Here is a 68915-nt window from a genome sequence, read left to right as displayed (position 1 = left end):
GCAGAGGAATCTTTCCGTAAACAGATGTGTGTGTGAGAGAGAGAGAAAGAGAGAGAGAGAGAGAGAGAGAGAGAGAGAGAAAGAGTTTGTCTACTGTTGGATTGAAGGGAGGGAATCTACACACTTCATAAATATTTATCTCACACATCAGTCTCTCATTTATTGGCAATAAACATCTCCTGCCTCTGACGTCTGCAGCTCATACAGGCTACGGAGGGCAGGAAGGAACATCCAGTGATAGGAGTAACTGTAGATGTATTCTAACCATGTCTGTGACATTGGTTTGGAAGAGCGAATATAACAATGACAATATAGTACTTCATGTAATTGGATGGCGCCAACTTTTTGAATTTGTAATTTTCAGTCCATTGTAGTTGTCAGTTTTCCGTCATGGTCTACGTGCCCCTGTGTTGCTAGTTGCTGCAGCTAAAGAGGAGAGGTGATGTCCTCAGGACCTTGCATAGCGAACGGACACACTCCTCTCTGCCTTTTTCTGTCTGGAGCATTGGCTCATTAGGGAAGCTGATTAAATCGATGGGACGAGGGTCGGGACGAGGGTCAGGGCAACCACTGGAGGGAGAAATGCTGTGCTGTGATGAACACGGAGAGAGGGAGGAGGAGATGAAGGAAGACAAAGACAGAAAGAGGTAGCGGGACGGACGGGGAAGTATAGGGTTGTTTGCAGAAGTGAACGGGAAAGAGGCAGGGACAGAAAGAGTGGGGGGAGTTGAGGGAAAGTGGGATAGGCAGAGCGAGAGAGAAAGATAGGAATGTAGTGTTAGTGATTGTAGTTGACGGCTCTGAGGGCTCTTCGCCACATGTTTTGGCTGTGCAGGGAGACTAGACGTTCCTTTCTAATGGAACCCTACAGAGCACAGGCGGAAAGCCACTCAAATCCTCTATCTAATGAAATAACATAACGTGTCTGTGTGTGTCTGAAAAAGAGGGGATGTCAAGAGAAGTTAGGAGGGATGTTACTTTTTCTCTTCTAAATTTCAACCAGATTTTTAATTGAGGACTAATTAGATTCCAGGAAACCGGCCCTCAAGATTAAAGGAGAAAGTTGAAGTTTCAGAGAGACAATAATGAGGGTATGCAGTACTTTCTCTGTGTTCTGTCTGCCCAACAGCCCAAGGCATTTCATTATCACCCTCATTCATCTAATCGTCTGATTTTCTGAACCACTTTAAATGGGGCTATGATTGTGATTGGTTTGGGGAGCACACACTGTCCTGGTTCTTCTCACTTTAGCCCAGTTTGTGCTCCACTTCTGTCTGATGCTGCAGTAAAATGGATTTATTACATTCTTTCTTTCTTTTTTTGAAACAGAGTTCCAAGTTCTAGAAAGTTTTGGGTCCCACTTCTTATCTCCTACTCTTATTATGACAGTGGTAACACAGTGCCCTCTTGTCTATTACAGTGACCACCTGTTAATGAATGTCTATCATGTCTAATTCCTGCTGACCATGATAATAAGAATAGTGTTTTTCACAAACAAGTCTAAACTTCAAAGCTCACCTCAAGTCTTGGAGGAATACAACAAGCACATACGAAATCTTTTTTAATCAAGCTTGTAACATAGTCCCACTCTCATTTAAATGTTACCTGGCCCATTTTCCCTCAGATATTTCCCTTATAAATAACAAACTCTTCTCTACCAGAAACGGTCTGCAGTAGGACCCAGGGGCCACCGAGGCGCCGACTCCATAGGGCTCACGAGCTCGTGTGTAAAGAATGTGCACAGCCAATTTGTTTCAGTGTGTGGAGAGCCTGAGTGAGGTGCGTGCATACTGGACCTATAACTTGTGAAGGTGTGCATGACTTAGACAGTTCGTTTTCAACACCAGACAACTGAACTCTCATTTTCAACAACGACGGGCATAATACCGTATACAGATCCTGTGCGTACTTTATACGACTTTGGTTGGACTGCAAGGTGTCGACAGGAGAATATACCCTTCTTTCGCACATGCACAGCGACGCATGGGTGGAATGCTTCTAACGAATAAGGACTTTTATGGAGTTTCTTTCTTTACGTCGTCTTTGGATAGCTTTGGGACAGTAGAGCGCGGTTGCAGCTCCCCTTTTCCCGCGGAACTCTACCTGGATGGAAACCATGTCACCACAGCAACAGAACGAGCTGAGCCGCAGGACGTCACTCACCGGCGAGTCCAAGACCAGCACGCAACATGAACACAAGAGGGTAAATTAACGTCATAGGCCAAATGATGTGTTTTTACGCACTCGTAGCGCACGGGCTCACACGGGGATTGCCGGTGTTATGTTCGGACTCACGGTGTTCGCAGGAGGAGGGAGTAAATCGCCGTTAAACCGACTCCTCCGGTTGTAGATACTAATCAGAATATCCATAGACAGATCCAGGAATTGGGCATATGCAACTGTTATTTGCTGAAAACAGCACAATTTGTTGCATATCCATGCGTATATGAGAATTGGTTACATTTCGAAAGCGTTTCAATGCTCTGAAACCATAGATCTTATGCAGTATATATCAAATATGACACCTTCCTTTGAAACTTTAGGCCTTTGTCATATAACCAACTGTAGGTTATTATAGGCCAATGATCAATAGTTGGAATGTATAGATTCCCCCTCCGCAGTCTTCTGAATCAGTAGTTGTGTTGTTTGTGTGTTTCTCTCTCTCAGCTATGGTGTTCTGTAGCCGGGTATTTCAGTCTCTGGCACCACTATAGTGTCTGGCTGCGTGGGGACTGGCAGCCTTTTGCAATAGGCTTTACCCACTGCTCTGCTTTGTGTGGAAATAGCAGCTATAAGTAAGCCTGCCGTTAATACCCTGACTGCTTCAGTAATGGATAGTTTTAATAACTATTTCATTTATCTGTCCAGTCACAAGACCTGCAGTGCATTCCGAAAGTATTCAGACCCCTTGACTTTTTCCACATTTTGTTACATTACAGCCTTATTCTAAAAGGTATTCAAATGTTTTTTCCCCTCATCAATCTACACACAATACCCCATAATGACAAAGCAAAAAAAGGTTTATATAAATGTTTGCAAATGTATAAAAAATATAAACCGGAGATATGACATTTACATAAGTATTCAGACCCTTGACTCAGTATTTTGTTGAAGCACCTTTGGCAGTGATTACAGCCTCAAGTCTTCTTGGGTATGACTCTGCAAGCTTGACACACCTGTATTTGGGGAGTTTCTCCCATTCGTCTCTGGAGATCCTCATAAGCTCTGTCAGGTTGGACGGGGAGCGTCGCTGCACAGATATTTTCAGGTCTCTCCAGAGATGTTAAATTGGGTTCAAGTCCGGACTCTGGCTGGGCCACTCAAGGACATTCAGAGACTTGTCCCGAAGCCACTCCTGCGTTGTCTTGGCTGTGTGCTTAGGGTCGTTGTCCTGTTGGAAGGTGAACCTTTGCCCCAGTCTGAGGTCCTGAGCGCTCTGGAGCAGGTTTTCATCAAAGATCTCTCTGTACATTGCTCTGTTCATCTTTCCCTCAGTCCTAACTAGTCTCCCAGTCCCTGCCGCTGAAAAACATCCCCACAGCATGATGCTACCACCCTCATGGTAGGGATGGTGCCAGGTTTCCTCCAGACGTGACACTTGGCATTCAGGCCAAAGAGTTCAATATTGGTTTCATCAGTCCAAAGAATCTTGTTTCTCATGGTCTGAGAGTCTTTAGGTGCCTTTTGGCAAACTCCAAGCGGGCTGTCATGTGCCTTTTACTGAGCAGTGGCATTCGTCTGGCCACTCTACCATAAAGGCCTGATTGGCGGAGTGCTGCAGAGGTAGTTGTCCTTCTGGAAGGTTCTCCCATCTTCACAGAGGAGCTCTGGAGCTCTGTCAGAGTGACCATCAAGTTTTTGGTCACCTCCCTGACCAAGGCCCTTCTCCCCCGATTGCTTAGTTTGGCCGGCGGCCAGCTCTAGGAAGAGTCTTGGTGGTTCCAAACTTCTTCCATTTAAGAATGATGGAGGCCACTGTGTTCTTGGGGACCTTCAAAGCTGCAGAAATGTTTTGGTACCCTTCCCCAGATCTGAGCCTTGACACAATCCTGTCTCGGAGCTCTACGGACAATTCCTTCAACCCCATGGCTTGGTTTTTGCTCTGACATGCACTGTCAACTGTGGGACCTTATATAGACAGGTGTGTGCCTTTGCAAGTCATGTCCAATCAATTTAATTTACCACAGTTGGGCTCTATTCAAGTTGTAGAAACATCTCAAGGATGATCAATGGAAACAGGATGTACCTGAGATTAATTTAGTCTCATAGCAAAGGGTTTGAATACTTATGTAAATAAGGTATTTCTGTTTTTGCAAACATTTCTAAAACCTGTTTTCGCTTTGTCTTTATGGGGTATTGTGTGTAGATGAGGGGAAAAAAACAATTATCAATTTTAGAACAAGGCTGTAACGTACAATAATGTGGAGAAGGTCAAGGGTTCTGAATACTTTCCGAATGCACTGTATATTACTGTGTCATAATAACTGTCATTACTGATGTAGTATAGATGTCTTTCTTATAACCAGTAGTGACAGCTGATGTCATCACAGGATAGGTCCTAACTGTTTAGGTCAGCAGATGTGGCTGCTGACCAGCAGGCTAGATAACCCTGATAGGCTTAACATAAATAATTGGTCTGTTGAGGAAACATGACTATGCCTAAAGTCATGACACAAACCATTATCTGTACCGTTCAGAATAACATGTTATTTAGCTGTTTACTTTGAGATGGAACAGGCAATGCTTTACATTGTTGCCCATGTGCCATGTATTAACTTAATAACCAACTACTCTGGTAACCAGGGTTGGGGAATAACAGATTACATGTAAGGGATTACAAAAAACGGTAACTGTAATCCGGTAACAGCTAAAATATTGTAATCAGATTACAGATACTTTAAAAAAAAACTAGATTACTTTGAGGATTACTTTTAAATTCAGAAAGGATGTTTGCAAAACAAATCTTTGACTCTTCTCTGTTTTCTCAATGGCACTCAAATCGGCATTGAAAAAAGGTGCAAATTTAAGTTTGTTCCACCTGAGCGAGTGACCACAAGTCAGAGACCACTAGGATGACACCCCACATATGTTTGAATCACGGGAAAAGAGCAGGAATAGGCTTTTGTAGGCTACAGTCCAATCTATGTCTTCCAATGTTGCGACTTCGGGTCGGCATTCAAAGATTATCCAACTTGAATAAACGCTTGGAGGTAAGGATGACGGCAGTGGTATAGTCTACGGCAATACGGATATCACTTATTATTGATATCTAAAGAGCGCATTGATGTGAATCACACTGCTGCTCTCTCATTTAGCTATCTGCGCCTTACGTGTTGTGGATGGCTGTTCACAAATCTAAATGTGTATTTGAAACCAGTAATGGCTGAATTTAAGAAGTTTAAGCTGGTTATCAATCATTGTTTTTGAAACCAGTGGGACAGCCAGTGAGAAATGTGCTCTTGCAACAGCTGCATAGTGCAGATCCAAGCCTATGGAATAAAAGTGGGGCTTTTATTGCTCAGTCTAATTTATGCTGATCATTTTTTTTTTTTGAATCCTTAGGCCTACTGGACACATGCTCAAACTTGTACACTTTTGATAGATATAAAGGGGCAATCTGTAGTTGCTACATCCATTTTTGGACTTATTTTTACATGAATATATACAATTTATATAATTTAATCGTATTTATTATTATTTTTTATATGTAGTAGAAATCAATGGGTTAGAAGAAGCCTACATAACCAACCCATAAAGTAAAGTTTAACATCATATATGGCCAGCTATGTAAACTTTAACATTGATTTATCCTGCAATAGATGTCGTTCAATTGGTAACATACATTTTGGTCTTCTTCTAATGCCTCTTAAGGGGAAAGTAATCTAAAAGTAACTGAATGTAATCAGATTGCGTTACTGAGTTTGGGTAATCCAAAAGTTAGGTTACTGATTACAATTTTGGAAAGGTAACTAGTAACTAACAGATTACATTTAGAAAGTAACCTACTCAACCCTGCTGGTAACATGTTGTAATGTAATTAATCAGCTGTACACTGGTGACCTCAGATGAGGTATGACTGACCCCACAACATCTGATTTTCCTATTTACATATTCACTATATTTTTTACCTTAAAATTAGATCCACCCTCCAATCCAATTTGGACTCCCAATTAATGAATGACATTTATTGTCCCTCAAAAGGAAAGTCTCTCCAGAGCTCCCTACAGTCTACAGTACATTACAGGAGACATCCCTCACTGAGAAAGAACCCCAGTCCTCTCCTGTCAGAGGGGACACCTCTGCCCTGTTATATAATTGAAACCTCCATTGTTAATTTCACTTCCCTCAAACCGTCTGTTTGGAGGCCATGCTAGCGGTGACTGCTGACACCAAAGTCGATGGCGAGTTATCGCATACATCTAGTGTAAACGTTATCTCTTTACCTCAGACTTGTGTAATGTTTAGGCTGCACCACAGTGCGCTTTTTAACCGTTGTTTAATCAGGATATGCTGTATGTGTCTGTCCAGCCAGCCAGCTGCTGCTGTGTACTGTAAATAAGGTAAAACCCATTAGAGAACATTAGTCAGAGTTGAAGACATATTTGGGCTGTTGGATCAGTCTCTGGTGTCTCTACAGCTCTCTCTCTCTCTGATTCCCTCCATCTCCACCCTATCATACCCCTCTCTCTCTCTCTCTCTCTGATTCCCTCCATCTCCACCCTATCATCTCGCTCGCTCGCTCGCTCGCTCCCTCCATCTCCACCCCTATCATACCCCTCTCTCTCTCTCTGATTCCCTCCATCTCCACCCTATCATCTCTCTCTCGCTCTCTCGCTCTCTCCCTCCATCTCCACCCTATCATACCCCTCTCTATCTCCTCCACAGAGGATGAAGTCTCTGAGCCATCGTCGACAGTCCGCTCCCTCTCTGGTCATCAACAAAGCCCTGACCAGATCCAGAACTTTCTCCAGGTACGTTGGGGGACCAGGGACATTTCACATAAACTAGGCGTAAAGGTCAAATCCTAGCTCAACAAAAATTACACAACTCAACTTTTCCTGCAAATCTCCCATCAATATCACACTCGGAGCTTGAGTTAAGTGGGTTTTCTAGTTCGGATTCAGCTCTCAAGGTAGAGCTCTGAGTCAACAGTTTCCATTCTATTTCTATGGTTCTCTCTTGGCTAGGGAAGTGGCCATGGGTTGTGATGTTCAGAGAGGTCAAGGGTCGCACTGGCTGAACATGAAGAGACAGTTTGTGCAAGTGTGTGTGTGTGTGTATGTACATGCGTGCCCTGGTCAAACAGAAGGAGACAGCAGTGCACTCTTAGGGGAAAAAAATTGCTTGTTAGGCTCTCCCCATAGCAGAACCATTTTTGGTTCTACCTGGAACACAAAAGGGTCCTTCAAAGGGTTCTCCTATGGGGACAGCCGAAGAACCCTTTTAGGGTTTAGATAGCAGCCTTTTTTCTAAGAGTGTGTTATCAGTCTGAGTTAGCTGTCTGAAGGGACCGACCCAAACAGGGAGACAGACCAGACATCCCCCTCCCAGCCTGGACGGGTGTCAGGGTCATTACTGCTTAGACGACCCCTGGGACTCTGAGCTGTGATCGAGAGGAGTGGAAGGAGCTGAACCAAGTTTTTAATTGAGTGAGAGTTGCGCCTACGTCTTCCAAATACTCAGAGGGGTGATCTCATAATCTGCACCGTACTACAGACGCTTAACAGGAAGGAATGGAACGACTTCATTACTAAGAGAGGAACAGAGTTTTTCCATCTGTTTGTGTGTGTGTGTTCACATGCTATATGTCCAGGCAGTTGTGAATTGAATGGTTCACATTGATCTCCAGTTGTTGTTATTCACACACACACACACACACACACACACACACACACACCAAGCTCCTAGTCCTAGAGTGGTTCTCCTCTCAGGCATCGCTAATCCTCTCAGATAGCTAATCCATCCCAATCAGGATCTGGGATCTATTAATATCCCTGGCTTTGACCCTCTGTCCAGGGCAGTGAATAACCATATTAAAGAGATATTGGAGGTGTGTTCATCCGCCCTGGTGACTACTAGCCTAACTGACCCCTTTCACAGCAGGGTCACAATCCATTTAATTCAACACTTCAATCACAACCACATACCCCATAATGTTGATTCCCTGAACTGAAGTTCCTGCATACATTTTTTACCTTTTGTTAAGATTGTTTCGGTTGTATAATTTGGTTAGGAAAGAATATACAATGCTCAAAAAAATAAAGGGAACACTTAAACAACACAATGTAACTCCAAGTCAATCACACTTCTGTGAAATCAAACTGTCCACTTAGGAAGCAACACTGATTGACAATAAATTTCACATGCTGTTGTGCAAATGGAATAGACAACAGGTGTAAATTATAGGCAATTAGCAAGACACCCCCAATAAAGGAGTGGTTCTGCAGGTGGGGACCACAGACCACTTCTCAGTTCCTATGCTTCCTGGCTGAAGTTTTGGTCACTTTTGAATGCTGGCGGTGCTTTCACTCCAGTGGTAGCATGAGACGGAGTCTACAACCCACACAAGTAGCTCAGGTAGTGCAGCTCATCCAGGATGGCACATCAATGCGAGCTGTGGCAAGAAGGTTTGCTGTGTCTGTCAGCGTAGTGTCCAGAGCATGGAGGCGCTAGCAGGAGACAGGCCAGTACATCAGGAGACGTGGAGGAGGCCGTAGGAGGGCAACAACCCAGCAGCAGGACCGCTACCTCCGCCTTTGTGCAAGGAGGAGCAGGAGAAGCACTGCCAGAGCCCTGCAAAATGACCTCCAGCAGGCCACAAATGTGCATGTGTCTGCTGAAACGGTCAGAAACAGACTCCATGAGGGTGGTATGAGGGCCCGACGTCCACAGGTGGGGGTTGTGCTTACAGCCCAACACCGTGCAGGACGTTTGGCATTTGCCAGAGAACACCAAGATTGGCAAATTTGCCACTGGTGCCTTGTGCTCTTCACAGATGAAGCAGGTTCACACTGAGCACGTGACAGACGTGACAGAGTCTGGAGACGCCGTGGAGAACGTTCTGCTGCCTGCAACATCCTCCAGCATGACCGGTTTGGCGGTGGGTCAGTCATGGTGTGGGGTGGCATTTCTTTGGGGGGCCGCACAGCCCTCCATGTGCTCGCCAGAGGTAGCCTGACTGCCATTAGGTACCGAGATGAGATCCTCAGACCCCTTGTGAGACCATATGCTGGTGCGGTTGGCCCTGGGTTCCTCCTAATGCAAGACAATGCTAGACCTCATGTGGCTGGAGTGTGTCAGCAGTTCCTGCAAGAGGAAGGCATTGATGCTATGGACTGGCCCGCCCGTTCCCCAGACCTGAATCCAATTGAGCACATCTGGGACATCATGTCTCGCTCCATCCACCAACGCCACATTGCACCACAGACTGTCCAGGAGTTGGCGGATGCTTTAGTCCAGGTCTGGGAGGAGATCCCTCAGGAGACCATCCGCCACCTCATCAGGAGCATGCCCAGGTGTTGTAGGGAGGTCATACAGGCACGTGGAGGCCACACACACACTACTGAGCCTCATTTTGACTTGTTTTAAGGACATTACATCAAAGTTGGATCAGTCTGTAGTGTGGTTTTCCGCTTTAATTTTGAGTGTGACTCCAAATCCAGACCTCCATGGGTTGATAAATTGGATTTCCATTGATTATTTTTGTGTGATTTTGTTGTCAGCACATTCAACTATTTTAAAGAAAAAAGTATTTAATAAGATTATTTCTTTCATTCAGATCTAGGATGTGTTGTTTAAGTGTTCCCTTTATTTTTTTGAGCAGTATATTTATTTATTTATTCTGGAAAACTGTGTTTAGATTGGATGTATACCTGATATTTTCTCCCCAGAGAGAGCTTCCTGGTTCCTGTGTGTCCAGAGACGTGCCCATTGGTCCAGTCGTTCCTGTGTCCTGATAGGGCGTTCCTCCTGCACGGCTACGTCACGCTGAAGACGGGGCTGCAGACGCAGGACAGAGACTTCTTCCTCTTCACCGACGTCCTCATCATCGCCAAGTCCAAGTAAGAGCGAGAGAGGGAGGAGGAAGGTGGGAGATTGTGTGTGTGTCTCTGACATCTGTTGTTTGTCATCCTCAGGTCTCCCACACACTTCAAGATGAAGGCTCAGGTGTGTGTGGGTGAGATGTGGACAGCCCAGTGCATGGAGGACGTATGTGAGGGCAGCACCAACCCAGAGAGGAGCTTCGTCATAGGCTGGCCCACCTGCAACTGTGTGGTCACCTTCAGGTACACAACAGACATTCTGGGTCTGCACTGCACTGCATATTTCTGAGCAGTGAAGCACTGCTTATATATACACAGCAGAGGAGGCTGGTGGGAGGAGCTACAGGAGGACGGGCTGATTGTGATGGCTAGAATGGAATTAATGGAACTGAGTCAAGCCTGTGGTTTCCATGTGCTTGACGTGTTTGATATCGTTCTGTTTATTCCATTCCAGCCATCACAATCAGCCCGTCCTCCTGTAGCTCCTCCGATATAGACATTATGACCTTAATAGGTTGTATTTATTTCAACCTGGTACATTTTTACAGGTGGTTCTATAAGTTGCTGTAGAAAGTGTTGAGGTTCTTATTTGACATGTTTAGGTTGCTCGTGCTGTTGTTGTTCTGACGTTTATGGTTTGTCTTTACCAGCTCTGAGGTCCAGAAGGAGAGATGGCTCTCCATGCTCAAAAGGTGAGCAACAGATAAGCCATCACGGTTTCTTCTACTGTAAACGTATGTTGATGTGTGTCCAGTATGTGTTCTCCCTGTGGGCTGAATCCTAACTTTCCTGTTTTTCCAGTCGAATAAAAGAGGAGAAGGAAAAGGATGATCCTAAAACCATTCCACTGAAGGTGTTTGGGAAAGGCATCGGGAGTTGTGCTCAGGCCGTCTGTAAGACCTTGGGTGTCAGTAACTCTGATTCAACCAATGAGGTTGTCCGACTCGCTCTTCAACAGTTTGGTGTCACGGTGTGTATAGAATCGAGCAATACTGTTTTTTTGTGTCTTGTGTTGTTATCTTGACTAATGTAGTTTTTCAAGTGTTTTTGTTTATCTTGGTTCTTAGAATATCTTTGTCTGTGTTCCATAGAGCTGTGTGAAGGACTACCAGCTGTGGGTAAGCTCCAAGAGGGACAACGCCCCTTACCCTCTCATTGGTGAGATTCTAACTAAGGTCTTGTCTATTGGTTGATTCCCTGGTGTGTTAGTTGAATTAGGTGTTGAATCATGTGTGTTAGTGCTAGCCTGGAACTAAATCTCTGATCTCTGACCTTTACGCCCTAACCCTCTCCCAGGTCATGAGTTCCCTTTCAGTATCCAGATGAGTCATATGCGGGAGCCCCTGTCCCAGCCGGGCCGCAGGGACACAGTTCCACCTCCAGACAGACAGAGGGCGATGCACCGCGACCAGGTACAGGTGGACAAACAGTGCCAGTTCATCCTAAAGACCCGATGCAGCTCCACAACAACAACGCCTGTGATTGGTGAGGACTGAGGAGGCGCTTAATGTACTAATACTAGTCTATAAAAGGTTTATTACTGGTCTGTAACTGATGGTCCACGCTTTCTCTTGTTATTTTATTGCTTCTCTTTCTCTCCTCTCTCCTCTGTGTCGCACTGCAAATGATTTGATCTCTTTGTTGTGACCACGTCCTGTCTGACCTGACATCTCTCTCCAGTAGACCCAGCTCAGAAGCCCTTCAAGCGAAGGCGTTCTCTCATCAACTGGGCTTTCTGGAAAGGCTCCAATCCTAACCTCCACAGTTCCTCTACAAACCTCTCCTCTCCTGCCCCCGGCTACCTGTTCGGCCAATCGCTGAGCACCATCTGTTGGGACAACTCCCTGCCCAAGCCCGTCATGGTGAGTGAGGCGATGATGTCGCAGTGACGTCAGAATGACATCACAGTGATTTGAGGAAGTCGTTGAAAATGTATCAATCTCATCTGCAACCTGTCTCTCTCTCGCTCTCTGTCTCTCTCTCTCTGTCTCTCTCTCTCTGTCCCTCTCTCTGTCTCTGTCTCTCTGTCTCTCTCTCTAGGACATGCTGGTGTTCCTGTACAACGAGGGTCCGTTCACGCGGGGGATATTCCGACGGTCAGCGGGGGCGAGGGCGTGTCGTGAACTCAGGGACAGACTGGACTCTGGGGCTCAGGATGTCCCGCTGACACGGGAGCACGTCTTCATCATCGCTGCTGTGTTTAAGGTGCACTCTCTAAAACATGCTCGACAACTCTGAAGTCTGTGGCGGCAGAATTACATCAATTACAGCTGTAAAGAAACATGCGGCTGTCACGTTGATGCTTTAGTGTTGAGGTTGGGCAAAAAATGCTAAAATAACCGCCTTAAATCATATAACTGATCAATGCACCATCATACCAGGTCATTTAATGCTTTAAAATGGCTGCAGAAGTGCAATTTCTTACCGATCTCTCTCTCTCTAGAGCTTCCGTCCTGTGAAATGACATCAACACATACAGGGGGAGTTACTGGCTAGCTACAGCGGCTACATTTAGCTAACAAGCTAGCTACGTCAGTCGCGGCGAGCGTGACCAGAATGACACGTCGATGAACCACCAAAGGCACACTCCATTTTCTGTTTGAAAATTGAGAAAGGGGCGGAGTTGGACCGTTTTTCGTGCCCTTGTGGTGTGTTGTCGTCAATCCAATTATCGACTCGTATCTCTATGGGTGACACATACGAGCCCGTAGCAATGCAGCACAGGCTGTGCCAAAAACAATAGCTAAATAGAGATAAGGTTGTCAAATTTAATCTGTAGCTCATAATCTGGTAATCTGGTAGGGATCCACTGAATGAGTCTGAAGACATTAACAGTTACATCTAAAAGTCTATGACAACAAATGAAGGTGTCCACCTAAAACTTCACCTCAAAATGAACTTCAATGACATTTTACTGTTGTATATTTTTTCCACTATAAATTGTGTCAGTCTAGTGACTCTGGTCTCTGTCTCGACATTCAGGACTTCCTGCGGAACATTCCGGGCAGTCTGCTGTGTTCAGACCTCTATGAACAGTGGATGGATGTGATGGAGGAAGCAGAATCGGAGGAGGAGGAACAGGCACAGGATATAACGAGGTAGACGGACACTTTCCATCCTCGCCTATGTCAGCAGTAGCCTACTCGGATAAGTGGCGGAATTGCCCAGTAACAGGCTGAGCAATGAACCAGGTGACTTAGTTATGAAAGGGAAACTCCTCTATAGGGTTTTAAGAGTGCCAGGATCCACTGCTTCTGATGGAGGTAGAGGTAGCCCTTTAAGACAGATCTAGGATCAGATTACCACGTTACTTAAATCTTAATCAAACCATCAGGCTAATGACAAACATCTGACCACGTATCAGTCATTAGGGGCAGCTTGTACCTACACAAATCAAATCAGGTTGTATCATTTGTATTTTTGTTGTATTTTAAATGTGTGTGACTGTCCTTGTCTATCAGTGTTTTATTACTAGTCATGTTTTGTGTTTTTTGTAGTCCCAGGAAGAGTAGCTGCTGCTTCTACAAAAGCTAATAGGGATACAAATAAATAAACAAACCAGGGTCTGGAGTTTTTCCTGTCAGGGAAAACTGTAAATAATAGACATTTTGATAATCAATAATAACCTTTGACCCATCAGTGACCCTCCTTCTCTGCAGGCTGATTGGTCTACTGCCCAAAGAGAACGCCCTGTTGCTACGCCATGTGGTTGCCGTGCTGCACGGTATCCAGGAAAACGCCCATGACAACCAGATGAACGCCTTCAACCTGTCTGTGTGCATTGCTCCCAGCATGCTCTGGGCTCCGGGCCCCAGCAGCCCCGAGGTGGAGGGGGAGGGCGCCAAGAAGGTGAGGGGACGACTGGAGGGGTAATGCACATAAGCACTTTCCCTTGACCCCTAACCTTTATCTAGGCTAGGCTCCACTTAAGCCTTTATCCTGTAACCTAGTGAATGGTCACTCAAACACTGGAAAACCACAGTAGAGTAACAGTTAACATGTAGCTGGGAACTTAACAATAATGAGACGGTAGCTGGAAACACAACGGGCTCGCTAGGAGATATGGAACGCGTTTCCTTCAGCCTGCAGGGTCAGCACTGTTCTCACACTCATCTTGCGATGCACACACACACACACACACACACACACACACACACACACACACACACACACACACATTCTACCCCTTCCCTCACAATGGGTGTTGTTTTTTCTCTGAAAGTGTAGCAGTTAATTCTAATTCTATGGCTAACAGATTTGTCTGACGGCTCTGCTAACATTGCAAAAATGTATTATGCAACAAAGTCTTAGGTTACAAGTAAGTTCATGTGTTCCATAGCCAGTTCAATAGCCCTTAGAAGCTTATCTCGCATGCTGAGACTGAAAATACAGACAGAGCAACTTCAATGTAACCATCAGAGCCATTTTGGTGCTGTATTTGTGTCAGTTCATCACCATATCAACAGAATGTCCAACCTACTCGGAATAGATTGTTCTTTCTCTGAGTAGGTTATCTGGTAAATTCCCATCACTCACGTCACTCCTGCGTTCCTGTTTCATACAGTTAGAAAGCTGTGAAGCCCTTTGTCCTAAGAATAGACTCACTTCTCTATCTTGGAGACTGATTTCGCAACTTCTCAGGAGAAAAACGCGATGTCTTAAACGCTAGTTATTTGTTTAACTCAAGGCCTAATAAAAAGATACATAGAGCTCAGTGTCTGTAGGAGTCCCTCCAGGTTAAGACCTGTCCCCTGTCCTGTCCCTAGGTGTGTGACCTGGTCAGGTATATGATAGAACACTGCCAGGAGGTCCTGGGAGAGGATGTCACCTCTGTGTTTGGAGGTCTACCCCGGAAACGTGCCGAATCAGGTATCTCACACACACACACACACACACACACTAACATCTCTGTTGATGCAAATATTCCCCTGCTGAAAAACACACACCATCTAATTTTCTCCTCTTTCTCTCTGTCCACCTCCATCTCTCTCATTCTCTCCACAGACGTGTCTTCCTTCCACCTGACCGACTCGTCTTATGACAGCCTGGAGAACATGCTGAATGATGACAGCAGTGAGTCTCCATGCCTCCACACCTCACGGCGACGCTGGAGAGCCAAGCCCCTGCAGGGCAGCCTGGACTCGGTCCTCACCCTGAGTGACTGCGACCTGGAGCAGCCCGACCTGGACACAGACCCCGACACCACAGACCCCCAATCTGGCAACCACCACCACCGTGATACGATCACACAACCTGGATCTGGCAACCTCCTCCAGCCCTCAACCCCAGCCCGAGGCAGGACCAGGAAACTCAGCCCAGCTGCGCCCCGCTCCTCCTGTCCCAGCCCCCCAGCTCCTCGGAGGGGGGGGAGGAGGTGCTCAGAGCCGGCCATAGGGTACTCTGTGTCCAGCTTTGTGGCGCGACTGGCAGGGAACACAGACAGGCTGGGCAGCATCGATGACCTGGCTGGAGGTGGGGAGATGTTTCACAGCTTACGGAAGGATGGACAGACACACGGACCCACACACACTGGGGAGTGGAATGGCAGTAAGGGTGTGTGTGAGGGTTCGGGGTCACAAGGTGCACAGACGCGACGCCGGGACGCGAGCAACTCCAGTCTCTCTTCGCCGCCCACCTCCCCCATCCCCACACGCTCCTCAGTGGACTCCCTGGACAGCCTCCTCTCCCACTCCAGCATCCAGTCCGCTCCATTCTGGCAACCCAGGGCGGGACCCAACGCCGCAAGATTGACTCCCTCCCCTGCCCCTCCAGTCCCTCCTGCCCCTCCTGGCCCTCCTGTCCCTCTAACCCCCATATCTTCCCCTACTTCAACCCATAGTCTACCCATCCCCACCCCGGCTCCAGGCCAGGGGCTCAGTCCCAATATCTCCCCGCCGAAGGAGATCCCTTCCTGGGGTACTCTGAAGGGCTGCAGGGGGCTCCATTCCAACACCTGGTTGAAGAGAGGCCGCAGACTGTCGCTGTCGCAGCAGGAGGATGAGGGGGGTGTGGTGAGTTTCATTACATGTGGTTGTTTATTAATGCTGTTCATTCATGGAATGTCTCTCTCTCACACAGACTCATAATTTATCTTTCTCTCTCTGTAGGTGGGTTCCACTAATAACACTCTCCCCACTAGCAAGTCATATCAGGATAAAGGAGGGCTGAAACAGTCGTCTGAGGACCCCCCCAAGTCCAGCCTGGCCAGCTGCCCCCCAAAGGCAGGAGGGTTGCAGAATCGCGGCAGGGTGACCAAGTACCGAAGATCCAGTCAAGGCTCGGTGAGCCCACCATCGCGCCAGAGGTCCCAGGAGCATTTCCACTCCTGCCGCTCTCCCTGCTACCAATCGACAGACAGACCCCTCACTGTCAAAGAACTGAGAGAGATACACAGCCGGGCCTGCGCAGCGAGCAACACAGGATATGATGTCACAAACCAGGGTAGCCGTACCCCTCCCCAACATGTGTTCTTTGGGCAGGGTGGACCCAGCTTGTCCCTAGCCAGGCAGAAGTCCCACTCCCTAGCCCCAGGCATGGAGGGTCTCTCCGGAGGCAGATGTTCCCAGCGCCGGAGCTCTGAGCCTGGGGCAGCACATCTAGGCGAAGCCCTGGTTCTGGATAAGGCCTCACACCCGGAGAGGTTTCACAGAGAGGCCAAACTGGGTCAGAGGTCAAAGTCAGTGGACGGGTCCCAAGACCTGGGGTTGAAGGTGTCCGACACGGACCGAAGCGGGGCTCCGAAGTTTTGCCTGTCTCCCTCTGCCACCAAGGCTGTGAGGGACTATTTCTCGTCTCACACGCACAGCAATCCCCATAGTGGTCAGCAGGTGGCGCTAGCCCTGATTCAGGGGCAGAGGGAGCGCCTCAGGAGGTGTAGTGATCCCATGCTGGAGCCTGACTTTGACCAACTGCTCTTTGCTGAAGAGTCCTACGTGTGAGACCATCACTGGTTGTGAACAGTCACACTAAATGCTTCTACATTCTACATACAGCTGTGAATGTACAGGTAGAGTCATTTAGGACCATAACAGAACCAAAACATAGCGCTTATGAGAATCAGATATAACAACCTTCTGCTTATTGTGGACAAACATTCCTATACTTACAATGCACTTTGCTTTTCAGAATCAATTGGTAATAAGACTCTTATATATTATTATAGATTCTACTAAAAGAGCTCACTGAAGTGAATGTATCATGTACGTATTAGGACTAGCGAGGGAAGAGTAGTTTCAGATTATGTAATGTGTCGTTTTAGATCGCAGAAGTCAACAAATGTACTTTAGGGATCATGCTATTTGGTTGGATTACATGTGAGATTATTCACAGGGACCCTTGCAGTGGACTGCCTATGATCAGTATAAGATTACTAAAACGTTTACTTCTAAACAAAAATTCCTTACTAAACCGTGTCATATTTAGACAGTGTATGTGAGGCTGTGATTTTGCATTGACAGTATTTTGTAAATAACAAAGACGATCTCGACTGCCAATGAATCAATGTTGACAATGACAAAGCAAAGTGATTTAAGCTTACAGCTGTAGAGGTTCCTCAAAAGATTTCGAAAACTCTGTATTTCAATCTGTACTGTATATGTGGCAGGATGTCTGTGTGTCTGAGAGATGTGCTCCATTCACTCTGTATCGCTGAAGCGTTACTGATTCAGCGATAGAAATGTAAAGGTCATTTCCGATTGAGCTGACATGCAGTATGCAGCGTTTACCGTGAACGCAGTCGCCACTAAAGCGGGAACGTTGCCTTTAAATTTCAATCACGCTGTAAAGCTTAACTTCCACGATGCGGATTGAATAGAGCCCTATGTTTGTATCGGTGCGTTTGTGTCTGAGAAGTATACATGAATTATATAATCTGTACGGTAAATTTACAGCATATGCAGTATGATTGTTTGCTTCTTTTCTACATTTGAAGGTATTCATTTCATAATAATTGCTGCCAATTGTGTTATGTGCATTTTCACATAGCTTTCTACACCATTAATTGTGCTTTGTTCTCTTTGTATTTGTGCCCAAAGGATGCTTTATAATGTTTAAAGTGTACACGCTGTATTGAGATTGTACAAGCTGGCAGATACCGCCGCTGCTTTATTAAACTGGCTACTAATCTCGTTTGATGTGTAATGCATAAGATAATCAGATCCTAAAATAAACCACCTTGGCTAGTAAGACTAATGGTGCCGTTGTTTCGTTTTCTCTGAAATGTTCTCTGTCCAGTAGCACCTGGGAAAATGTCTTTTGAAGTTTGTATTAAAGTCAATTACACCCAAACCCCACTGAACTCAAGTTCAGCCAATCACCCACTGTCACCTCAATCAGCAGGGCTGGTGCACCCTGGGGACTCCAGAATGCCAGTTTGATGCCAAACTGTTCTGAATGACTGATGTAAGAACTTATCTGATTCATTCTGCCATGTTGCCAACCAGTTAGCCTAGCGCAGTAACTTCCAACATAGATCCAGCTAATAATATCTACAAAATGTAGATCAGGGTGACTGTCAGTGACTGACATAACAAGAGGAAATATAAAATGTAGATCAGGGTGACTGTCAGTGACTGACATAACAAGAGGAAATATAAAATGTAGATCAGGGTGACTGTCAGTGACTGACATAACAAGAGGAAATATAAAATGTAGATCAGGGTGACTGTCAGTGACTGACATAACAAGAGGAAAGCTACTGATGCACAACCACATTTCTAAATTGCACCTCGTGTATTCTACTATTATAACGCTCAACAGTAAATTGACTCCCCACCCAAAATGAAATATATTTTTTTTGTCTACAAAAGGGGAGCCACGGGCCGCCAGTTTCCCAACCCGGATGTCGATTGTATGTGGTTCCTGTTTGGAAAGAGATTAGCAGGCATACCAAATCAACATATTCTGGTTCTATTGTTTGAAAACGGACTCTTCCCAAAGTAAAGTAAAAAAAAATATATATAAATGCAAAATGTAAAGTGTTGGTCCCATGGTTCATGAGCTTAAATAAAAGATCCCAGACATTTTCACATATGTACAAAAATATTATTTCTCAAAAATGTGTTTACATCGCTGTTAGTGAGCATTTCACCTTTGCCAAGATAATCAATCCACCTGCCAGGTGTGGCATATCAAGAAGCTGATTAAACAGCATGATCATTACACAGGTGCACCTTGTGTTGGGGACAATAAAAGACCACTCTAAAAAGTGGTTTTGTCACACGTCACAGAAGTCTCAAGTTTGAGGGCGCGTGCAATTGGCATGCTGACTGCAGGAAGGTCCACCAGAGCTGTTGCCAGAGAATAGAATGTTAATTTCTCTACCATAAGCTGCCTCCAACGTAGTTTTAGAGAATTTGGCAGAACAGCCAACCGGCCTCACAACCGTAGGCCATGTGTATGGCGTCATGTGGGCGAGCGGTTTGCTAATGTCAACGTTGTGAACAGAATGCCCCATGGTGGCAGTAGGGTTATGGTATGGGCAGGCATAAGCTACAGACAAACAAACACAATTGCATTTTAATCGACAGCTATTTGAATGCACAGAAATACCGTAATGAGATCCCAAGGCCCATTTCTTTTAAAGTATCTGTGACCAACAGGTGCATATCTGTATTCCCAGTCATGTGAAATCCATAGATTAGGGCCTAATTTTGTTATTTAAATTGACAGATTTCCTCATATGAACTGTAACTCAGTAAAATCTTGGAAATTGTCGCATGTTGCGTTTATATTTTTTCAGTATACATTAAGAGTGAAGCATATGAAGGACTGAAGTAATATCCCTTCCTGCTGTGTGTCATTTTCTCATTAAAGAACATGTTGGAGGATCCATTTTCTATGGTTGTGCAATACATAATGTTAGTATAATAGTATATTCCCTTGAGAGTGGTTTCTCTTCAGAGCCAACAACAGGACATGGGACAGACAGAGAAATCAGACTAATTAGAAATAGTCTATTTTAATACAGCATTTCTCTGACTATACACAGATGAGTGCTATTTACAATCACGTGGAATATGAAATGAATATTTGGTTACACGAGTGGTAGGACAACACTAAAGACAGTAAGGGTACACAACTTGATAAAACAAAGGCTAGGGTGGCCATAGAAATGACAAGATAAGGCATCCTAACCAGTCTTGCCTCTGTCCATATTAATGGGTGTCATTCTGAAGTCTGGATGGGTGACTTTACAATCCTGTTTCCTCTGGTATTTACTCAGAAACGACATGGTGACAAGCTGCACTTCTTGGTACTTATTTTAAAGAACTCAATACAATTGGTAACGTGTATTGGTAATAGCACAAAAAACAACTATTTGAATGTGTTATTTCTAAGTACTCACCAGGGAGGTAGTGGACTATGAAAGTGATCATTACCCCTTACATTCACTGGAGAACATCTACACAGAACCAAAATATAAATGCAACATGTAAAATATTGGTCCCATGTTTCATAAGCTGAAATAAAAGATCCCAGAAATGTTCCATATGCACAAAAAGGTTATTTCTCTCAAATTGTGTGCATACATTTGTTTACATCCCTGTTGGTGAGCATTTCTCCTTTGCCAAGATTATCTATCCACCTGACCGGTGTGGCATATCAAGAAACTGATTAAACAGCATGATCATTACACAGGTGCACCTTGACCTGGGGACAATAAAAGGTTACTGTACAATGTGCAGTTTCGTCACACAACTCTATGTCACAGATGTCTCAAGTTTGAAGGAGCGTGCAATTGGCAGGCTGAACGCAGGAAGGTCCACCAGAGCTGTTGCCAGAGAATAGAATGTTCATCTCTCTAACATAAGCTGCCTCCAATGTCGTTTTAGAGAATTTGGCAGAACGGCCAACCGGCCTCACAACCGCAGACCGTGTATGGCGTCGAGCGGTTTGCTGATGTCAACGTTGTGAACAGAGTGCCCCATGGTGGCAGTGGGGTTATGGTATGGGCAGGCATAAGTTAAAGACAACAAAAACAATTGCATTTTATCGATGGCAATTTGAATGCACAGAAAGACCGTGATGAGATCCCGAGGCCCATTGTGAGGCCCATTTCTATTAAAATATCTATAACTAACAGATGCATATCTGTATTCCCAGCCATGTGAAATCCATAGATTAGGGCCTAATATATTTATTTCAATTGACAGATTTCCTCATATGAACTGTAACTCATTAAAATCTTTGAGATTGTTGCAATAATATTTCTGTTCAGTAAATACTACTTCACAACCGTTAAGGACTTGGGGGGGCTGACTGGAGACTTCCATCTAAACCTTCCATTCTCCAGAACCTGCTTGGCACAGAGGAATTATTTGCCAACTTTCCCATTGTTCCCTGTATAAAGTCAATGTAAAACTGATGATGGGGACTCATTCAAATGTTAATATCTCTTAATCTCTATAAATACAGTATCTTCCATTTATACCAGCACTTATACCACTTAGAATTGGACATTATTTGGTCATGCTAGTGTTGAAATAAAGCATTGATTTGGGCAAATTTCAGTACATCTATTACTCTGGTCTGGGGTTGCCATTATGAGGACCCGTCTCCACTCTGTCGGATGTCTGCCACACTCTCAGGCACCCTCGCTGTCATGCCTTCCAGGGACCTGGTCAGGCAGATCTGGCAACCCAGGCGGGACCTGGCAAAAAAAGAGCGAGAAGGGGGAAAAAAAAAGGATGAAAAAATAAGATTATGACAAACATATTTAAAAACGTCACAATGCTATGACCTAACCAAAATGGATCCACTTGAAATAATTGAAGTTGGAGAGTGAGGAGGTAAACTTATTCAAGATCTGTGTTTAGGGGGTAACGTTTTGGGACAACAGAAGTGGACCAGTGTCACAAGGGGTTCAGTCAACACTCAGCTAATATGATTAGTGAGGTCATGACCGTCACCCTTCTCATCTTGCTCTGCCTACACCAGCAACACACAACTCAAATCCCCTTCCGATTGGTTGGAAAGCAGGCTAGCAACAGTACAAGGCAAGCGTGTGCCACTGTTTATCCCTCTGTTCTTGTTCCTCACAATGATTACCTCCTAATCTCATTATAAATCAACGCTGAACAGCATAACACTCTGGTTACACTGGTGGCAGTGTGTGTGTGTGTGTGGTAACACTGGTGGCAGTGTGTGTGTGTGTCATTTCACTTGTGCGTCCAATCAATGGGCCTCCAATTCGTGTGTGTGTCTTACGTGTCTGTGAGTCCGTAGGCCAGGTCCAGCATATCCATCTCCTCGTCAGTAATGGGGCCCAGCTTATTATACACGTCTTCCTCAAAGATCAGGTGACAGGTAGAACAGGCCAGTGTCCCCTCACATGCGCCTGACAGAGAGAGACAAACACACAGAGAGAGAGACAGAGAGATCAAAACATCCCACTGAGAGTGAGAGAGCAGGCGAAACCTACAATAAACAACCGTATTAATTCACTTAACCACATTAACGTAACCCAACTCACCGAACCCATCAAAATCGAGGTCCTGGTCGACAACGACATCTAGGAGAGAGTCTCCAGGAGAGCCTTTGACAGAGATCTTCTCTCCATCTCGATTGATGAAGTGGACCGTCACCTTATTGTCAGCTCTGCACAGGAACAGACACAAGGGTGTAATTACAGACAGTAGCTGTGGTCATGCTGGGGATTGGGAATACATTGGATTAACATAACACTTTCCAGATGCTCAAGGACTTTGTATTGTATGTGGGAAATGGGTAACTCCCATAGACTAGGTAACTCCCTCTCAGGACTTGGTTGCGAATGTACAGGCTGTTTTTGAAGGTGTATTGGTTTCGGGTTTCTGCACACAGATCCAATGGCTTTAGCTTTGATATCTATACCAGGATGTGTTGAACAATATTTCTACAGTCGTTCCATACTCTACAGTGAGTAACTAGTCCCACAAGCAATCCAGCAATGTCCTAGTCCAACAACTGTTCAGAGATCCTCAACAGAGCCCTGGTTTGATGGCGCTTATCTGCCAGAATGATCAGTCAGTTGTACCTAGCTGTACAATGATGACAGTTTGCAAATTAATTGATTTGCACATGATTTTCAAATGATGAGATGTACATATTTACAGGCAGTGTGTCATGGTTAATAAATTGATTAAATAGAACGATAGAACGGTGTGTTAGTGAGGAAGTAGGTGGCTAGGCAGATGGTTGACCTTTGCTCATCATTTTCAACCAGAAGGGGTTATTGAGTGACTGACTCAGACTTTTTCGTCACACTGCTGCAAGTTATGATTAAACACACAGTTCTAAGAAATGATAGCTACCTAGTTGGTTCGATCAAATACATCGAGTACTGACACAATGATTACGCAACAAGCCTTTCTGCTGAAGTTAGCCTTCAGTTATTGGCTTATTTGATGCGATACTAAAAAGTTTGTTAACGTTAGCATTCTTCCTAACATGAACTAGTTAAGGTAGCCAATATGACTAGCTAGCAAGTAGCCTAACTAAGCGTGGATACCTTTATAGCTAGCAAGTTAAGTACGTTTGGGGACATGATAGATGACACGACTCCTTACCTAAGAGGTTGTGTGTTGGTGCTAAAATCCCTTACGCGAATACAGGCCATTCTCTGACCGGCCAATGATAAGTTCCCCGACGTTGTGTTTGTTGCTGAAATGAGTGCTTCTGTTCGTCGTCGAGAATTTTCTCGGAACGAAACATGAAATAGTCTTCTTGCCGATGTCATCAGAGCCATTGCTTGGAGATGACGTTCAAAATCTAGCTTAAACGGCGGGGAATAGAGTCCGATTTCGCCTTGTATGAGACCGCTATACAGTACTGACAAAACAAGCTACCTTCATGCTAAATTCAGCTAAAATGGCTATATCTAGCCCTTTGCGTAACCAGCAGACACCGCTGCTCTGTCGGTGTCACGTTTATTGCATAACATCTTAGCTACTGCTATATGGAGGCCATACTGCTACACGATCACTTTGGAAATAAAAACTGAAATATATCTAATTTGTTACAATGAAATAAGCTTAGCCTTTGGACTATTTCAAAGGCAAAGCGCAAGGTTTTACTTTTTTATTTAAAGATCTCAAAATAACTTCCTGGAACAAATTCTGACATGTTCTCTCACGTGACCTTACGTGACCAATCACAAGAGTTTTCTTGGGGTCTTTGTCGGGGCAGTGAATAGTTTTCATGTATTCAAATGTATTATATCATGTATTCCATAATGTATCCAAATGTTAGCGCAAGGTGCATGATGATTTTGAAAACTAGTTTTAAAGTTGTCTACTGTGGTCTTGAAAAGTACTCTTATCCTCAAAATCTGTATATGAGATGAAACGGAAATTATTACTCAAAACTCATTATGGGAAGAGTTAACTACCACAAGTCTCCATTTCCATTGATACATAAGATTCTATATGGTGTAGCATACCAGATATGTGTTATCATTTTAGTGGCTTACACAGGGCAGTTTAAATGGAATAAAGTATTTTGATCAAATGTTACTGACATAAAAATAAAAAAATTCAATCAATACGGTTCGTGCTAGTGTGGAGTGGGTAACCGGTGCGCTATCTCGCTTTATTAGCTGGATGCCTTGCCATACGTGACAATGACTTGCAATGAAATCCCAAGTTAAAAAACATTGGGATATGGCTGCAATCCAAAATGTTTATAAAAAGGTGAAACGAGGTAAAGTCTTATTGACAATTATTATTATTTTTTTTTTTTAAATGGGATTGCTGCTGTTTCCCAATGTTCTTGAACTTGGGATTTCATTTGAACTGCTTGTGTTAATATCAGAGAGTATACGCCCCTTATCATCTTTATTGCTGCAGCTGAATACTTATTGACCAGTGAGTCTTTTCTTTCCTCAAATCACTTTCTGAGTCTCCAGACCTCCACCTGTTCACCATACAGGTAAGTGAAATACAACTACGCACACTCAATACACACAAACAAAGATACACAGACTGAGCGTCTGCTAAATGGCATATAAACAGTATATATATTATTTATAAAAGGAAACCGTATTTGACACAGACACACATACACACAGTCAATGTAGGCTAGCTACGTACTTAGAACTCAGTGTTAAATAGACACTAAGGTCGAAACATTATCTAAGTGAAGGGAGAGGCTAAGGCGCTGGTAAACTGGACAGGAACTGAGCAAAGGTACTTGGACTAAAAGGTAAGAGAGACAGTGAGACTTTTAGATTGAGAACAGTCACAGAGCACTAGCACAGCTGGATTCACCCTACAACCAACAGGTGAGATTACCTGTCTGAGTTAGGTAGATACAGTATATACATTTAGACACCATATGCATTTAGACACCATCAGTGTACCTATTCTCTCTCATCCATTTGTTTCTCTTCTCTGCTATTTGTCTTGTTCACAGGATGTTGGCGTTTACGTTGTTGCTCCTGGCTTTGTCAAGTAAGAATCTGAAAGTTTTGAATGTTTCTTTTTTTTTTGACAGACGAGATTCCTCAAATTGAGAATAACTGAAATATTACAGTATAGGCTGCTTGTGCAAAATTACTACATTTCACTATATCAATGGACTGTAACTTTGGACTTATTCTTGACATTGATTTTGCTCTTGTGAACTTTGTTACAATAAATTCTTATCATGCTAGACTATTTTTCTGGCACAGTGGTTAATAATTGTACCAATAGGGCAGCGTTTCCTTCTCTATGTATGTTCTTATCTGATCAAAATAAGTGCATGCCTTGTATAACAAGGTCAAAGTTCAAGGGCAGTGTGTTTGTGGGCTGGCATGCATGTAGGGTGTGTGTGCCCGTGTGCATGTGTGTGCGTGCATGAGTATGTTCATTTTTGCAAGTGTGTGTATGTATGAATCTGACCGTGCCTCCCCCCACTTTTGCTCTAGATTATAATATTTACTGATTGTATGTTGTGTCCCCCCAGGTCTCCATGCAGCCCCACTGAGGGATCATGTAGTGGCATCCCCTAGAGGTAGACTTCAGAATCACAAGGTCCTGGTTCTGCCCGGGAGTCTCCCAGTGGAGGAGCGCAGACAGGGAACAGAGCCCTCCAGACGCTTCCTCATGGACCTGAACACCGGCCTCCTCAAGGAACACGTCGGTGAGATGGACAGGAGAGTGGGACCAGGTACAGGGCTTTGAAATGTTACATTATCCACAAATGGTATATATTTTTTACATTTGGGGTTTTATATATTGTCTTTCTCCCCTGCTTTCTCCCCTGGACACAGTAAGCACAGGTTTTCTAGCAGCCCTACAGACATTAGCTTTGGAAGCTAAGGCTTGCTGAAAACAGTGTAACAGATATGGGTGAAAACAGTGTAACAGATATGGGTGAAAACAGTGTAACTGATATGGGTGAAAACAGTGTAACTGATATGGGTGAAAACAGTGTAACTGATATGGGTGAAAACAGTGTAACAGATATTGTGTCTGTATATTTCTCTCTCTCTCCAGTGTACGTTCCTCCCTCTGTGGATGAGTACAGACAGGGAACCGAGAACTCCCAGAAGACTCTGGTGGACATCAGGAGCGGACGGATCATTAAACCTGTTGGAGAGATGAAGAGAAGCATGATAATGACTCCTCGGGGTGAGAGAATGTGTGTATTTGTAATAGAAAGAGAATATACTAAAACGTTATTGAGCACTTAACCCATGTATTTCCTATCCAGAGCCTATGGAGGTCCCAGTCCCAGTCCAGAGGAGAGTGGGAGGATGGGTGAGGGCTGATGTTCTGCCCGGGAGTCTCCCACTGGAGGGGCGCAGACAGGGAACAAAGCCCTCCAGACGCTTCATCATGGACCTGAACACCGGCCTCGTCAAGGAACACGTCAGTGAGATGGACAGGAGAGTGGGACCAGGTACAGGGCTTTGAAATGTTACATTATCCACAAATGTTAGTTATTTTTTACATTTTGGGTTTTATATATTGTCTTTCTCCCCTGCTCCTCTCCTCTCCAGTGTACGTTCCTCCCTCTGTGGATGAGTTCAGACAGGGAACCGAGAACTCCCAGAAAACTCTGGTGGACATCAGGAGCGGACGCATAATCAAACCTGTTGGAGAGATGGAGAGAAGCAATAAACAGATACCTCAGGATGAGAGAGTCAGATTCCAAAGTACAACAGAAGTTTTTCTTTTTGATATACACAAAATATATATATGTATATCTATATATATCCATATCTAAAAGCCTGTCCACTTGAATTGCTTATTCAGTGGCCCTCTCCTTCTCCCTGTAGATGTGAGGCTGGTCGAGGCTGAGGTCCGGAGCGTCCCAGTGGAGGAACGTAGACAGGGATCAGAGCCCTCCAGACGATTCATTATGAACCTGAACACCGGCCTCGTCAAGGAACACATCAGCGAGATGGACAGGAGAGTGGCACCAGGTACAGGGCTTTGAAATCTTACATTTTTCTGAAATTGTCATCTCTAAAAAAGGAAATAACTATTGGAAGAAGTATTTAGGGTTATATACACTGAGTGTACAAAACATTAAGAACACCTTCCTAATATTGAGTTGCACCCCCCCTTTTGCCCTCAGAACAGCCTCAATTCATTGGGACATGGACTCTACAAGGTGTTAAAAGTATCCCACAGGGATCCTGACCAATGTTGACTCCAATGCTTCCCACAGTTGTGTCAAGTTGGCTGGATGTCCTTTGGGTGGTGGACCATTGTTGATACACACAGGAAACTGTTGAGCGTGAAAAACCCAGCAGCGTTGCAGTTCTTGACACAAACTGGTGTGCCTGGTACATACTACCATACCCCGTTCAAAGGCACTTAAATATTTTGCCATGCCCATTCACACTCTGAATGGCACACATACACAATCCATGTCTTAATTGTCTCAAGGCTTAAAAATCCGTCTTTAACCTGTCTCCTCTTCATCTAAGCTGATTGAAGTGGATTTAACAAAGGACATCAACAAGGCATCATAGCTTTCACCTGGATTCATCTGGTCAGTCTATGTCATGGTAAGGTGTTCATAATGTTTTGTACACTCAGTGTATATTCTCTTTATCTCTCTCCAGTGTACACTCCTTACTCTGTGGATGAGTTCAGACAGGGAACCGAGAACTCCCAGAAAACTCTGGTGGACATCAGGAGCGGACGGATCATCAGGCCTGTTGGAGAGATGAAGAGAAGCATGAAACTGACACCTCAGGGTGAGAGAGTGTTTGTGTGTACAGTTTGTGTGTGTTTGTGTTCTGATGGAGTATGCTTGCTCTCCTTCTCCCTGTAGATGACAGGCTGGTGAGTGCTAAGGCTGAGACTCACTCAGAGACAGAGTGTGTTGGGGAGGTCATCGATGGCCACTGCTATCAGTTCAACCCCACACTAATGACCTTCAGTGAGGCAGAGGTGAAATATACACCCAAGCAGTCATATTCGCTTTTCTCTTAAACAGCTGTCCTAATATGTGTGTGTGTGTGTGTGCGTCCAGTCCTCCTGCAGCATTCTCTCCCCTCACGGACACCTGGCCTCCGTAACCAACGGCAACCTGCACTCCCGCCTGGCCTCCATGGTGACCAAGTCCACCAAGAGTCCCGTCCTCACCTGGCTGGGTGGAGTCGTGAAGGTCAGTATTTCATCACCCCCTCACTCTTGTTCAATCAGAATGTCTAATAGTAACCAAGCCATTTTCCAAGAGTTTTAATGCTGTGTATGTGTGTGTGTGTTGTGACCCCTGCAGGATAAGCAGTCAGAGTGGACCGACGGGTCCGCCTGGGGCTACAGTGACTGGATGCCCGGTCACCCAGACACACACACAGACAAGCAGGCTTGTCTGGAGATGTTCAGAATTGGTGAGACTCATACCTTTTAAAAGTTTTTGATATCTATATTGACAACATTTTAAATATTAACAATATAATATTTTCTAAGTCACAGTGCTAGCAATAACAGGTTATATTGTGAAATGCTACCTTTGAGCCTGTTGATAAATAAGGCTATAAATCATAAAAAGTCTGGGAAGGACCCAGATGAACTTGGTATTGGTTATGAGAGCATGTTGTATTATAAGATTTCTGTTCTTTCATGACCATAACATTCTGATACTGTTTTAATCAACAGGTCTATTAGACACAAAGTTAGATCCTTAAAATTGGATTATATGGTATATGAGTGGTCCATTTAACAACATTGTCATTTGTTCCCTCTCCCAGATGAGAGCTGGTGGACAGCAGTGGACTGTGAACTGAAGAGAGCTTCCATCTGCTCCTTCCCCATGGCAGCATAAGAGGCCTGCACTAACTGTATAATTAGAATAACTACAATGGACATTACAATGGACTATGAAAGGGACTGGTCACTCGATGGCATACATGGAAGGCAACAAAACCTGATGGAAACAAACACAATAGAAAAGTTAAATTACCCCCCCATTGGTAGTGATATCAGGTCTCACCAGTAACCAAGTGATGTCAACACATGAAGTGTTCTATTGAAGTGTTCTATTCTGTCACCATCTTGAGTGTCATTAAAAAACAAATGTTTGTTTTTTTAGATATTCCCATTCTACACATTCTGTTTCCATGCAGAAATCCTGTGAACCATAAAACATCTGCATCCTGTTTGTATTAAGTTGTATGTCCTCCCTTCTTAAAATAAAAACTGAGCATTTTACATGGTGTGTCTCTTGTGTTCATTGTGAAATGAAAACAGCTGGAGATGTGTTCTGCCTGAAGCGGTTTCAATGATGCTTCAGCAACAGGTCCAAAGTCTTCCCCTACTCCAACTGTCTGAACACGGTTTGAATAGTACATACTGTATAATGAAATCAAAAATAAATGAACGGGAACCAACTGATCCAAGCTGTATAATATTTGTCCAAGCTGCGTATGGCAGGTAGTCATAAATAGTAAAATAGGCTAGACTATCTACTGCCTGCCTACATGAACAAAAAGACTTCGGGAAAACAATTAGCTTGAGGAAAACTACAAAAGTGAGATCAATAGATAAACGAAGTACTTCACTACACCGACAGCTTATAACCGAGAGAGGCAAAGACAGTACGCACCCAAACATGAACAACTTTTTCAGTCTGTACAGTCGTGGCCAAAAGTTTGAGAATGACACAAATATTAATTCCACAAAGTTTGCTGCTTCAGTGTCTTTCGATATTTTTGTCAGATGTTACTATGGAATACTGAAGTATAATTACAAGCATTTCATAAGTGTCAAAGGCTTTTATTGACAATTACATGAAGTTGATGCAAAGAGTCAATATTTGCAGTGTTGAGCCTTCTTTTTCAAGACCTCTGGAATACGCCCTGGCATGCTGTCAATTAACTTCTGGGCCACATCCTGACTGATGGCAGCCCATTCTTGCATAATCAATACTTCAATTTTTTCCAAATTTGTAGGTTTTTGTTTGTCCACCCGCCTCTTGAGGATTGACCACAAGTTCTCAATGGGATTAAGGTCTGGGGAGTTTCCTGGCCATGGACCCAAAATATCGATGTTTTGTTCCCCGAGCCACTTAGTTATCACTTTTGCCTTATGGCAAGATGCTCCATCATGCTGGAAAAGGCATTGTTCATCACCAAACTGTTCCTGGATGGTTGGGAGAAGTTGCTCTCGGAGGATGTGTTGGTACCATTCTTTATTCATGGCTGTGTTCTTAAGCAAAATTGTAAGTGAGCCCACTCCCTTGGTTGAGAAGCAACCCCACACATGAATGGTCTCAGGATGCTTTACTGTAGGCATGACACAGGACTGATGGTAGCGCTCACCTTGTCTTCTCCGGACAAGCTATTTTCCAGATGCCCCAAACAATCGGAAAAGGGATTCGTCAGAGAAAATGACTTTACCCCAGTCCTCAGCAGTCCAATCCCTGTACTTTTTGCAGAATATCAGTCTGTCCCTGATGTTTTTCCTGGAGAGAAGTGGCTTCTTTGCTGCCCTTCTTGACACCAAGTATCCTCCAAAAGTCTTCGCCTCACTGTGCGTGCAGATGCACTCACACCTGCCTGCTGCCATTCCTGAGCAAGCTCTGTACTGGTGGTGCCACGATCCCACAGCTGAATCAACTTTAGGAGATGGTCCTGGCGCATGCTGGACTTTCTTGGGCGCCCTGAAGCCTTCTTCCCAACAATTGAACCGCTCTCCTTGAAGTTCTTGATGATCCGATAAATGGTTGATTTAGGTGCAATCTTACTGGCAGCAATATCCTTGCCTGTGAAGACCTTTTTGTGCAAAGCAATGGTGACTGCATGTGTTTCCTTGCAGGTAACCATGCTTGACAGAGGAAAAACAATGATTCCAAGCACCACCCTCCTTTTGAAGCTTCCAGTCTGTTATTCGAACTCAATCAGCATGACAGTGATCTCCAGCCTTGTCCTCGTCAACACTCACACCTGTGTTAACGAGAGAATCACTGACATGATGTCAGCTGGTCCTTTGGTGGCAGGGCTGAAATGCAGTGACATTTTGGGGGGGATTCAGTTCATTTGCATGGCAAATAGGGACTTTGCAATTAATCTGATCACTTCATAACATTCTGAAGTATATACAAATTGCCATCATACAAACTGAGTCAGCAGACTTTGTGAAAATTAATATTTGTGTCATTCTCAAAACTTTTGGCCACGACTGTAGATGTGAGGTTGGTTGCAACCAACGTCCGGTGTCGGTCTGTGCTGCTACACATGCGCTGAACGGACGCCGCGGAGAACATATTGGTGGATGTCGGCATTGAGGGATTACTAAAGACATGGCGGCCAACATCGAGCAAATTTTTCGCGATTTCGTAGTAAATAAGATAAAAGAAATTGAAGATGAGAGTCAAGATATCATGTAAATATGTTTTTATACAGCCTACTTTACTGGCATGAATGGTTTGTTCGGGCAATTTGAGAAATGTACGTTATAATTTTCTGTTCTGGCCTACTAGGTTAGCTAGCTTGCGTGTCCGGCAGTACAAAGTGTGCAAGGCAGGCAGTTAGTTGCTGTGGCTACAATGTATTTAGCTAGCTAACTAGCTGACTAATAACACAGTAGTTTCATGGGTTGGTTCTTGCAAAGATTATTATACTGTGGTTATTGGGTTCAAGCAAACCAGGTAGCTAACGTGGCACCAGGTACAGGGCTTGTTCGCACTACGCACCTTCCTAGTTAGCTAATCATGCTAAATGTGGATTGCTAACAAGCCAACGTTAGCAGTTTACCAGGACGCAATCTCTTTGCTAGAACTCGACCAAAACGTTAGCTTTACTGAGCTACAGTGTGCAAAGGCCATACACACACACATTTCGGATTTTTAATTTAGCTAGCTATGTCAAAAGCAATGCCGGAGACTTGTAGTTATACCTTTCAGTTTTCATGTTACACAGTCACGTTCTAATTAGAGGTTAACGCTAAATAACTAACAGTAGCTAGCTACCTCGCATGTCAAATCACGTTTTATTTTTATTTGTCACATGCGCCGAATACAACAGGTGTAGAACTTACAGTGAAATGCTTACTTACAAGCCCTGTCAGTTATGTAGACTACGTTAATCATTCAAGCTCATGCATTGCATACTTATAGATATTGTCCATTCGGTGTCCATTGTCATGTTGTTAAAAACCAAGCCCTGCTGATAAGAAAGTTGAGTGAACATACTGTAAGTTCAAGTACAGGTGTCATCTCATACCTGCATTCTCTCTATTAAGTCTGACAGATGAAGGCCATCCCAATGGTAAAACTGCAGAAGGAGCAGATGGGATCAACAACACACAAGGTCAGTAACACAAGGGCTGTATCTCAATAGTCCAAAGTGATTTTCTCTCATCTCCTTTCCTTTATTTGCACTGATACTACAGTTTTGATCAGGTGAAAGCATCTATTTCAAATGAAATTGTAATGTACTGTATTATTTATGCAGATAAAGATGGTGTAGCCAATAAGGAAGAGGGTGATGTCCCACAAAAGAAGCACAAGAAGCACAAGAAGCACAAGAAGCACAAAAGCAAAAAGAAGAAACGTAAGGAAGAGAAAGAGAGTGGCTCAGAGTCAGAAGCAGAATCTGATGGAGACAAGGCAAAGACTGGTAAGTCGTCTCAAACTACTACTAAGCATATGCATAACAGCAGTGGTGGACCTTTTCAGTTTGATGTTAATAATCAGCAGACTACTTAAAGGTCCATTATGTAGCTTTGTGCGCGACGCAATTCACATTGAAATGTGAGTTCTAGATCTGTCATTCTCATTGAACGCAAGTTTGATGGTAGATCTGTTTGTCATTTTACAACGTTTTTGGCTATTGAAAATATATTTCACAGCAGTTTAGCTAGATGGTACAGTGATTCTCTACACAACATTTAGCTTTTTGTCACAAACAGAATTTTAGCAACCAGGTAATAAAAATGTCTACATATTGCACCATTGAATCAAATGTCATGATGATTAATTTCTAAAATATTGTCATTAATTCCACAGGGGAGGAGGATGATGAGAGATCCAAGCGGCATAAACGACATTCTGGGAAGAAGAAGAAAAAAAAGCAGAAGAAAGATGGTGACAAGTCCAACAGCTCATCTGGGTCTGAGTCGAAGCCTCAGCCTGGGAACAAGGAGAGCAAAACTCAGGATCTGCCTGATATCATCCCTAAACTAGAGGAGAAGTGTCCGGATAAGTCCTCCTCCAGACGCTCACGGTCTCGTTCAGGCAAGCGCAGGTCCAGATCCAGGGACAGGAGAGGGAGATCCAGATCGAGGTCCGGTAGAAGAGGTGGCGGACACACACGTTCCAGATCACGGCACCGGAGGTCCGGGTCACATTCTAGAAGGTCTGGGTCTGGCAGGAGAGGCAGGAGAACCCGGTCAAGGTCCCTCGTGATCTTGAAGAAAGACAGACGGTCTAGATCGAGATCCAGAAGGCGATCGAAATCTAAGACGAGATCTCAGTCGAGACACCGAGAGATGCGTTCAGGATCTCCCTCTCCGTCCAGAAACGACAAATCCAGGTCTGCCTCAAGAGACAGCCAATCACCCGAGAAGGATCCCTTTGCGGCCCTGGCTAAAGATGAGCTCGCTGTGAAAGACGAAAACGTAATGGTTCCAATCGATCCGCCAGCCCTTGCTTCCGAAAGCAGCATTGAGGGTGTCGTCAATGTGGCCGCCGCCTCTGGAGGAGGGTGGAAGCCGATACCCTTCTTAGGGGACAGCAGTAAGGGAGAGCCAGCCGTTTCCTCCCAGCCCTCAGAATGTCTGACGTCTCCACAGAAGTGCCCTATTCCTCCCGAGGTGCCTTCAGGTGAGCCGCATGAGGCCTCCACTGACCACCAGTCATTGTCAGCCTCTGATCCTAACCACAGCTGCCAGCCAACTGGTGAGCCAGGGGAATCGGATGGACCTGTTACTTCAGAAACCCTGGATGGCTCTGTAGATTCCTTACCCCCCAAAACGGATGCTGATGGAGGGGACAAGGTGACACCTCAGGGTGAAGAGCTGCCTGCCTCACCTCAACCTAAACCACAGCCAACATCTGGAGAGGCAGAGACGACAGAGAAGGAAGGAGGATCTTCAACGTCCAGGTCTCCTTCAAAGAGGAAAAAGTCCAGGTCAAAGTCTCCTGGTCAGAAGAAACGCTCTGACGCAAAGTCCTCCAAGAAGAGGAGGTCCAGATCCAAGTCTCCAGGGAGGAAAAGGAAATCGAGGTCCTCAACGCCAGGCCGCAAGAGGAAGTCCAGGACGCCGTCTCGGAGGAAGAAGTCTCGCTCAACGTCTGGGACGAGAAAGAAGAAATCACGGTCCAAATCCAGAACGCGGAACAAGCGCTCAAAGTCTAGGTCGCCGAAAAGGAAACGGTCCAAGTCACGGTCTCCTGCTCGGAGGTCAAAGCGATCGAGGTCACGCTCTGGTTCGCGGCGGAGGGGGAGGGGTGCATTCGGCAGCCACCAGCTGAGCCAGAGGGACCGCTGGAAGCGTGAGCCAAGCCACTCCCCGGTCCTCATCCTCCGCAAGAAGAGGTCTCCGGCACGCACCAACCGCGACACCAGCAAAAGTCCACCACGACTCACAGAGCTGGGTAAGAATGTCACCATTTTTTTTTGAATGATCAATGTATTTGAATTGAATAAGTTTATTTTCCCCGTTGGTAACTTGACAAAAACACCGGTGTACAGTAAGTCTCAATGCGAGTTTGTGATGTGTTCTTCATCCCGCCTCACAGATAAAGACCAGTTACTGGAGATTGCTAAGGCTAATGCAGCCGCCATGTGTGCCAAGGCCGGGATACCCATCCCAGAGAGCCTGCGACCCAAAGCGGTCCTCCAGCTGCCTTTACCCAACCCCAACAACCCCATGTCCTTCTCCATGCCCATGAATATGAACATGCCCATGAACATGTCTATGAACATGCCTATGAGCATGACCATGAATGCAGCTATGGCTAGCATGACAGCTGCCACAATGACGGCTGCCCTGGCCAGTATGGGATCTATGGCCTCCATGCACCAGATGGCCCCGCTCCCCAGCATCACCAACAAGCCCCCGCCAGGTCCCCCCCAGCCCAACATGGCCACCATCGAGGATGTGAAGAGGAAGGTGGCCAAGCAGGCAAACAGCATCAGCATCAAGGAGTTCACTGACGTAAGTGCTCTTCAATGTCATGATAATGATGACGACAATCATGTAATGATATGCTTTGGAGAAGATTTACTAAGCATTTGTCCTGGTGCAAAATGTAGTCCTGCACCTTTTTCATAACAAAACACAAATCTTGGACATGAAATTGTATGTGGAAATGGAAACATGGACCCTCGAGCTGTGTCCTGTGTGTTTCTGTAGAAGTGTAAGAAGATTGTGGAGAAGGGAGGGGAGCTGGCCCTCGCTGAACCCCGTATATCTGACGACGAGGACGACGGCAAACCGTTTGGACGAGCCGCCCTGAGGGAGGTCAAGGGCATCTCTTTCAGCCTCAATGTAAGAACATGGAACACACAGCATCAACATGTCTCTCATCAATGTACAGTACATTCTGAGCTTAAACATTTCCTTATTAATAAAAAATGTATCGAGGCAGTTTGAACTGATATTTAATTTTCAGAACATAGTTACTGTTTGAACATAGTATCTAAACAGTAACTAGTCTTTAACTATGTGGGACTGAAGAGATGTGCCTAACTGGGTGAATGGTTGAAGTGAACTGCAGTATGCTGTCTGTTTTGCCCTGGGCTGATGTTAAGAGCTGTTTCTATTGCTGCCACATAACATTTTACAACATAACATACTGTTTTTCCTATTGAGCCAACATAGGCGATGGGCAAAGCAGACAGCAAGCCTCCTTGGGCCCAGAACCAAACCAGGTAGATTTATACTCTTGCGCACTTTCCCACAAACTTCCATCCCAAGGAGACCTCAGTCATGTAAGTGAAGTTTGCTGGTTGAAGTGCACTGGAGATAAATCCTCCTTATTGAGACTGGGCCCAGTAACTGCTATGATAACCAGCCATTCCCCTTGTTGAAACACACCTCTTTGTCTTTTTATATTTTTTTTCCTCCCATTTTTTTAACAGTAACCCCCCCCCCCCCCCCCCCCCCACGCCCCTCCTACTCCTGTACTGCCCCTCCTCCCTCCTCCTCTCTCAGAACGCGTCCGTGCGTCCATCGCCGGCGTTGGCGGTTCGGAGCGAGGCGGCGTTCGCCAAGGAGTTCCCCGTGTCGTCGGGCTCCCAGCACAGGAAGAAGGAGGGCGACGGGGGAGGGGCTTACGGAGAGTGGGTGACCGTCGACAAGAAGGCGGAAAAGGCCAAGGCGGCGGCGACCAAGGCATTGGCAACGGCTGCCAAGGAAACTTCGCCTGGGGATGCGCCTTTGTCTGCGGTGTCCGTGGCAACGGAGGAGCCGGCGGTCGTCAAGGAGAGTGATAGTGTGTTCCCGGAGCCGCCGCTACAGGTGGGATACGGAGGGGAGGGGGAGGAGGGGGTAAGGTGACACTAAGAGAGATGAAGGGGAGAGGGGGTTTTAGGAGAGTCGTCGTGGAGGGAGAGAAAGTGAGTTGAGATATTATGCATTTCAAAATCATACACGTTAAAAATGTGCTTTATTTTTGGATTTTAGTTTTAACCCAGTGTTTTACCACATGTAGTGGTTTGGATCAGTGGTTTCCAAAATGGTAGGTCACTGCTGACTCCTATTGGGAAGTAGTTTGAGACCAGGTTCTATGGTTATACACAGTAGCTAGAAACATTGGTGTGGTTGATTTGAAAGTAGAAAAGTCCAAAAGCCTTAGGTGGGTTGTCATGCCCAGCAGGAGAAAAAGATTTGGGAACCACTGGTTTAGATGGTATGGTGAGTTTAGTTAGAATGCCATACCAGTGCTCCTCATCTGACCCTATCGCAGCATTGACTGGGTTTCGCTGGAGTAGCTGTTTCTGAGGGCGGCATGTAAAACACTGACCCTCATCACCCACCAATTCCACATTGAATGTACAATCAAGGGCATTAATTGACCTCTCAAATCTCAGAGCAATAGATATCGATCAGTCATAAATCGTCAGATGGGCAGACCAATGAGAAATCAGGTGACGTCATCCGTGACCTTGCTGTTAATTTGTGCTTATTTTGTATTTGATGCAACTGTTATTAAACAAAGCTGGCTGAAATTCCACAGGTTGCGTTTTATTTTTTGTGGGGGGGTGTACAACTACTAATACTGACAACTCAAAAAAATACAAATACTGACGACTACGTAGATGTAAGTAGTTTCATATAACTGATCTAGGTCTCATGGAGTAAGTCTAGATTTCTTTCTTGTACGGTGAATGGATTTTCCTTATTAGTTTTATCGGCTGTTCACTGGTGTATATGTGTGTGTAGTATTGTTTTTGCATGAATGTGTGTGAATGACTGGGGTGTGTGTGTGGTGCTGACTCCTGTGTGTCCCCCTCTAGCCTGTAGACATCACCCAGGCAGTCGGTGAGAGGATGAAGGCCCAGAAGCGTCTGGCTGAGAACCCGTACGACGTCAGCGCCATCTGCATGCTCAGCCGTGCTCAGGAACAGGTAAACAACAAGCGTTGGTAGAAGCATAATGTACACTCTTTCCACCTCCTTTCTCACACACTAAACCTTCCTCTCTGTTAGGTGGATGCGTGGGCCCAGTCCAACACCATCCCTGGTCTGTTTACAGGTTCTACTGGAGCAACGGTGCTCAGCTCAGAGGAGCTGTCCAACAGCGGACCACAGGCCTGGATCAAAAAGGTACCGGCCACTGTCTTACCTGCTCCCCACACACCCTCCTCACCCCAAACATCCCACCCCACTACCCTACAGGTGTCTGCATCGCCCATGCCCACTGGTGTACCCACTTCACAAGCCTTCCTCAGCCTGCTCCCTAATCACCACCCAGCCCTAGTCAAATAACTGAATGTCTGTACGCATAGAGACGGAGACTGTATTTAGTTTGACAAATGTTCTGTTGATGTAGAACACACTGGGTTAGAATGGAGTAGTTCCACTGTTACTCAGTGGAATCCAGGGCAGATGTAACGGCCCCGAAACGTGGGGTCCACTGCTACCATGGCAACCCTTGTTAGCGCTAACGCACATAGTTTACGTGTGTGTGTGTGTGTGTGTGAGTGAGAGCATCTGTTGTCTGTATTGTGTGTTTCTGTCTGCGTCAGAAAGATGCTCTGACGGTGAAGGAAGCCTCTTGTTTATGTTGACTCAGCCTGATATTTGCACTGCGGTCTGTAACAGTGGTAACATGATGAACCCAGACTTTAATCTTTATCTTTTATCTGACCTACAGAGATGAACAAAAATCTCCCTGTACTTCAATCACCCCCCACCCCTCCCCCGCAACACACACATTCTGACTAATTACATTTCCTGTGAAGTGGGTACACCATGTTAAGGGTAGCGATGCAGATTCCTTACTTGTGACATTCTTACCAAAGCAGGTGCAAATGCAGTACTGACACCCGTCTACTAGTGGTGCTCTGGTCTGACACCCGTCTACTAGTGGTGCTCTGGTCTGACACCCGTCTACTAGTGGTGCTCTGGTCTGACACCCGTCTACTAGTGGTGCTCTGGTCTGACACCCGTCTACTAGTGGTGCTCTGGTCTGTCCACTAAATAGAGTCCCCCTCGGGGTCGGAATAGGGACTTGGAGAGGGAGGGAGGGGAGGAAGAGGAGAGCTGGAAGTAAGTCTGCAGACCCCAGAACCCCCCTTGTCCTCTAGCACCCCAGGGCAAGGCAGAGATTATGGGTCCGTCTCAGTAGTCTAAAGAAGCTTCCTTGTCTCTTTCCTTGGATTCACACTGATCTCAGAACAGGGGAAAGGGAAAAGCTCTATTCTTTCACCTATCCTGCCTTTTCAGATCAGGTCAGATGTTATTGGGGACGTTAGATGAGGAAGTGACTTTAGACTATTCAGATGTACCCTAAGACAGGTTACTATAGTCTCTACCGTCACGCTGTCTCCCTAAAGCGGTGTCTCCCTATCACTCCCCCACACCCAGAATGTCATCATGCCCAGAGATAACCATAGTTGTTTGTCCTCTGTCTGTGGACCCCGTCTGAACCCTCCTACCCTGTAGTGTTTCTATAGTGGGCTGTTTGAAGCCAGTGGGTGTAACTGTACCCCAAGCCTCCCTGAGCTCTGTAAACACACAGAGGCAGGGTGCTGCTGTTACTGTTTTAAATGACACATCCTGAGGAATCTCTCTCAGGTTAGGTTACACATTGTCACATCATTTAGCTATAGAGGGAGTGATGGATCTGCTGAGTTCATTCTTCATTTAATACGACACATCCTTCACATGCAGATGCTATGGACATATGCTGTGGACATGTTCAGAGACATGATAGAGGGATGAGAGTGCATTGATCATACTAATGTTAGTGACATGCATTTTGCTAGCATTACAGCAGCTAACATTGATTTACAGCACGCTAGCATTACAGCAGCTAACATTGATTTACAGCACGCTAGCATTACAACAGCTAACATTGATTTACAGCACGCTAGCATTACAGCAGCTAACACTGATTTACAGCACGCTAGCATTACAGCAGCTAACATTGATTTACAGCACGCTAGCATTACAACAGCTAACATTGATTTACAGCACGCTAGCATTACAGCAGCTAACACTGATTTACAGCACGCTAGCATTACCAGCATATGGACTGTGTTGTTTGTGGTTGTTGGCTGCCCCTAGCAACCAGTCCTGGTGCATTCCGTTTCCCAGTAGATGAGCGGGGTCTAGTTTTAGACCAGACAGTGGTCTCCAACCCTAGTCCAGGCTGTGCAGGATTTTGTTCCAGCCCAGCATAGTTGAATAGGTTAGGGCTGTAACAAAAACCTGTACATTAGCTCCAGGACCACAATTGGAGACCACTGCCTGAGGGAGATCTCTGTTCTGAGGGACCTAGGCTAGTTACAGGTGTCCATGGACATGCCTGTGCTCTTTCCCTTGCCCTGGGAGAGGCTGCGGTCAGAAGTTGCTCTTAGTCACAGATCTAAGATCAGCTTCCCTTCGGGAAATCCTAACTCCAAGCTGACCTAGGTGTCTAGGGGCAACTTCCTCCCAGTCCTTGGGGCAGCCTGAGGAAGGGGGTCGGTAAGAGGGGTCTGGATTGGAGCAGAGGGAGAGAGAGGTGTGGGTTCACAGGGGTGACCTGTGAACTTTCACCTCTCTGTGTATTGGACACTTGTTTCAGGGTCAGTCCTTGTAGCTGTCCTTGTTGCCATGGCCACAGTCAGGCCCCCCCTCTCATTTCCTGTCTGATGCTGGGCCGGTGATGAGGGGCTAGGTACGTACACCACACAGCGCCTTACTATACATCTTGTGTAACCGTGTGTGTGTGAGAGAAAAGGTGTGTGAGACAGAAAGAAATGAGGTGTCAAGGCACAGCGCCCTCTTATTTACCTACATGTGGTATAATGTGTGAAGAAATAAGTCTCTCGGCTGTGTCTTGAGTTTCACCACAGAATTGATTTAATTTCATCTGTACTCTTAATGTGTTTTGAAGTTTCTCTAGAAATGTTCTCTCAAACGCACGATTTTCAAAAGCTGCCACCACAGATAGTTATTTCTAGTGTTTCACATAGGGGTAGAGGTTACTGCAGACAGAGTAACACACACACACACACACCGTTAACTGTTATCCAGAGGCATGTGAGTTGTCCTGAAGGTAGTCTCTAACTCAAGTCTGACTGTGACAGTGGTGTGACTGGATGAGAGACGGAGTGAGTGGATTAGGTGGTTGAGATGTTTTCAAGGTGGAAACTAATTATCTGCTTTCGCCTCTTCCTCTCCCCTCACTCTTCACTCTCTTCTCCTCTTCCTCCTCACTCCATGGTTCTCTCTTCTGTTATTCTCCTCTTCCTCTCTCTGTCTGTAGGATCAGTTCTTGCGAGCAGCCCCGGTGTCGGGAGGGGTAGGGGAGTTTCTCATGAGGAAGATGGGATGGCGGACGGGGGAGGGGCTAGGGCGACACCGCGAGGGCACTGTCGAGCCAATCATCATCGACTTCAAGACCGACCGCAAAGGTGAAATGAAGTGACCCATGCTTTCCACCAGAGCGTTATGCATCGCAATATTATTCCAGAAGGCTATTAATGATGCTTAATAATGTGTTATTGATGACTGTTAATGACGTGTGTAGTTGATGAGGATTAATAATGTGTTAGTGGTGACGTGTGTAGTTGATGAGGATTAATAATGTGTTAGTGGTGACGTGTGTAGTTGATGAGGATTAATAATGTGTTAGTGGTGACGTGTGTAGTTGATGAGGATTAATAATGTGTTAGTGGTGACGTGTGTAGTTGATGAGGATTAATAATGTGTTAGTGGTGACGTGTGTAGTTGATGAGGATTAATAATGTGTTAGTGATGACGTGTGTAGTTGATGAGGATTAATAATGTGTTAGTGATGACGTGTGTAGTTGATGAGGATTAATAATGTGTTAGTGATGACGTGTGTAGTTGATGAGGATTAATAATGTGTTAGTGGTGACGTGTGTAGTTGATGAGGATTAATAATGTGTTAGTGGTGACTGTTAATGACGTGTGTAGTGGATGAGGATTAATAATGTGTTAGTGATGACTGTTAATGACGTGTGTAGTTGATGAGGATTAATAATGTGTTAGTGATGACTGTTAATGACGTGTGTAGTGGATGAGGATTAATAATGTGTTGTTAATGACGTGTGTAGTTGATGAGGATTAATAATGTGTTAGTGATGACTGTTAATGACGTGTGTAGTTGATGAGGATTAATAATGTGTTAGTGATGACTGTTAATGACGTGTGTAGTGGATGAGGATTAATAATGTGTTGTTAATGACGTGTGTAGTTGATGAGGATTAATAATGTGTTATTGATGACGTGTGTAGTTGATGAGGATTAATAATGTGTTATTGATGACGTGTGTAGTTGATGAGGATTAATAATGTGTTATTGATGACGTGTGTAGTTGATGAGGATTAATAATGTGTTATTGATGACGTGTGTAGTTGATGAGGATTAATAATGTGTTATTGATGAAGTGTGTAGTGGATGAGGATTAATAATGTGTTATTGATGACGTGTGTAGTTGATGAGGATTAATAATGTGTTATTGATGACGTGTGTAGTTGATGAGGATTAATAATGTGTTATTGATGACGTGTGTAGTTGATGAGGATTAATAATGTGTTATTGATGACGTGTGTAGTTGATGAGGATTAATAATGTGTTGTTAATGACGTGTGTAGTTGATGAGGATTAATAATGTGTTAGTGGTGACGTGTGTAGTTGATGAGGATTAATAATGTGTTAGTGGTGACGTGTGTAGTTGATGAGGATTAATAATGTGTTAGTGGTGACGTGTGTAGTTGATGAGGATTAATAATGTGTTAGTGGTGACGTGTGTAGTTGATGAGGATTAATAATGTGTTAGTGGTGACGTGTGTAGTTGATGAGGATTAATAATGTGTTAGTGATGACGTGTGTAGTTGATGAGGATTAATAATGTGTTAGTGATGACGTGTGTAGTTGATGAGGATTAATAATTTGTTAGTGATGACGTGTGTAGTTGATGAGGATTAATAATGTGTTAGTGGTGACGTGTGTAGTTGATGAGGATTAATAATGTGTTAGTGGTGACTGTTAATGACGTGTGTAGTGGATGAGGATTAATAATGTGTTAGTGATGACTGTTAATGACGTGTAGTTGATGAGGATTAATAATGTGTTAGTGATGACTGTTAATGACGTGTGTAGTTGATGAGGATTAATAATGTGTTAGTGATGACTGTTAATGACGTGTGTAGTGGATGAGGATTAATAATGTGTTGTTAATGACGTGTGTAGTTGATGAGGATTAATAATGTGTTAGTGATGACTGTTAATGACGTGTGTAGTGGATGAGGATTAATAATGTGTTATTGATGACGTGTGTAGTGGATGAGGATTAATAATGTGTTATTGATGACGTGTGTAGTTGATGAGGATTAATAATGTGTTATTGATGACGTGTGTAGTTGATGAGGATTAATAATGTGTTATTGATGACGTGTGTAGTTGATGAGGATTAATAATGTGTTATTGATGACGTGTGTAGTTGATGAGGATTAATAATGTGTTATTGATGACGTGTGTAGTTGATGAGGATTAATAATGTGTTATTGATGACGTGTGTAGTTGATGAGGATTAATAATGTGTTATTGATGACGTGTGTAGTGGATGAGGATTAATAATGTGTTATTGATGACGTGTGTAGTGGATGAGGATTAATAATGTGTTATTGATGACGTGTGTAGTGGATGAGGATTAATAATGTGTTATTGATGACGTGTGTAGTGGATGAGGATTAATAATGTGTTATTGATGACGTGTGTAGTGGATGAGGATTAATAATGTGTTAGTGATGACGTGTGTAGTGGATGAGGATTAATAATGTGTTAGTGATGACGTGTGTAGTGGATGAGGATTAATAATGTGTTAGTGATGACGTGTGTAGTGGATGAGGATTAATAATGTGTTAGTGATGACGTGTGTAGTGGATGAGGATTAATAATGTGTTATTGATGACGTGTGTAGTGGATGAGGATTAATAATGTGTTAGTGATGACGTGTGTAGTTGATGAGGATTAATAATGTGTGTATAATCTGACCATAGGTCTGGTGGCTGAGGGAGAGAAGACTCAGAAGTCGGGCGGTATGGTTGTGATGAAGGATCTACTGGGTGAGTACAACGCACACACACACACACACACGATTTTAACTCGGTCTCACTCAATTTACCAATATTGCATTTTTTTTGAAGTGCTATAGAATCAATCAATTAGAATTGTATTGATTTGAATGAATGTATTGACCATCTGCCCCCCAGGTAAGCACCCAGTGTCTGCTCTGATGGAGATGTGCAACAAGAAGAAGTGGATTCCTCCGGAGTTTGTTATGGTGACCCACAGTGGCCCAGACCACCGCAAGAACTTCCTTTTCAAGGTGTGGATACGCGCTATGAGCCTGTGTGTTTGAATGGGTTTGTTTATTAGTTTATGGATGACTTTGTCAGATGGTTTGTGTTATAACCTCTTCCTCTCTCCTTCTCCCCTTTCCTCCTCTCTCTGTACCCCAGGTGGTGGTAAATGGTCAAGACTTCCAGCCTGCGTCAGCCAGTCCCAATAAGAAGCATGCCAAAGCCATGGCTGCTACGGTGGCTCTGCAGGCCATGGGAGAGGTGGCAGGGGACACAGGGCTTTATACAGGGCCTGTGTTCACCACTGCTACCACTGGACCACTGTTCTCCTCCAACGTCTAACACACACACACACACACACACACACATAGTGAAACACACTCACAGACTGAGATACAGCGCTCGCACACACACACACACAGGAGAAAAATGACTTGAGTCGCAGACCCTTCTGGCTGACGAGGACATATAGAATTTGAAGTCACCCGCCAGGGAACGATGATTTGTATTGGAATGTCCGTTCTTATTCTATGTTTTGGGCCTACACACCACACGCGTTCAGAAGAGCCGTATCTGCTGCCTAATGGTCAACACTAGGAGATAGTGTTACTCTGGAAGCAAAATGAAATTTACTGATATTTTAAAACGGTTCCGGAATGCCGTTTTTTTTATCCTACTTTGAATGTTTATCTTATGTGTTGAAGCTCAAATGACGTTTTCAAGAAGCTGTTCATAGTGTTAATGCATTTGGGAGAATTTGGAAAAACTCCACCATTCTCCTCATGACCAAATCGTCAATATCAAATGTTACCCATTTGGAACATTAATTTTCAAAGTGATTCACACTTGATAGTTCTGTCTCATTTTGGACAGATTAATTTACTACTGTCTAGGTTGAGCTTTCAGTCCGCTTTTGTTGGTAGCGTTATTTACACGGTCTGTATAAAAACAAATGTAACGTGTTAGCTGAAAGTGAAGAGATGTGGGTAACCGTAGGAGTTATGGTCTGGAACACCAAAATAAAAATGTCTTTATCTGATTCATTAAATGATAGTCCTTTGACTATATGTGTGTAAAGTACATTTTCTCATTTTGTTTATACAGACAAGAACATGTCTTTTCAATGTTTATTTGCCATGCGATCACAACACGTTTATTGTACATCCAACACTGTGTTTTCAAACGGTGCAGTTCAGTATTTGAAGACGGTCTCCCTGCCCTTGTCATCATTCCAGCACTAGTAGCAATAAACATATTTCCTGGTGCAGGGAGAGATAGGAATACTATATATGGACAGCATAGCAGGGTTCATCTGAGCCCTTGAGTCCAATCCCACATTCCAATACACAACCTCCAAAGCATTCGGCGGACGTAGCAGTGCAGACATCATCAAACGATCTCAGACTTCTCACTGGCAGCTCAGATGAGGGGTTGATCCAGCATCGCAGAGGACAAATGCATAGAGGCTGTAGCTCTATTGTGGCTAAGATAATGTAGCATTTTCCGACTATTCACATATACAGTGCCTTTGTATTTTGTCACATTACAGCCTTATTCTAAAATGGATTCATTTGTTTTTCTTCCCCTTATCAATCTACACACAATACCCCATAATGACAAAGCCAAAAGCTTGGCATAAATGTATTTGGGGAGTTTCTCCCATTCTAGGCAGATCCTCTCAAGCTCTGTCAGGTTGGATGGGGAGCGTCGCAGCACAGCTATTTTCAGATCTCAACAGAGATGTTCGATCGGGTTCAAGTCCGGGCTCCGACTGGGCCACTCAAGGACATTCAGAGACTTGTCCCGAAGCCACGCCTGCGTTGTCTTGGCTGTGTGCTTAGGGTCGTTGTCCTGTTGGAAGGTGAACCTTGGCCCTAGTTTGAGGTCCTGAGCGCTCTGGAGCAGGTTTTCACCAAGGATCTCTCTGTACTTTGCACCGTTCATCTTTCCCTCGATCCTGACTGGTCTCCCAGTCCCTGCCGCTGAAAAACATCCCCACAGCATGATGCTGCCACCACCATGCTTCACGGTACGGATTGTTCCAGGTTTCCTCCGGACGTGACACTTGGCATTCAGGCCAAATAGTTCAATCTTGGTTTCATCAGACCAGAGAATCTTGTATCTCATGGTCTGAGAGTCCTTTAGGTGCCTTTTGTCAAACTCGAAGCGGGCTGTCATGTGCCTTTTACTGAGGAGTGGCTTCGGTCTGGCCACTCTACCATAAAGGCCTGATTGGTGGAATGCTGCAGAGGTGGTTGTACTTCCTGATGGTTCTCCCATCTCCACAGAGGAACTCTGGAGCTCTGTCAGAGTGACCATCGGGTTCTTGGTCACCTCCCTGATCAAGGCTCTTCTCCCCTGATTGCTCAGTTTGGCCGGGAGGTCAGCTCCAGGAAGAGTCTTAGTGGTTCCAAACTTCTTCCGTTTAAGAATGATGGAGGCCACTGTGTTCTTGGGGACCTTCAATTCTGCAGACATTTGTTGGTACCCTTCCCCAGAAATGTGTCTCGACACAATCCGGTTTCAGTGCTCTACAGACAATTCCTTCAACCTCATGGCTTGGTTTTTGCTCTGACATGCACTGTCAACTGTGGGACCTTACAGACAGGTGTTTGCCTTTCCAAATTATGTCCAATCAATTTAATTTAGCACAGATGGACTCCAATCAAGTTGTAGAAACATCTTAAGGATGATCAATGGAAACAGGATACACCTGAGCTCAATTTCGAGTCTCATCGCGAAGGGTCTGAATACTTATGTAAATAAGGTATTTCTGTTTTTTTATACATTTGCAAAAATGTATAAAAACATGTTTTCAATTTGTCATAATGGGGTATTGTGTGTAGATTGATAAAAGAATGTAATATATTTTAGAACAAGGCTAACCTAACAAAATATGGAAAAAGCAAAGGGGTCTGAATACTTTACAAATGCACTGTATACAGTTTAAAAAGTTACTAGTCCCGAGTGGATTATCAATGCATGTAATTGATTGGCCGAGAGTCACCTGATAGACACAGATCTGAATCAGTCTGATTAAAAGAGAATGAAAATGTTTTTCAGCCCTCCAGAGCCATAATTGAATGACCTTTCCCTAACCCTTGCGTCTACCCTCTCTTCCTAATGTGGATCTAGGATGGGATCTTGTTGAGAGCCAGCAGAGGGAAGAAGATCAGAGCTGTAACCAGCAGAACCACGGTGATTATCCCGATACGCACCAGCGGAAGGGTCTTTGCCCACACTGCCAACATGTCTTCTGGATCCTCTGGGCAAGGAGGAGGGGAGAGGGAGAGGAGGGAAGAGGGAGAGGAGGGAAGAGGAGGGAAGAGGGAGAGGAGGGAAGAGGAGGGAAGAGGGGGAGGAGGGGAGAGGGAGAGGAGGGAAGAGGAGGGAAGAGGGAGAGGAGGGAAGAGGAGGGAAGAGGGAGAGGAGGGAAGAGGGGGGAAGAGGGAGAGGAGGGAAGAGGGAAGAGGGGGGAAGAGGGAGAGGAGGGAAGAGGGAGAATAGGGGGGCACAGTATTCAACATTGCCTACGTCTCCAACATTCATCTACAGTACTTCCAAAACATTTAGAACATAACACTCACCGAAGGTTGTGTCAGGTGATGATGGTGTCATCTCTGTCTGCACTAGTATTGGCTCAGATGATGTCACTGTAATGATGTAATGAAATGTTACCAGTATGTTCTAACAAAAACAATAAGTAATAATAAGCATTGGGGAGAAAATAGCTTTCAAATGTTGCAACACCTGTACAGTACCTTGCATATCCTCCTTATCTTGGGTCACCAAAGTGAAGAATGTTATTGGGTTCTCACTGTCACCACTAGTCCCACTAAAGTCTGAGCTACTGGTGACATTCTCTGTTCCTGTGTTACAAAAGGGAAAAACACTGAAAAATATATGTTACTAGCGCTCGCACTCAAAAACAAGGAGCACAAATTAAAGAACAAACTCAATGTGTCAGAGATGATCAGTCAGTGTGTGTAGGCCTACCTGTTAAGTTATATAGGTCAGCGTGTGTAGGCCTACCTGTTAAGTTATATAGGTCAGTGTGTGTAAAGGCCTACCTGTTAAGTTATATAGGTCAGTGTGTGTAGGCCTACCTGTTAAGTTATATAGGTCAGCGTGTGAAGGCCTACCTGTTAAGTTATATAGGTCAGCGTGTGTAGGCCTACCTGTTAAGTTATATAGGTCAGTGTGTGTAGGCCTACCTGTTAAGTTATATAGGTCAGCGTGTGAAGGCCCACCTGTTAAGTTATATAGGTCAGCGTGTGTAGGCCAACCTGTTAAGTTATATAGGTCAGTGTGTGTAGGCCTACCTGTTAAGTTATATAGGTCAGCGTGTGTTGGCCTACCTGTTGAGTTATATAGGTCAGCGTGTGTAGGCCCACCTGTTAAGTTATATAGGTCAGCGTGTGTAGGCCTATATAGGTCAGTGTGTGTAGGCCTACCTGTTAAGTTATATAGGTCAGTGTGTGTAGGCCTACCTGTTAAGTTATATAGGTCAGCGTGTGTAGGCCTACCTGTTAAGTTATATAGGTAAGTGTGTGTAGGCCTACCTGTTCAAGTTATATAGGTCAGTGTGTGTAGGCCTACCTGTTACATTATATAGGTCAGTGTGTGTAGGCCTACCTGTTAAGTTATATAGGTCACTGTGTGTAGGCCTACCTGTTAAGTTATATAGGTCAGCGTGTGTAGGCCTACCTGTTAAGTTATATAGGTCAGTGTGTGCAGGCCTACCTGTTAAGTTATATAGGTCAGTGTGTGTAGGCCTACCTGTTAAGTTATATAGGTCAGCGTGTGAAGGCCTACCTGTTAAGTTATATAGGTCAGCGTGTGTAGGCCTACCTGTTAAGTTATATAGGTCAGTGTGTGTAGGCCTACCTGTTAAGTTATATAGGTCAGCGTGTGAAGGCCTACCTGTTAAGTTATATAGGTCAGCGTGTGTAGGCCTACCTGTTAAGTTATATAGGTCAGCGTGTGTAGGCCTACCTGTTAAGTTATATAGGTCAGCGTGTGAAGGCCTACCTGTTAAGTTATATAGGTCAGCGTGTGTAGGCCTACCTGTTAAGTTATATAGGTCAGTGTGTGTAGGCCTACCTGTTAAGTTATATAGGTCAGCGTGTGAAGGCCTACCTGTTAAGTTATATAGGTCAGCGTGTGTAGGCCTACCTGTTAAGTTATATAGGTCAGCGTGTGTAGGCCAACCTGTTAAGTTATATAGGTCAGTGTGTGTATATAGGTAAGTGTGTGTAGGCCTACCTGTTAAGTTATATTGGTCAGCGTGTGTAGGCCTACCTGTTAAGTTATATAGGTCAGTGTGTGTAGGCCTACCTGTTAAGTTATATAGGTCAGTGTATGGATCTAGGATGGTGAGAGAGACACCCTCTGGTATCCCACTCTTAGGGTCCTCGAAGCCCCTGGACTTGTAGAAGCAGCGATAGGCTCCCTGGTCTTTGAGCTCCGTCTTGTAGATAAACAAGGACAGGTCACCGTTCTCCAGCAGGTTGTTGGGTGGGAGAGAGAGACGGAGGTCTTCTTCCTTAGGTCCCTTGTCGTCTGGGCCAGGGTTAAGGGTCATGATCTCCACATCGTCCTTCAGCCATTGGACGTAGATCTGGCTGGTGGGCTGGGTCTTGGGGATGACACCGTAGCAGGGCAGAGTGACCGGGCTTCCCTTGAACAGCGTGATAGAGCGTGGAGGGTCGGGCTCTGAGAGAGAGAAGGGATGGAGAGTAGTATAAAAGAGTGAGGGATGAGAGGATGTTGATAAGCATAAATTAAGATAATCAAACATTCCAAATGGTACACCCAAAATGGCCGCTGGTCGACTCCACCAACCACAGAATGCGGCTCTGAATGGGAAAGCCTGAAAACAGACAGACTTACCCTGAACCTTGAGCCAGACCGTAGAGATGGTCTTGCGGCCCAGCCAGATACACTCATACATTTCCTCATCGCTCAGCACTGTCTCCTGGATGGTCATAGAGAAGTCTCCATCTCTCATCCTCTCTGCTGGGGGGAATTCCACCCGGGAAGAGAACCCCAGCGTCATTTTGACCTCCAACCCCTTGGCGCCGTCGTCCCATCTGGCCTCACCAAGGATGTTCCCAACCTCCATAGAGGCCACCTCCTGCCCCATGGCCTCCCAGCGGACCTCCCCCTCATCCTCCTGGCCCAGGTAGGAGGAAAAGTTACAGGGGAGGGTGACATTGTCTCCGTACCCCACCTTCAGCTCATACACGGGGGAGAAGGTAGGCACAGACACTGGGGGGATGGATGGACAGATGGAGAACACAGCGTGTGAGAGAGGGATGAAGGATGGGAAAAAGTTTGAGGGAGAGAGAGAAGGAGAAAGGGATGAACAGATGATTAGTCAGAAAGGAAGACAGACAGGCAGAACACCTATATGTACATTATGCTACAGATCCATTTCTGTGTCCAAGACCTTTGTATGATAATGACAGAAAGAGCAGAGGTAGAGCAGAGATCTCTAGTTTTAAACAAATAATGACACAAGCCTTTGGAAAATAGAGAATGCTTATTGATGAGTTTTACATGATTGAGAGAGTAGTAGCCTAGGTCTCAAGAAACTCACCAGCTTGGACTGACGTCAAAATCACCAAGAAGCCAAAAAAAATCATCTTGCAAGATGTCTATCTCTTGATCACCTATAAAAAAAAATATTACAAAAATTACAAATAAAAAACGTTTTTTGTTTGTTATAGAATACATCTGGAGAGAAACAATTAAGTTATTACAAGGGTATTAGGTCTGGTAAAAAGTGTTTCAAATACATTGGAAATGTAGCCTAAATCCCACTCATAGCCAATCAATAAATCGATACGATAATCCGTTCAGGGTCCGGTGGATGTCGCTGATCTCACGAGCCTAAAAAGAAAAAGCCTGCTTGATCGTCTCGATTATTAACTTTGGCAACAGAACAAGTCACAGTGAAGGGTGTTCTTACCGAATAACTGGTTATCAAGACGAAATAAACAACGAACCGCCAGAAACGGGTCTGCACATGGGTTAGACTTCAGCCATTGGCAAGAGGATGTCCTCTTTTTTTAACCGTGAGAAGCAGATGTCTGTGTCAAGACTCATATCATGAGCTATTATTTAATTTATATTAATCCAACCACACTATAGAGCCCCACAGTGGAGGTGTCATAATACCCATAAAACCTGGCGGTCAAACAGGGAAATTAATCGTTTTTCCACCATTAATTTCTCTCATAGGGGATTTTAGAAAGACTTAAAATGAGGGCTGTGTTTTGTGTAGGCTTACCCTGGCTTGACATAAAATATGCACACAAACTGTTTAGACTGGGAGGCATACAGTAAGCTTAACACTAAAACTGAAACAAAAAAAATATTAAAACTATATAGAAATGTTTTTGAGAAAACAAACTAAATAAAAACTAGGAAAGTGGATTTGAAAACTGAGATAAAAAATGAATATAAAGCAACAAAACTATAATAACCTTTACAGGAACACAAGGCAAGACTGAATTTTGGATTATTATAACATAAATTGATAGTATCCAGTCCAGTGTTTGGTTATAAATCCCCTCTATCATCCTGTTAATTTGGACATCTGGTGTGTAAAGGTTGCCAATTTGCATCATTTCACTTTTACACCTATTTGACGAGTGTAGTTCGTCTATAGCTATGCTCCTGTTTACTCATCAAGATGCAGCTATGCAGATCAGTGGGCTCAAACGTTTGCAAAACATTCTTATAGCAACCTACTATGTACACTGAACAAACATATAAACGCAACATGTAAAGTGTTGGTCCCATGCTTCATAAACTGAAATGAAAGATCCCAGAAATGTTCCATATGCCCAAAAAGCTTATTTCTCTCATTTTGTGCACAAATTTGTTTACATCCCTGTTAGTGAGAATTTCTTCATGATCATTACACCTTGTACTGAGGACAATAAAAGGCCACTCTAAAATGTGCAGTTTTGTCACAACACACAATGCCACAGATGTGTTAAGTTTTGAGGGAACATGCAATTGGCATGCTGACTCCAGTAATGTCCACCAGAGCGGTTTGCTGATTTTAAAGTTGTGAACACTGTGCCCCATGGTGGCAGTGGGGTTATAGTATGGGCAGGCAGGCAGAAACAACGAACACAATTGCATTTTATCGATGGCAATTTGAATGCAGAGATACCGTGACAAGATCCTGAGGCCCATTGTCGTGCCATTCATCCGCCACCATCACCTCATGTTTCAGCATGATACTGCACAGCCCCATGTCCATCTGTACACAATTCCTGGAAACTGAAAAGGTCCCAGTTCTTCCATGACCTGCAAACTCACCAGACATGTCACTCTTTGAGCATATTTGGGATGTTCTGGGTCGACGTGTACCACAGCGTGTTCCAGTTCCCACCAATATGCAGCAACTTCGCACAGCCTCTGAAGAGGAGTGGGACAACATTCCACAGGGCACAATCAACAGCCTGATCAACTCTATGTAAAGATGTGCCGCGCTTCATGAGGTGAGGTGGTCACAGATACTGACTAGTGTTCTGATCCACGTCCCTACCTTAAGGTATCTGTGACCAACAGACCCAGATATTCCCAGTCACGTGAAACCCATAGATTAGGGCCTAATTCATTTATTTCAACTGGCTGATTTCCTTATATGAACTGTAACTCAGTAGTCTTTGAAATAGTTGCATTCATATTTTTGTTCAGTATAGAATAGACATGCTCTTGCCTGACACGTAGAAGGGAATCATGTCAGCTCTATACAATCCATTTCTATCTGCAGCTTTCAGAATGTTGTGCTCTCCTGGATGCAGCCCAGGTCAGCTTCCCGTTAACGAAACATGAAACTCAAGCTGGAGGAGTCAGTGCAGTGGTTCTGCTGCCAAGACACCACACTGTGACTGACTATTCTCCTCAAGAGCAAATCAGGGGGCAAAAAAGAAGGATATCAAAACCTTTCAAGGTTTAGACTTCGATGTTAAGTTTAACAGTCAAGGGGGAAAAATAAGTCAAGCAGAAAAATCATGTGACAAATTAATTTAATCCAATAAAATGTCACCAGTACAGAGATATAACGTCATTAATATAAAACAATTACGTTGAAATAGAAGCTCTTAAAACAGAAATAAAAAAAATGGTTCAAAACATCTTAGGGCAGGGTCTAAAATCATCAACAAGTCTGCTTTAGCCAAATCCATCTCATTATGGCAAATACAGGAATTTTACATGTACAAGAACTTCATTTTCCATCAGTCATTGGGTTGTAGTCCAGGGGGTTAGTAAAACTACAATTCCCAGCATACCCGGAGTTTGTGGACAGGCTATTCAGACAGATATGGACAGTAAGTATACGGCAGTGTAGGAATGGTACGGTCCACTAAAGGCATCTAGGCTGTGTCCCAAATGGCACCCTATTTCCAATATAGTACTCTACTTTATTGGGCTCTGGTCAAAAGCACTTCACTATAAAGAGAAACGGGTGCAATTTGGGACGTAGCCTAGCAGTGCTCTCTGGGCAGTCTGATAGAGGCAGGGTGAGTTGCTCTCAGGACTTCCATGTGTAGGAGTAGTTGTTCAAGTGGAGCTGTCTGAGAGGAGACTTCCCCAAGGTAGAGGGCTCCTGGAGCTGCTGGATGGTGCTGGGATGAAGTCCACATCCATCCAGCTCTACAGCCTGCTCAGCCTGGGAGAGAGGCAGGGAGGAAGAGAAGGATATATACAAACAAGTACAAAGGATTTTTTATTATGATTTAACTTTGAATTGTGGAGATCAAAGGATGAGGCTTTATACCAATCCGTTACAGTGGTGTCATGACTTGGATAACAGTTGAGCTGTGTGTGTGTGTCACCTGTATTCTGGTGGTGTGTGACTGACCTGTTCCCTGGTGGTGGTGTGTGTGTTCGGTACGGTGGTGGGTTTGTGTGTGTGACTGACCTGGTGGCGGTGTGTGTGTTCGGTACGGTGGTGGGTTTGTGTGTGTGACTGACCTGGTGGCGGTGTGTGTGTTCGGTACGGTGGTGGGTTTGTGTGTGTGACTGACCTGGTGGCGGTGTGTGTGTTCGGTACGGTGGTGGGTTTGTGTGTGTGACTGACCTGTTCCCTGGTGGCGGTGTGTGTGTTCGGTACGGTGGTGGGTTTGTGTGTGTGACTGACCTGTTCCCTGGTGGCGGTGTGTGTGTTCGGTACGGTGGTGGGTTTGTGTGTGTGACTGACCTGTTCCCTGGTGGCGGTGTGTGTGTTCGGTACGGTGGGGGGTTTGTGTGTGTGACTGACCTGTTCCCTGGTGGCGGTGTGTGTGTTCGGTACAGTGGTGGGTTTGTGTGTGTGACTGACCTGTTCCCTGGTGGCGGTGTGTGTGTTCGGTGGTGGGTTTGTGTGTGTGACTGACCTGTTCCCTGGTGGCGGTGTGTGTGTTCGGTACGGTGGTGGGTTTGTGTGTGTGACTGACCTGTTCCCTGGTGGCGGTGTGTGTGTTCGGTACGGTGGTGGGTTTGTGTGTGTGACTGACCTGTTCCCTGGTGGCGGTGTGTGTGTGTTCGGTACGGTGGTGGGTTTGTGTGTGTGACTGACCTGTTCCCTGGTGGTGGTGTGTGTGTTCGGTACGGTGGTGGGTTTGTGTGTGTGACTGACCTGTTCCCTGGTGGTGGTGTGTGTGTTCGGTACGGTGGTGGGTTTGTGTGTGTGACTGACCTGTTCCCTGGTGGCGGTGTGTGTGTTCGGTACGGTGGTGGGTTTGTGTGTGTGACTGACCTGTTCCCTGGTGGCGGTGTGTGTGTTCGGTACGGTGGTGGGTTTGTGTGTGTGACTGACCTGTTCCCTGGTGGCGGTGTGTGTGTTGAGGACAGCGGTGGGTTCGTGTGTGTAGAGTGCGGTGCTGAAGCCTCCTCTCTGAGCAGGCCGAAGCAGGCGGGTCAGGGCGTGGAGAGAATGAGGCATTATGGGTCCCGTCACCTCTAGACTGCACACGTCCTGGTACCCAGCACGCACCTGGGTCTTCACGTTCACACTACGCGCCTGACAATTAGACACAAGGCAACATGCTTATAATTTCTGTTACACACAGCAACATTTCTTCTGAAACATTCCATTTCTAGTTTTTGTTATTTCCATTCATAAATTGAAAATGTAAATGTGGGAGGTAAGCCTCCTCAGATGGTTTCAGTCTACAGCAGTGTCTCACCTTGAGTGAGTGTAGCGTAGCTCCTCTGAAGGCTGTAGGGGCCAGTAGGGTGGGGGGCAGGCCTGCCTGTGATCCAGCCCCTGCCACCAGGCTCTTACAGTTGATGAGGAAGTTGATGAGAGTGAAGGTGTGCGTTCCCGACACACAGACTACAGACTCTGGCTTGTGGTCTAAACACACAGAGTTGCGCTCTTTGTGCAGTTTGATGGAGATGTTGTCTGGTTTCTTAATCTTATCCTGCACTCCCATCTCCGTCAGCCAGGAAAACCCACCATCGTCGTCATCATCGTCTTCCTTGTCACTGGCTTCAGACTGTGTCTCCTCCTCCTCTCCATCTGTCTCCTGGTTGTGTGCAGTTGATCCCTGCTCCTTGCTCTTCCTCCTCTCTTCCAGCAGGGGGAGTGTGAACTCAATACCTACAACCACAGGTATTTGACAGAAAATGTTTTACTATCAAGATTAGAATAACCATATATAAATGTTTAATAACAAACTTCTAAATGATATATTGTTGAGTGACTTCCTGTATTTATACTAATGCTAAATGTTTATTCTATTAGATTTATTGTTTACTTCTTACTGTTGTCACATTATTGAGAGGGAACCTGCAGGTCAGCGTTTCGTTGGACTGTAAACACCATGTGTGTATCCTGTGCATATGACATAATAAACCTGAAGGATGTACTGTATCTTGTAGCTCACCGCCAGCCTTCATGGCCTCTCTGAGCCCCCTGGTGGTTGGGGTGAGTAGTGCAGTGATGCTGCTGTTCCCTGCCAGTCCTGAGGCTCTGAAAAGAGCAGTGAACTGGTAGGAACACACATAGAAATATGGACATAGCCTGGCCTTCAATAGACTGTACAGGGAGGACAGACTCACTGACCTGGGAGAGAGAGAGAGAAAGAGAGAGGATAGGGGGGAGGGAGAGAAGGGAGAGAGAGAGGAGTTGTGTTTAAGATAATTTAAAGCTTTTGAAATAATACAGACACACACACTCCCCTCTGATGCCCACTCACCATTCACTCATGAGGCTCTGTTGAAGTGCCATGTCCTGGGCCCAGGGGACGTTCTTGCCAGTGAAGCTTCTCTCTGCTCCTATCCGGGGGAACAGAGAGAGCCAGGACAGGGACGGGTGCTGCCAGAACTGCAGACACTGCTGGAACCCACATCGTAGCTCAACAGATGACCGAGGGTCCTGGAGGAACACAGAGAAGTGAGTATCAGAGTGTGAGAGACAGACTGAGTACAATATATTTGTGTTGCTAGTAAAGCTCCTCAGGTACCAGTACTCCTTTGCCTTGGGGTTGCCATTGGTGTGTGTGTAACATGTATAACAGTACCTGTATACTCTGTGGTATAGTAGTGTATTGTCCTCTACAGTGCTGGGTAAGACCCTGGGCCTCCTCTGTAGCTCTGGGCTGTACAGCCCAGGAGAAGGGGAGCAGGGAGGTGAAAAGGAGACGCGTCTTCAGGCTCCAGTCTGCAGGATACTCCACACACGCAGGGGGCGCTATGGAGGTTACTGCACAAGCCTGGGGACTCTGACACACACAAGGTAAAATGTTGACTCACAAAATACCAAAACAACCCCTAACGTTAGTCTGTAGCCATGAATAGTTGAATGGGATGGAATAAAAGCCTGCACACCAGCTACTCCACAGCCTGTCTATAATGTAGATAGCTATGATTGTAACAGCCTTTTGGTAGCTCTCCAAGAATGGAGTTGGAGACATGTCTATAAGGAGTAAGAGAATAGAGAAATGAATAGAACTCACCTTCAGTATGGCTGTTCTCTCCTCCTGGAACAAATCCTCATCTTCAAACAGTGAGTCGTCTTCAGACAGAGAAGTTGGTTTCTGTTGTTAGAGAGAAAGGAGGGAATGATCAGAACAAAAACAGCGGTGTGAAATCAACACGAGGTGCGATGCTTGGACAGATAAAGCCATTTCACAACTGTACAGTAGCTGGCTAAGACTGCATTAACTAACTAACGTTACCTGTCATGTGTCAGTTGGCTAGCTACTGTAGTTTGTTGGAAAATAATACAAGTCTGCTAGCGTTAGGTACAGTAGCAAGCTAGATTGTACAACAATAATAATGCGATAAACAATGTATTAACGTGAGCCACTATCATACCTTGCCGGGCACGTCTTTGCTTAGTTCTTCTGCCTGGAGAAGTCGTTCACTAAATGGCAGCGTTCTTGTTAACTTCTCTCCCTCCACTCCTGCAGAGCCGTCCGGCTTCACAGAATCCGAAGAGTCGGCGTCGTCATCAGTGTAAATGAAGACTTTCTTCTTCGCTGGGCTGCTGAAGGTGTTCTCGATGCTAGCAAATGGGTTTCTCCGCTTCACTCCCCCTCCAGAGCGACCCTGGCCGAACAGGGGTCCGGGGGAGAATGGTCGAACAGCGGATATAGAGGCACCCTCACACGGGCTGGAAATCGCGCCTCGGCCGCCAGAACTGACACCCTCGCTGCGGGCTCTCTTCCTCCGCATTCGCAGGATTTCAGCTGGTCTTTTAAAACTAGGTGAGTAACCAGCTTGTTGTGACATTTTGTAAGGATAATGGGAAAAAAAAGTTTGGTCGGAATACAAGAAGAACGCCGTTTAAAATAGTTGAGTGTGGCCGATACGCCTCTGTGTTCTTGTTCCTTGAATTCAACACAAAACAAATTTAGCGCGCGACGTGCGTGAACGTCAGAGTCCCGCTAAAACTTCAGGGGAGGAGTTTTGTTACGTCAGCGCGCATCGAGTCAAACAACAATTCAGATACTTTGGCGCCATCTTCTGGCTAGAATTATAACTGCAAGACCAATTTTGCAATCGCATAAAGCCACTGATTCTCTAAATCTGCAGGGAAAACAAATCACTATAATTTATGTTTCTTCAGACATTAAAGTTATATCCTATATCCTGTTATGCTTCATTAATTATTACAAAATATATATCCATAAGATATAATGTGAATGTTATTTTCAATACATGTTTTCATTTCTTGATTGTATCATCTGCATTATGTCCGAGCAACAATCAGCGGCCCCCTCGACCCCTCTCTCCCTCTTGTCAAAGTGATTAATAGTATGTATGTTAATTCTTGTTTGCGATCATTTCTCAGCGTTTATCATTACTGTTGGTGATCAATCACGTTCATAGCTGAACCGAACCCAATGAAACTGTCCGTCAGTGATTCTGAAGGTTTTCAGGGATTAGCGAATTTGTCAATCGATTATTTGCGTTGTCATTTGGGTGGAAAGACAGTACTTTTGCCGTCTCAAAAGTATCCCAAGGTTAGTAGGAGTAATTGATTGTTTTGGGCCTTGAACATCAACACACAGACATCAACATATGTTTGTTTCTGTGTTCTGTCCTGCCATGACTAACAGCAAAACGAACATTTTCCAGGTTATTCCTTGGGATTGAGTATGTCACGCTCATAGGCTACCAATATCAACCGGGATAAACTAGTTGAATGTATTTCCCACGTTCCCGATGGCGGTGGGTGTTCCCCTGTTCCCCTCAACGGTTCCTCTGGCTTGTAGGCTACGCCTATTGGAAAATGACCCTATATCAACATGGACTATAATAAGGAGGGTGTAAGGGTTTAGTGCACCTGTAATTGTATACAGGTCTTTTTCACTGACCTGGACATGTGCGAGCATTGTCAAACAAACCAGGGGTGTAATCATTAGTCTAAACAGTTTCAAAACGATTAGTTTATTAAACGTTGCTTCCGTTTAATAAACTGTTTGCCACAGAATCGGCTGGTGAAACTTCAAACAAAGCAACGGAATGTATGCGTCCCTGATGATGAAGTTGCGACTACAATTTATTCACCGATCTACACTTCCTCAAAGGAAGATCAACGTGACATGGATTGCATGGCAGCCGTACGTAGATCAAGTTTGGCCTGTTTCTCATAAGACCACCACAAAGTCTGTGGACCTCATTAGGAGACGCTATTCACAACGCTTTCTCATTGAATGTTGATTTATGATAAGGTCCCCCTAACCAAGTTATGAGGAACAGACCTATTTGTCTGTGGATTCTTTGTTACATATCAAAGTAGATGATTCAGTTGGTTTATAAATAGGCCTACTTGCAGTTGCAACACATGCGCTGTGGGTTTTAATCAGTTTTAACACTGCTTGTGTAACAGTTTAGCTTCCTTCCCTCTCCTCGCCCCAACCTGGGCTCGAACCAGGGACCCTCTGCACACATCAACAACCGACACCCACGAAGCATCGTTACCCATCGCCCTTGCAGAGCAAGGGGAACAACTACTTCAGGTCTCAGAGCGAGTGACGTCACCGATTGAAACGCTATTAGCACGCACCACCGCTAACTAGCTAGCCATTTCACATCGGTTACACTTGGAACACATAATAAATACCAAGATGAACTCCTTGGTTTCGGATAATAAATATCATAGGCTATATTATAGACTGACTGTGAATAGTGGTGTATTATAGACTGTTTTTCTGTGTCTCTCCCACCCCACTGCCCTCTTCTCCTGGAGACTGTGTGGTTTTATGGGCCTTGGCCTGAGTCCTGGAGAAGGATTATAACACAGACCTAACAGCCACGCTCTGTGTACCCACTGTCTGGACAGGTTCGCCTTTATTTAGCTATTTGTGTGTGCGTCTGTGGGTTATTTAGCCCAGAGAGAGAGAGAGAGAGAGAGAAAAAGGTGGCCATATCTGTGTGTATTTACAGTACATTTAAGAAGTATTTGTGAGTGTCTGTGTACGCACCCATATCAGTGTGTATTTTAGTGAAGTGTGCGTTTGTCTTTCTGGAAACGTAGAGTGGCAGAGAGGGCAGGCCAGGGCTTGTCTGGTTGCCTGTGTAAATTCTTCCAGGGTCAGGAATAGCATAAGGCTGTGTGTGTGTGCTTAGGAGGGGGGTGAATGTTGGCACAGATTCCAAACAAGTCCCTTTCCCTTCAGCCCAATATGAGAGAGGGAAAGGGAGGGAAAGGGAGAGAGAGAGATTGAGACAGAGAGTTGGAGAGAGAGATTTAGAGAAAATACAAAAAGACTGGTTTTATTTTCTTTACAACAATATTTATATTCATAAAGTAAAACAAAATGTGAGAAAAGGCGTATTTGATGTTGCTGTGACATACCTGTGTGGGAGGCAATGATGTCATCAAACATGGACAATGTCGTCATTTACATATAAAGACTATTTACAAATATGAGGTGAATCATGTGGCAATGTAGGCCTTATCTGTTCCTTCACACACACACACACACACACACACACACACACACACACACACACACACACACACACACACACACACACACACACACACACACACACACACACACACACACACACACACACACACACACACACACACACACACACACACACACACACACACACACACACCGTACAACCAAAAAGGTATTGTAAGATAATAAATTAAGGAATCATAAAGCAAACGACCTGTTACAGTTTGGTGTGACAGTACAATGTCCATAAGCACTGAACTGGGTACAGCATTCCCTGTAAATTCCTACCCTTAACCATTGTGAATCGACTAACAGTGCTGATTGTAGATCAGTGCAGACAATATCACGGCCATAAACCAATACAAACATGACAGAACAGACACAGATCTTGGCTGGCCATCATTTACATTAACAGCACTCTCTCCATTTTGAACGAGGGGAGAGGGGGATAAGGGAGGAGAGGGGGCGGAAGTACAAGGGAAGGTGAGATAGGAGGGGAGTGCCTGTGGCACACACAAAAAAATCACCCATTGTATTTTTGGCCACGAGTAATTCATAATACCAACAACAATCATAACCATGGCAAACAATCCTTTTATAAAACAAAGCTGAATTATTTTCATTTCAGTGCTGCTGCATGCTCCTCGGTGTAAAATGGCACCCTGTTTCTGTTCCTTCCTCAATTTGTTCCTTGATCATTCTAATGATCCAATAGGAACGCTCCGTGAAAGCCCCTTCTCCACTCCAATTAGCCAGCAAGTCCGTCAATCATTTGTCAACCCCGCTGCCGTGCTCAATATGGCCGCCATACGGCCTCGGGTACCATATTGGTAGGGGAGCTACTGTGACTTCCCTCCGCTTCCACCCCCACCCCTTCGCTCTGATTTGGCAGAGACGGGTGCAGGAGGGAGGAGCCTGTGGATGCGTTGGTGCAGGGAGGGAATATCCTCGGAGGAGACCGCTCCCCGCCTCCCCCCGCCATCATGGAGAATTGGTAGGACCCAGCGGCCGTGCTATAATACAGGTGGTAGGGAGAGGAACCGGCCTGGAACGGTCCACCTTGGCCCTGGGGGGCGTTTGTGGGGTAGGGCGGGGGGAGGTAGGTGTGGTAGCGCCCAGCAGGGGTGGTTGCCATGGTGAGTCCGATGGCGCCGTTGGATACAGGGGTAGGGGTGTATGTGAACGCCCCAGTAGGGTAGTGGATGCGCGGGTCAGGGTAGCGGCTGTCAGGGAGCGAGGCCAGGGAGGAGAACGGGCGATCCAGGGACATACGGGGGTCGCTGAAGGCTGTGAGGTCAGGGCCTGTAGGGAGAGAGGTCAGGGGTTAGAGGTTAGATGACTGTCAGAGAACACTACGGGTCAGTCAGCAGTGGGTGAATGAGTGTGTGTTACCTGAGAGGCGGCTGGACAGATCACTGAGGGAGGAGCGGCTGGGTGAGATGGGCGTGGTTGAGTGGACGGTGGGTGTGGTTATCTGACCCAGGTAGGGGTAGGACTGCTCATAGGACCACGACGGAGATGTCTGCATCTGCCTAGAGTCTGAGAGATTAGAATACAACAGATACTTTATTCATTCATTTCACTACAATGGAAATATGTCTTCTGCCTATCCCACCACCCACAGACACACACGTTGAGAGAGGGTTACACACACACACACACACACACACACACACACACACACACACACACACACACACACACACACACACGCCGGAGGTTGTTTCACTCCAGCATCTGCTGAACAGGTAGAAACTGAAACATTACAGATGTATATACTGGATATGATTGAAGAGACATGTGAGTGAAGTAGTTTTATGTGAGTGTATAAAACTCTCAACACCTTTACTCACTTCATCACTCACTACACTTTCACTCACTATACCTTCACTCATTACACCTTTACTCATTACACCTTTACCCACTACATCACTCACTACATCACTCACTACACTTTCACTCACTACACCTTTACTCATTACACCTTCACTCACTACACCTTTACTCATTACACCTTTACCCACTACATCACTCACTACACCTTCACTCACTACACCTTTACTCATTACACCTTCACTCACAACACCTTTACTCATTACACCTTTACCCACTACATCACTCATTACAACTTCACTCACTACACCTTTACTCATTACACCTTCACTCACTACACCTTTACTCATTACACCTTTACCCACTACATCACTCACTACACCTTCACTCACTACACCTTTACTCATTACACCTTTACCCACTACATCACTCACTAGACCTTCACTCACTACACATTTACTCACTACACCTTCACTCACTATACCTTCACTCATTACACCTTTACCCACTACATCACTCACTACACCTTCACTCACTACACCTTTACTCATTACACCTTTACCCACTACATCACTCACTACATCACTCACTACACTTTCACTCACTATACCTTCACTCATTACACCTTTACCCACTACATCACTCACTACACCTTCACTCACTACACCTTCACTCATTACACCTTTACCCACTACATCACTCACTACACCTTCACTCACTACACCTTTACTCATTACACCTTTACCCACTACATCACTCACTACACCTTCACTCACTACACCTTTACTCACTACACCTTTACTCACTACATCACGCACTACACCATCATTTATTACACCTTTACTCACCACACCATCACTCACTACACCTTCACTCAGTATACCTTCACTCACTACACCATCACTCACTACACCACCACTCACTACATCACTCACTACACCACCACTCACTAGACTAGACCATCACTCACTACACCACTCACTCACTACCCCACTCACTACACCATCACTAACTACACCACTCACTACACCATCACTCACTACATCACTCAGTACACCTTCACTCAGTACACCATCACTCACTACACCACTCACTACACCTTCACTCCCTACACATCACTAACTACATCACTCACGACACCTTTACTCACTACATCACGCACTACACCATCATTTATTACACCTTTACTCACCACACCATCACTCACTACACCTTCACTCAGTACACCACTACTCACTACACCATCACTCAGTACACCATCACTCACTACACCTTCACTCAGTACACCATCACTCACTACACCTTCACTCACTACACCATCACTCAGTACACCATCACTCACTACACCATCACTCACTACACCTTCACTCAGTACACCATCACTCAGTACACCACTACTCACTACACCTTCACTCAGTACACCATCACTCACTACACCTTCACTCAGTACACCATCACTCACTACACCTTCACTCAGTACACCATCACTCACTACACCTTCACTCAGTACACCATCACTCACTACACCTTCACTCACTACACCATCACTCAGTACACCATCACTCACTACACCATCACTCACTACACCTTCACTCAGTACACCATCACTCAGTACACCTTCACTCAGTACACCATCACTCAGTACACCACTACTCACTACACCTTCACTCACTACACCATCACTCAGTACACCACTACTCACTACACCTTCACTCAGTACACCACTACTCACTACACCTTCACTCAGTACACCACTACTCACTACACCTGGGCTGAGCTGGGAGGCAGAGAATAGAGAAGGAGTAAATAGTAAAAGATCCAGGACATGATGATGGACAGAAGGATAAAGAGAGAGATGGAGTGAGTGGGAAGAGTGGAGGAGAGAGGAAGAGGGAATGAAGAAGAGAAAGATGGAGAGAGAGATGGAGTGAGTGGGAAGAGTGGAGGAGAGAGGAAGAGGGAATGAAGAAGAGAAAGATGGAGAGAGAGATGGAGTGAGTGGGAAGAGTGGAGGAGAGAGGAAGAGGGAATGAAGAAGAGAAAGATGGAGAGAGAGATGGAGTGAGTGTGAAGAGTGGAGGAGAGAGGAAGGAAGAGGGAATAAAGAAGAATAAAGAAGAAAGAATAAAGAAGAGAAAGAATAAAGAAGAGAAAGATGGAGAGAGAGATGGAGTGAGTGGGAAGAGTGGAGGAGAGAGGAAGAGGGAATGAAGAAGAGAAAGATGGAGAGAGAGATGGAGTGAGTGTGAAGAGTGGAGGAGAGAGGAAGGAAGAGGGAATAAAGAAGAGAAAGATGGAGAGAGAGATGGAGAGAGAGATGGTCAGATGGAGACAGAGAGGAGAGGAAGTGATTAGCCCAGTGAGGGGGCGTAGGAAGGGGGGGGGGTTGTGTGTGTGTGTCTGTGTGTGTGTGTGCTTTTAGGCAGCCGGTTCTTTTCCCTGTGGTCCAATAAATGCCAGTGATCGCCCGCAGACTTGCAGACAAGAGTGTGTACGTGTATGTATGTGTGTGTGTGTCCCACATACTCTGCAGACAGAGAGGGGAAGCAAATTGCACACAGCAGCCAAGACGTCAATGGCCTTTTTAAGTGCAGCCAGCTCCCCCAAGAACAAAACACTGAGGCCTAGGCCCAGTGCCAAGACCCCCTCCTTTCTTGGCTCCCCTCCCCAGGCTTCGGAGCTCTGATCTGGGGCAGGAGTCACACATGGCTGGGTGGGTGGCTGGAGGCGGGCCTGTGTATCCGGGGCTGCTGCTGCTGCGGTTCATTCATTTTTACTGCATTCCCTCACACATGTAGACATATGCACAGTCACTCGCCTACATGCATACGGTAAGCTTTACACACACACACACGCACGCACGCACGCACACACACACACACACAGACTGAAAAATGAATCATGATTTTACTCTCTCTCTTGCTCTCTATCACCGTCTCTTGTTCTATAGTTTTACAAAGATACCGAGAGCGTCCCATTTGGACTAATCTCTGGTGGACAGATGCTCGTAACATAACAGGTAGTAGCATCTGCCAACAGACTGATCATTTGGACAAATCCCGATTTTGCAGGTGCTCGCATCTTTCAAATGTCATTTCGGAATGGGAGGGGACATTTGGCTGATAGGCCCGAAGGCGACTGAGAGTTTCCGTCTTGGGGGTGGAGACTTCTCTAGTCTCGTTAGTTCATTTTCTAACATGTGTCCCCCCCAGACCTTAATTAGAGCATCTGACGCAATAGCGTTTTATTTCTGGATGTCCAAGATTACATTTTGACAGATAGGACGAATGGAATCGGTCAGGTGGCCTCAGCTGGCACACACTGGATGGAGAGAACACACTCCTACACACACACACATACCCACCCACCCACACACTGACACACACAAAACCCATAGCCTCAGGACAGACCCCACACTGACTGTATGCCAACCCACTCTGGTTGGCACGCCACATACTGACAACCATACTGGACACACACACACACACACACACACACACACACACACACACACACACACACACACACACACACACACACACACACACACACACACACACACACACACACACAGCTGCCTCTGACACACACATACACCCAGCCCATGGCCCCAGCTGCCTCAGATTTTCACAGATATGAAAAGAGAAGTAGGAGGGAAAGAGAGAGAGAAAGAGGGAGGGAGGGAGGGAAAGAGAGGGGGGGAGGGAAAGAGAGAGGTCTTGAATGACTTAATAACGGTTTCCGCTGGCAGTGCTCCTGTTGCTATTTTTGTGGCCTCAGGATCAGAGAGACATACCAGACAGGAAGGACTGGGGCCTTTCCCTCTCTTTCTGACTCCCCTCCTTCTATCCATCCATCCTTATCCCTCTGTTTCTCTCTCGCGTCTCATGTATCTTTTGGGGTATTTCATCTCTCACTTCGTCTTTCCATCTCTCTTTACCTCCCTCCTCTTTCTCCATCTCTCCATACACCCATCTCTGATTCCATCTCCATCTCATGTCTTGTGTTGACATCACTTTTGGAGACAAAGCTAATTCCTGTCAATGTCAATATTTTGCTGGTCTCTTACGTGTAATGTGAATGACTCCCTTATATAGTGTATTGCACAGGAGGCTGGTGGCACCTTAATTGGGGAGAACGGGCTCGTGGTAATGGCTGGAGTGGAATGGTATCAAATACATCAAACACATGGTTTCCATGGTTTCCATGTGTTTGATGTCATTCCATTTGCTCCGTTCCAGCCATTATTATGAGCCGTCCTCCCCTCAGCAGCCTCCACTGGAGTATTGCGTGTTTAGATTTTAAATGAGGGGTTTTTCACACACTTCTACTTCCTGTCAGCTGACTCTCACTTCCTCCTTTCCTCCCTGGCCTGCTTCCTCACTACAACTGTCTACATATACTGGCCAACACACACACACAGACATACACACACAGACATACACACACAACACATCTGGAGAAGAGGAACAGAAACTGCGGGCGTGTGTGTCAGAGGCTCTAGTGCCACACGTTAACCGCAATAGGATTGGCTAAAACCACTAAAAAGGAAGTACTGGTCTTTCCAAATCCAGAGTTAAAGAAAATACGGCTTAGAGAAATTGGGCTTCTTCTCTCCTGCTCTCTTACACATTATTTGAGTGTTGTTTGCTACGTATGTGGAGGCATAATGCAGTGATTTCACTGTGTGATGACAGTTAGCATGTAGCCTGTGCACCATGGGTGTATGTGGTACCATGAGAGAAGACTCACCTGGTATCTGTGTGTGGTGTGTGGGGTTGCTGAACTGGGCCGGGTTCAGGGCGGGCCGGGGATTGGGAGTGGGGGCGTGGTGGTGATGATGGTGAGGGGGCGTGACCCTCATGGTGCTCCGCCTTAGCTGCTCCAGCTCACTCAGACGCTCGGAGAAGGCCAATGCTCCCGTCTTCACATCCTCCAGCTTCTGTCTGTGGCCTACACACACACAGGCAGAAACGCACACACTCTCCATCAATCAATCTCTCTGCCTGTCTGTCTGTCTGCCTGTCTGTCTGCCTGTTTATTAACATGTTTTTCTTTCTTCTTTTTCTTTAGTTTGAGGTCTCAGTTCTAATTACAATATGAGATTTTTCCCTATTTGGTTTCATGTTGAGTGATATGAGGGGCCAGACTGAAAGGACATAATGATGAAGAGAGTCCTCATCAGACCACAACAAGACACAGCGAGGGAGGGAGGGAGGGAGGGAGAGAGAGAGAGAGAGGGGGGGAGTGGGAGAGAGGGAGAGAGGGAGAGAGAAAAGACCAAAAGAGAGAGAGAGACAAAAGAGGGAGAGAGAGAGAGGGAGAGAGAAAAGACCAAAAGAGAGAGAGACAAAAGAGGGAGAGAGAGATTGACAGAGGAAGAAAACGGAGACAGAAAGTATCCAGCCAGCTAGCCAGCCTCAGCTGTGAAAAACCATCACTTGTCTTCACATTCCCACCCACACACACACACACACACACACACACACACACACACACACACACACACACACACACACGACTGGCGCACTGGGAGGAAGTGGTGCTGTAACTGGAGCCTGTGTCTTAGCCCTTTGAAGCGCGGGCCAGAACCCAGAGCCGGCCAGACCCTCCACACACACACACACACACACACACACACACACACACACACACACACACACACACACACACACACACACACACACACTGAGCCAGCCAGCCAGACCCTGGATCGTTGCACGGCGCCCAACACCAGATTCCCGACCAGAATAACGGACCATCAGGGAATAGTCCCGTTAACAACCACGAGACAGAGGTGTGATGAGTCTTCCAATCAGCACCCTCCCAGAACTACAACCCAGAACTAATGCAACTACAAATCCCATTCCACTCTAACGGTGATTATGATCATGATAATGTAATAACAACTTGGATAATAATGATGAGGATAACTATGCTTAGGATGCGTTGTCTTCCATTGTCTTGGTGCAATCCTACGCTGACGCTCATCCTTCAACCGACGGAGTCATGTGACGTTGATGGTGATAAGTGCGATGATGATGAAGAGGATGAAGGTGGTACTCACGGCGTGGTTCTCTGGGCCCGTCCACGGTGATCTTGATGGCTCTCTGGTAGGTGGCCACCTGGGGAGGGTTGGTGAACACCGTGATGGTCAGAGTGAAACTCTTCCCTGGAGGAGGACAGGAAGAGAGGGTGGAGA

General features: G+C 45.3%; 7 protein-coding genes across 14 annotated transcripts in view; 3 read left to right on the top strand and 4 right to left on the bottom strand.

Annotated features, from left to right (window-relative positions):
- Positions 1-1762: 1762 nt before the first annotated feature.
- LOC115196300 (rho GTPase-activating protein 20) lies at positions 1763-18233 on the top strand. Of its 2 annotated transcripts, none has more exons than XM_029756993.1 (15): positions 1763-2203; positions 6886-6971; positions 9891-10061; positions 10137-10286; positions 10694-10735; positions 10845-11013; positions 11135-11201; positions 11340-11528; positions 11727-11905; positions 12084-12248; positions 13026-13141; positions 13703-13892; positions 14810-14912; positions 15048-16054; positions 16151-18233. In XM_029756993.1, the coding sequence occupies exons 1-15, from the start codon at positions 2108-2110 to the stop codon at positions 16979-16981; spliced, it is 3561 nt and encodes a 1186-aa protein (XP_029612853.1). In that variant the 5' UTR covers positions 1763-2107; the 3' UTR covers positions 16982-18233. The 2 variants fall into 2 exon arrangements, with proteins under 2 accessions (XP_029612853.1, XP_029612852.1); XM_029756992.1 differs by having other exon boundaries at positions 11724-11905.
- A 2931-nt stretch (positions 18234-21164) lies between these two features.
- LOC115196299 (adrenodoxin) lies at positions 21165-24070 on the bottom strand. The gene is made up of 4 exons (XM_029756991.1): positions 23591-24070; positions 22516-22640; positions 22251-22380; positions 21165-21693 (listed from the first exon to the last, which is right to left on the bottom strand). The coding sequence occupies exons 1-4, from the start codon at positions 23767-23769 to the stop codon at positions 21585-21587; spliced, it is 543 nt and encodes a 180-aa protein (XP_029612851.1). The 5' UTR covers positions 23770-24070; the 3' UTR covers positions 21165-21584.
- A 748-nt stretch (positions 24071-24818) lies between these two features.
- On the top strand, positions 24819-29674 carry LOC115196298 (uncharacterized). Of its 2 annotated transcripts, none has more exons than XM_029756990.1 (12): positions 24819-24950; positions 25434-25471; positions 25968-26171; positions 26501-26635; positions 26718-26906; positions 27007-27162; positions 27286-27432; positions 28081-28215; positions 28293-28411; positions 28494-28628; positions 28743-28854; positions 29215-29674. In XM_029756990.1, the coding sequence occupies exons 2-12, from the start codon at positions 25435-25437 to the stop codon at positions 29286-29288; spliced, it is 1443 nt and encodes a 480-aa protein (XP_029612850.1). In that variant the 5' UTR covers positions 24819-24950; position 25434; the 3' UTR covers positions 29289-29674. The 2 variants fall into 2 exon arrangements, with proteins under 2 accessions (XP_029612850.1, XP_029612849.1); XM_029756989.1 differs by lacking the exon at positions 24819-24950 and adding an exon at positions 25279-25302.
- A 2007-nt stretch (positions 29675-31681) lies between these two features.
- On the top strand, positions 31682-45528 carry LOC115196297 (protein SON). The gene is made up of 13 exons (XM_029756988.1): positions 31682-31846; positions 32705-32772; positions 32917-33081; positions 33471-35060; positions 35205-35623; positions 35822-35956; positions 36623-36928; positions 37927-38037; positions 38119-38235; positions 41387-41534; positions 44148-44213; positions 44361-44476; positions 44610-45528. The coding sequence occupies exons 1-13, from the start codon at positions 31764-31766 to the stop codon at positions 44790-44792; spliced, it is 3507 nt and encodes a 1168-aa protein (XP_029612848.1). The 5' UTR covers positions 31682-31763; the 3' UTR covers positions 44793-45528.
- Positions 45529-47284: 1756 nt separating this feature from the next.
- LOC115196296 (uncharacterized) lies at positions 47285-51578 on the bottom strand. 3 transcript variants are annotated; one of them, XM_029756984.1, is made up of 7 exons: positions 51424-51577; positions 51052-51124; positions 50343-50720; positions 49788-50165; positions 48212-48319; positions 48038-48103; positions 47285-47715 (listed from the first exon to the last, which is right to left on the bottom strand). In XM_029756984.1, the coding sequence occupies exons 2-7, from the start codon at positions 51095-51097 to the stop codon at positions 47582-47584; spliced, it is 1110 nt and encodes a 369-aa protein (XP_029612844.1). In that variant the 5' UTR covers positions 51098-51124; positions 51424-51577; the 3' UTR covers positions 47285-47581. The 3 variants fall into 3 exon arrangements, with proteins under 3 accessions (XP_029612844.1, XP_029612845.1, XP_029612846.1); XM_029756985.1 differs by lacking the exon at positions 51424-51577 and adding an exon at positions 51251-51320; XM_029756986.1 differs by lacking the exon at positions 47285-47715 and having other exon boundaries at positions 48041-48103; positions 48212-48342; positions 51424-51578.
- A 1905-nt stretch (positions 51579-53483) lies between these two features.
- donson (DNA replication fork stabilization factor DONSON) lies at positions 53484-58302 on the bottom strand. The gene is made up of 8 exons (XM_029756983.1): positions 57777-58302; positions 57416-57496; positions 56981-57181; positions 56657-56835; positions 56345-56523; positions 55643-56058; positions 55273-55476; positions 53484-54144 (listed from the first exon to the last, which is right to left on the bottom strand). Exons 1-8 carry the CDS (start codon positions 58191-58193, stop codon positions 54007-54009), a joined length of 1815 nt encoding a protein of 604 aa, XP_029612843.1. The 5' UTR covers positions 58194-58302; the 3' UTR covers positions 53484-54006.
- Positions 58303-60656: 2354 nt separating this feature from the next.
- Positions 60657-68915, bottom strand: part of LOC115196293 (runt-related transcription factor 1-like) — a 37645-nt gene continuing 29386 nt past the window's right edge. For 3 of the 4 annotated variants that reach the window (XM_029756979.1, XM_029756982.1, XM_029756981.1), the window contains 4 exons: positions 68781-68885; positions 67466-67666; positions 62273-62419; positions 60657-62182 (listed from right to left, as the gene is read on the bottom strand). In XM_029756979.1, coding sequence (XP_029612839.1) covers positions 61674-62182; positions 62273-62419; positions 67466-67666; positions 68781-68885 — 962 coding nt within the window. In that variant the 3' untranslated portion in view covers positions 60657-61673. The remainder of the gene's footprint in view (positions 62183-62272; positions 62420-67465; positions 67667-68780; positions 68886-68915) is intronic. The other variant, XM_029756980.1, reaches the window with a different exon arrangement.

This window comes from Salmo trutta, chromosome 6, assembly GCF_901001165.1.
Source record: "Salmo trutta chromosome 6, fSalTru1.1, whole genome shotgun sequence".
NCBI lineage: Eukaryota > Metazoa > Chordata > Actinopteri > Salmoniformes > Salmonidae > Salmo > Salmo trutta.
This window is presented reverse-complemented; position numbering and strand designations above follow the sequence as displayed.

Excerpts from the sequence above, each read along its gene's own strand:
- LOC115196297 (XM_029756988.1), top strand. The coding sequence starts at position 31,764 with ATGGCGGCCAACATCGAGCAAATTTTTCGCGATTTCGTAGTAAATAAG. Across the intron at positions 31,847-32,704 it reads GATGAGAGTCAAGATATCAT|TCTGACAGATGAAGGCCATC; the intron begins GTAAATATGTTT and ends CTCTCTATTAAG. Across the intron at positions 35,957-36,622 it reads GCATCTCTTTCAGCCTCAAT|AACGCGTCCGTGCGTCCATC; the intron begins GTAAGAACATGG and ends CTCCTCTCTCAG.
- LOC115196300 (XM_029756992.1), top strand. The coding sequence starts at position 2,108 with ATGGAAACCATGTCACCACAGCAACAGAACGAGCTGAGCCGCAGGACG. Across the intron at positions 10,736-10,844 it reads TGGCTCTCCATGCTCAAAAG|TCGAATAAAAGAGGAGAAGG; the intron begins GTGAGCAACAGA and ends CTGTTTTTCCAG. Across the intron at positions 11,014-11,134 it reads TTCAACAGTTTGGTGTCACG|AGCTGTGTGAAGGACTACCA; the intron begins GTGTGTATAGAA and ends TGTGTTCCATAG.
- LOC115196296 (XM_029756984.1), bottom strand. The coding sequence starts at position 51,097 with ATGATTTTTTTTGGCTTCTTGGTGATTTTGACGTCAGTCCAAGCTG. Across the intron at positions 50,166-50,342 it reads GGTCTGGCTCAAGGTTCAGG|AGCCCGACCCTCCACGCTCT; the intron begins GTAAGTCTGTCT and ends TCTCTCTCTCAG. Across the intron at positions 47,716-48,037 it reads ATCACCTGACACAACCTTCG|AGGATCCAGAAGACATGTTG; the intron begins GTGAGTGTTATG and ends CTCCTTGCCCAG.
- donson (XM_029756983.1), bottom strand. The coding sequence starts at position 58,193 with ATGTCACAACAAGCTGGTTACTCACCTAGTTTTAAAAGACCAGCTGAA. Across the intron at positions 57,182-57,415 it reads AGAGAACAGCCATACTGAAG|AGTCCCCAGGCTTGTGCAGT; the intron begins GTGAGTTCTATT and ends TGTGTGTGTCAG. Across the intron at positions 54,145-55,272 it reads ACACCGCCACCAGGGAACAG|GCTGAGCAGGCTGTAGAGCT; the intron begins GTCAGTCACACA and ends CCTCTCTCCCAG.
- LOC115196299 (XM_029756991.1), bottom strand. The coding sequence starts at position 23,769 with ATGGCTCTGATGACATCGGCAAGAAGACTATTTCATGTTTCGTTCCGA. Across the intron at positions 22,641-23,590 it reads ACCAACACACAACCTCTTAG|AGCTGACAATAAGGTGACGG; the intron begins GTAAGGAGTCGT and ends GTTCCTGTGCAG. Across the intron at positions 22,381-22,515 it reads CCTCGATTTTGATGGGTTCG|GCGCATGTGAGGGGACACTG; the intron begins GTGAGTTGGGTT and ends TCTCTCTGTCAG.
- LOC115196298 (XM_029756990.1), top strand. The coding sequence starts at position 25,435 with ATGTTGGCGTTTACGTTGTTGCTCCTGGCTTTGTCAA. Across the intron at positions 25,472-25,967 it reads GTTGCTCCTGGCTTTGTCAA|GTCTCCATGCAGCCCCACTG; the intron begins GTAAGAATCTGA and ends GTGTCCCCCCAG. Across the intron at positions 28,629-28,742 it reads GGCTGGGTGGAGTCGTGAAG|GATAAGCAGTCAGAGTGGAC; the intron begins GTCAGTATTTCA and ends TGACCCCTGCAG.